We start from the raw sequence: 72,089 nt of genomic DNA, 5'->3' as shown, positions 1-72,089 counted from the left end.
CCTACCATTTTTCGTTCCATAGCCCTCTGGGTTGTCCTCAACTTAAGTAGAACTCTCTTGGTTAGCCTCCACGTTTCAGCCCCATAGGTAAGTACAGGCAAGACGCAACTGTTGTATACTTTCCTCTTGAGCGATACCGGTAAGCTGCTAGTCATAATCTGCGAGTGCTTGCCAAATGCGCACCATCCCAATCTTATTCTTCTTGTTATTTCCTTTTCATGGTCCGGATCTGCGGTTACTACCTGTCCTAAGTAGACATATTCGCCTACTACTTCCAGTATTTCGCTACCTAATGTAAACTGCTGTTCCTTCCCGAGGCTGTTGAACATTACCTTAGTCTTCTGCATATTGATTTTCAAGCCTACCTTTCTACTTTTTCTGTCTAGGTCATCAATCATTATTTGCAGTTCATCCCCCGAGTTGCTTAGCAAGGCAATGTCATCAGCAAATCGCAGATTACTGAGGTATTCTCCATCTACCCTTATCCCTAACTGCTCCCATTCCAAGTCTCTGAATACTTCCTCTAAACAAGCTGTGAATAGTACTGGGGAGATTGTGTCTCCTTGCCTAACACCTTTCTTTATGGGAATTTTGTTACTTTCTTTATGCAGAATTATGGTTGCTGTGCAGCCACTATATATCAGATAACTACAAATTTGTTGAAGGACGGGCGGCACATCGTTCTAGAAAAACTGGCCACCCTGTATACGCAGTGCCTGGTGTCATCGACGGTACCGGAACCATGGAAGAATGCAAACATTATCCTCATTCATAAGAAAGGGGTCTCTATGACCTTCAAAATTAGACCAATCAGCTTACTGTCTGTTACGTATAAGGTATTTACTAAGGTAATCGCTAATAGAATCAGTACACCCTTAGACTGCAATCAAGCAAAGGATCAAGCAGGTTTTCGGAAACGGTACTCTACTATCCACTATATCCATACCATCAATCAGGGGAAATAAATATGCTCGGAATATAACCAGCCCTTATACATAGTATTCATTGATTACTAAAAGCATTTTACTCAGTTGAAACCTCGGCGGTGATGCAGGCATTGCGAAATCAAGGGGCAGACAAGCCGTACGTGAAAGTGCTGAAAGATATATATAGTGGCTGCGCAGCCCATAGTTCTGCATAAAGAAAGTAACAAAATTCCCATAAAGAAGGGCGTTAGGCAAGGAGACACAATCTCCCCAGTACCATTCACAGCTTGCTTAGAGGAAGTATTCAGAGACTTGGAATCGGAGCAGTTAGGGATAAGGGTAGATGGAGAACACCTCAGTAATATGTGATTTGCTGATGACATTGCCTTGCTAAGCAGCTCGGAGGATGAACTGCAAATAATGATCCATGACCAAGACAGGAAAAGTAGAAAGGTAGGCTTGAAAATCAATATGCAGACGACTAAGGTAATGTTCAATAGCCTCGGGAAGGAGCAGCTGTTTACATTAGGTGCGAAGTACTGGAAGTAATAGGCGAATATTTCTACTTAGGAGAGGTAGTAACCGCAGATCCGGTCCATGAAAAGGAAATAATAAGAAAAATAGGATTGGAATGGAGCGCATTTGGCAAGCACTCGCAGATTATGACTAGCAGCTTACCCGTATCGCTCAAGAGGAAAGTATATAACAGTTGCATCTTACCTGTACTCACCTATGGGGCTGAAACGTGGAGGCTAACCACGAGAGTTCTACTTAAGTTGAGGACAACCCAGAGGGCTATGGAACGAAAAATGGTGGGGGTAGCATTAAGAGCTAGGGAGCGTGCAGATTGGGTCAGCGAAATAACTCGTTATCGATATTGTGGTGGAAACTAAGAAGAAGAAATGGGCATGGGCAGGACATGTAGTGCTAAGAGAGGATAACCGATGGTCGCTTAGGGTAACAAACTGGATTCCAAGGGAAGGAAAGCGTAGCAGTGGGCGGCAGAAAGTTAGGTGGGCGGATGAGGTTAAGAAGTTCGCAGGGGTCAAGTGGATGCAGCTAGCACGGAACCAGGTTAATTCGAGAAATATGGGAGAGGCCTTCACCCTGCAGTGGTTATAGTCAGGTTGATGATGATGATGATGATGATGATGATGGATATTTGGGTTGATGGGAATCTTACTGCCTTGGCATGGTGTATATAAAAGCTGACCGCTATTTGTAAGCAGATCGTTCTACCGAATACAATAACCTTTATAGTAATAGTGTATTTTTACAGAGTGCTGTCATTAACTGTTGTGGAGGCTCTCGCGCGTTCGTTTCCATGCGGGCTCTCCTTCACCTGTATTCCCTGATTCTGTGGGAACATAGTTGTGCACAATTTAACTTGTAAACAACTATACATATGAAAAAAAAATGTGTTAACAGTACACGCTTTGTTATGTGTATTTTTCATCTTTAAGCTGGGCCGTACTGCTGATGTGACATACTACTTTGTGTTATTTTTTAGAGATGTATATTCCATTTTGTTCTAAGGCCTTCTGTCCCATTTACTGCAGAAAGTTGCTGTTTGATCATACCCGAGAGCTGACATTAAACAACTGCTTCATCTCCGACTCTCCATTCAGCCTTTGTGTTTTCCGTGTTGTGCAAGCACAGCGGCGCATTTGTGACTCATCAGGCCAGTGCATGCCTAAAGAATGAATGTGGATGTATCTAGCGGTGTAAAGCAGCATGCTTTTTTATCACTCGCACAGAAATGCAAGGCCAACGACGACGGAGTCTGAGCGATGCTTGGACATGTCGGCTAACAATAGACCCTGTACAACACCATGAGTTGCCTTAAATTGGCTGTCATATGTTCGGCCGAACTAAATTTCCACAACAGTTACGGGGTCAATTTTTTGCCGACTTGGCCGAGCATCGTTCAGTCTTCGTCGTCGTTGGCCTTGTCTTTCGTGTCTACGAGAAAAAAGAATCGAAATCCGCGCCAAGCATGCGTCACGGTGACGTCATGGTTTTTTATTATTAGCACTAGTATTTAGAACTATTCCCAGAGGGTGGCGGTAAAAAGAAACTCGTGCCTCACTTAGTTCGTCTCCATGGCAGTCCATGGGGTCTATGGAAGTTCGGCTACCATGGGATCTACCGTGCAACAGCGTTGATTGTCCAGAACCGAGATTATAATCCCTCTCGCACTGAGAGGGTACATAAGAGAGAGAGAAGCATGAGCGATAGGAACGCAAGCACGCGGCTGCCTTCGGTACAAATCAACAAATTCAACAATAGATATGATATGGACGGGTTCAGAAATAAAAATTGTGTAATCAAGAGACAAAAACAAGAATTATGGGAGACTACTGTTCAACACACACCGCGACACTCAGCTAGATGTAAATCGACTGGCCTAACACGCCGCCCAGGACCAAGGGCTCCTTTCGGACCTTTCTGCGGATAGGTTGACGCCTATCCTGTATCTATTGAAGGTTTTACCACCACCACCACCTATGTGTCCTTATATGTAATCTGCTTGATGTCTGATATTTCATTTTTATGAGTTATAATTAATATTGTGATTATTTGCTGTCATGCTTTCCCTATGGTTCATGTATTATATTTGCACCAGTGCTCTGTATTTAATTCGTAGTCAAACCGTAATGAAGCAGTTATAGGTCGGGCCTTCATTTTCACTTTCTAAACTTGTTAAAAAAACTACTTTGATAGAATAAAAAAATGGCGGAACAGTAAAGCTCCGTATCGAGGGCAGGACGTGAAAGCCCTAATGTACCGCGTCTTCCATCCCCCCGCGGATGCTCGGTCGCATACATGCACTTTAGTAGTCGCTTATCAGGAATTCGTTAATTGGCGATTGTGGTATACGACACATACAGAATACTATACAATCGTAAACTACCTCGGTATGAGAATGACCACCTGAAAAGGAAATAGAACTCCGCTTCAACTAAGTCACACGAATGTACCTCCTTTCTCGGGGTTACTGTGCTTACTGGAGATCCAGGGGTCACTGTGAAATGTCTTCTCAGGTCATTGGTTCTTCCCGAAGCACCTTTTCGAGTAGGAAGCTCCTGCCATACTTGTGTAACAATTGACACTTTGGTTGTATTCAGTATACACCCACCATCAGCAGCATTCGTTCATTTATTAGTTTATGCGGATCTTAACAAGAAGGTCTGGAAATAAAGCAGAGACAATAGACGAGGCAAGATTTCTCTCGTGACCCCGGTAATTACACCTTTTATTTTTGCAGTCGACAAGGCATTGCAATACTGACAATGAAAGCGTTTGACTAGAAGGATAAGCGCAAATGACTTCCAAAAGTACAGGAACATTTCGAGGATACTTCGATGCAGTGTAACTAATACGTTGCGTAATTCAGAAGTGAAACAAGTGACACATCGAGTAACCAGCTAATCGGCCAGCCATCTGTCTAAGTGGGTCACACCAGGACAGCCAGAAAATTCAATGTAACTTTATTGCTCCAGGTGCGAGCCCATATTTGGTGTTTTGAGCAATGCTGCCCAGTGCACATTACCCACAGCTCCGAAGCTGAGAAGGCTAAAATCATCTCGTCAAATTTTACGACTTTCTTTTATCCTTTCTATTTTGCGAAGCTCTTATTTCCGGCAGTTGGGCAAAACTGCATTTCTTCATCGTAGTTTTGCCGCAGTGCCTAATTTGTCGCACTGGACCGCAAGTCAACAGCGAGCATAAGAGCTTGCCCTTAAGGCAAGCATAAATTAGCTCTTTTATAGTATCTGTTCTCCGATAACCAATGGGGCATAAAACAGGTTGAACTTGTGATACGTTGTGGTCTGTTAAAATTAAGGTATTAAAATCGTAATATATTAGCCTACTTACAATAATCGGCATAGACAAGTGAAAATTTGATTTCTAATTTGGCACTTATGTATGCTGAGACTGGCTTGGTTTGGTTTTGGGGTTTAACGTCCCAAAGCGACTCAGCCTATAAGAGACGCCGTAGTGGAGGACTTCGGTAATTTCGGCCACCTGGGGTTCTTTAACGTGCACTGACATCGCACAGCGCACGGGCGCCAAGGTTGTCGCATCCAGCGAAAAGCGGCCGCCGAGGCCGCGATTCGATCCCGCGTCCTTGGGCACAGTAGTCGAGCGCCCTAACCACTGCGCCACCCCGGCGGGGCGCTGATACTGGCATACAATTTTTGTTATACATAGAGCGCTTCGCCAAATAAATTGTGCTAAAGAATTCGCTTCTATAGGGTACGTAGTGCGGCTACATGACGTCCCAGTCAAACCAGGGCTCCAAAGATGACTTTTCAGTGGATATTTCACCTTGCAGAGGTTTTGGATGACTTTAGTTGGAAACGAGTCGGTTAGTGCTCACTGGGCCCAATTTGCTAGGCAGCCTATTTGTGACATATCCTTTGTATTAGAAAAGCCGGTAAATATTTTTTATAAGTGAAATGGCAAGCAATGTTCACATTACAACCACAAAACATGATTATCCAACACACTTTAATAAATGTAGAACTGTTGTGATAGGCGGTCATTTTCTGCCCAATAAATGAAAAAGTGCGTCGTTTTAATAAAAGGCCACACACAAAATTAGTATGGTGCCAATTGCGCAGCTGCTTATGTAAGTTTCGAGAAGCAGGAGCTCATAAATCCTAAAACATGCGCTAAGTTCAAATGCCTTCGGCTTTTGCGCAGCCTTATAGAACGCCTAGTAATTTATATCTTGCAGGAGGCCGTTTCTTTTGCTGGAGGAAGATGGACAATAACTATTTTTCTCTACTCGCCCCGTATACAGCCAGGAATATTCATAGAAATATGAGCAACGCCTTCTCAATATTTTTCCCGTTGCTCATTGTTAAAGAAACGCAGACGAGCTTCTGGAGATTTCTACGCAAACTGCGACATAAGTTCGCATTAGGCCGAAGGCCATTTGCAAGTTGCGCTTCCCAGCGAATAGTCGCAGACCAACTTTACTCACCGTTGCTTCAAGAACTCTATAAGAAGAGAATGTCCGGGTTTTCTGGCGACAGTGTATTGCCACAACGGGTGCTTGCGGAGCGAGCAAAAGTACTGCAGTTCAATGGAGTCCATATTCTATATCCGGTAAGTGCCCTGCATCTTGCTTTTGCTGCTGCTTCGTCTTTAACGTCGATGGTGAATATTGTCACGTAGTGGTGACCAGGGTCAATGACACAAATGAAGAGTCGGTGATTGCACTGATGAAACTCTTTATTGGGCTGACTTGCGCCCGCAAGAGAACTAAGCAACTCGGCGGCGGCGATAGCAACAAACGAGTTCGTCGATCGTCGAACAAAGAATGCCCGTCGCACTCGTCAACGCTCAATTTAAAGGCTGCTCAGAACAATCTAGATAACGTCGCAACTGCTACGAGCACAAGCTGGAACATTGTGGAAAGACAGACGAGTGGCCGGAATCTTCGAGACAGATCTCGGTGCATCTTGCGCTACAACGAAAGTGATGAAGGTGCGTCTCGCGACATCGGGCATTAACAAACAAAGAATACAGAAATGATACACGATCCAGAATCAGAGTGATAAGGCCGCATGCCGGCGGCTGTTCAAAAACAACAAATACAGTTTTGAAGGTTTCGCGGCAATATACTGCAAGACTGGTCACGAGGATTCCGAACATTTGCACAAGTAAGTTTGTTGACCTTGGTGGTAGATCATACCAAGTAAGCGTAGCGCACAACAATGCAGCAACGATAAAAGACAGGACGAAATGATTTCAACTAGATATTATGGGCTCATTTACTAGTCATATTTCTCTATCGTGTCTAATCAACCTACTGAACCTTCGAAAGGCGACACCTATTCATAATCCATGGGGAAGATCGGCAGATGCGAAAACAAATTGGCCGGACATTAGCGTAACTTGGCAAAACCAAAAAAGGTCAGCGCTTGAAGCGATGGCATGACCTATCATGCAAAACCTAAGCACCATTCTTCAACAAGTCGACTATAGAAGCAAGGACGAAAGATTATTGCATGCGTGGTGTTGCAGGCTCGTAGTTTTTACAAGGGAGCGAAGGACCTTAGTTCACCAACGGTAGTATCTTTGCTAAGGAGATGGCGTTTTTTCATGGAAATTACTCATGTCAGTTTAAGACTCTTCTCGCTTTTGTTCTGTTGAGCTCATTTCAGGATATCTATGCCTCTGTGTCAATAAAATTCAGGCACAAGATGGCTGCTCTTCCTCTCCTTTTATCGTCTCTGTCTTTTTCTGCAATTCAGGTTTCCTCGATACGTTTCTAATTCTCTCTTTAAAGCTAGAATACATTAGGAAACAAAATTTTCGGCAAAGCCAGAGTCAATGCCAACATTTGATTATTTCCGTGTGTCACAAAACCCCGCCTTTACGGTCAACACATATGTGGGATCCCCTTTACGATTACCCATCGTCCATCTATGAGGTTTGAAATCACAGTTAAAAGTTAGGCCGCAGTCAACTCGTGACGCACGTGGGTCTGTGTGTGATTGAGAAATACGTTCAAGAAAGACAGTTTGTTTCACAAACAATTGAATATTTATATATAGTAGTCAGCATTCCAATATTCGCTGATGGCGGCGCGAAGAGACAGACTCAACCCGCTGTCACGAAATCGGCGCGCATTTTTATTAAGTCGGCGCGGCGCGAGGCCCGCGCGGTGTTGCATGAAAGGTTCGAGAAAAACCTCCTTCCCCGTGCCAGAGACCGCGTAGCTTTGTACGCGTCGTCATTGCCCTCTTTCTCATCCCCCAGCGATGACGGTGACTCATCAGTCTGGAAGATGCCAGAGGTCTTCTGAAATTTCTACGGGTTCTAGCCAATGACGACGCGCGGCTCGACGGGAGGAAAAGGGAGCGCTATAACCAGCGAAGCTAAGTGTGTCTGCGCGCTAGCGTTAGCGCGCCCTAACAGACAGATGCAGCGCACCCTATTAATGGAGGCCGCGCCGCTTGTGTAGTCAGTCAGTCAGCCAGTGAGTCAATGGTTGCGGCGTGTTCGCCAATGCGGCAACTGGACTCCCGGGGATCGCCCGCTGCTGGCAAGCCCACGGACCTGCGATGGAGCGGCGCTCGTCTTGCATGGCGGCCACATCGTGACTCTCGAGGCGTTGGACTGTGACAGTGTCCGGTGAACAATTTGGTATTCGTTTATGTGACTATATCGTGTATTGTTCTGCATTGTAAGCCTCTGTGTTATCGAATACCTCTGTAGTTACATGCTTAGCGTTGTTTTTGTGAACCTCTCGTCTGCGCATTTTAAGTGTTCTTGTGTCTTCCACTGGTATCATCTTTTGCTGTGTATAAAGTTTGTTTTGTTTGTTAATGCTGACTCCGACCCTTACTCTGGCTTGAACCGGCGACAGCTGGGCACCAAACGGCCACCCCCTTCTTTCACTACAAGGCAATTAAATTCCGGCTGAGCTTGCCACGCAGGTCGAGGACATCTCCTTTGCGACCGGAACAGCTACCCCCACTCACCATAAAGGTGTCTGGGAGTGTGCGCACCGTTAAGGGCGCCTCGTTATTAATCCTTCTAATTATTAACGAATGACAGCCGCCCTCTAAGGATTTTGGCCAGGGGATGAACGGTGCCCGGTTACGAGTGTTACGGGCGAGCTGGTTCGCCCGAGTGTCCAGAAATCAATCGGAGGAAGACGGGATATGGCTGCAGCGCAAGTGCAGCCTCGAGCGCTGTGGAGAGATGATTGGTTCGACTTTTAGATTGAACGGCACGGATAGCAGCCTGGAATCAGTGTATATATTATACTCAGGGGCAGGTGGGAGATAATGGAAACCTCGAATGGCATGAGTGATGTAAAGGACCTCAAGCGAGATATAACCTGGGGGTGGAGAAAGGGGCCGCTAGTGTGTGTGACAGGGCTAGATAGACGAAGATGAAAGGGAACCTGGCTTTCGGACCCGCGAGGAGCCACATAAGAAGTATCCTTGTAAGCGACTGCATGGGTATTGAAGGGCGGACTATGATGAGGCAGCAGAATATCGGAGGCCAGCATGCAGGAACAGCAACATATTGGCTGGAAGAGGAAGTAAACGGAGGTTAGTGGCCTCTGGAGGGGAAGGAGTTGGCAGAGGGACTGACTGGATGGGGGAAATGTTAGCCTGGTTGAAAAGCCAGCGTCCATAAACAGTGCTGGAGAGGCGAGCTATCTGTCGGTCACAGTGAAGAGAAAGAAAACTGCGAAGAGGATGAAAAATCCCGGTGGCATAAAGCTTATTGTTGGAAGAGGTTATGGGAAGACAAAGAGCAGCTTTATAAAGGCCGTGAAGAGCTGTTGCAAGTGTGTCTAGTTGGCCCTGGGTGAATGAAGGATATGGTATAAAGTAAAGGAATTTGTTAGGAGCCAGCGTGTCAGCCAGTCGACAGGCGTCAGCTTCCCTCAGGCCAGAGGACCGTTTCACAACTCTGCGAAGTAAATGGGTAACAGACTGACAGCTAGGTTGCAACAGCCGCATGGAGAGCCCGGACATTTTTGGCGGCATGCAGAGGGATGCCAAGAATGAATGAATGAATAAATGTTTATTCCGCTTTTGTCGTACAAAAAGCGCGGGTGACGAAAAAAAAGCAGTTCGCAATGACCGCTTGACGGGCTTCGCCACCCGTAAGGTCGACGACGAACAGCAGCGGCAGTTTGTGCGATATAAAATGAACAACTAACGCGTTACAAAATGAGACAGTGCTTTGAAAGAGAAAAAAAAAATTATACAATGACAAGGAAAAAGTAAAAATGAGTTGTCGACAGACGCATTCCTTATCAATACAACCTAATCAGTGAACATCTCTCGGAGGAAAGAAAAAGTCATTTTGTTCATGTTGCTGTAAAGAAAAGTGTTCAAACACATTGGCAGTATATATTTCAATATAGCAAAACCATAGGTTTTACATCTGGGTACCTCAAACATTTCGGGGTTTCTTGTAGCATAGGGCATGTTGTGTGGCACCAGCTGTACAATGCAGGACAAAAATGGGTCATTTCGTGCGGTATGTTTTTTATAAAAACAAGCAAGTCTGTACTCGAACAGCTTAAGTACTGGAATTATTTTGTATTTCATCCGTATGGGACGGGTTGCGGCGTCATAGGAGGAATTTGTTATAACGCGTAGCATTTTCTTCTGCAGAACAAAAAGCTTTTGCAAATTGGACAAAGTGGTATTTCCGCACATCAAATAGCAGTATCCTAAGTAGGAGAAAAAGAATGCATAGTAGAGGTCAAGCTTCAAGAACTGAGCCTCATCCTAATCTTTCCGTTCGGGAGGCTCATATTCTTCGGCAAGTACAGTTGAATAAACTCATAACCCCTGCACGGCTTTGTCTCTACAAATTCCCCCGTGATTCACCCTGCAACAACTGCCCTTCCCATTATGGCAGATTTTCACACTGCCTGTTGCTCTGCGATTGGGATTCTTTCCCACCTGCTCCCATACTATCTGGACCTGGGTGGACTGGCTTGGTGCTGAGGGTGAACAACAGCGCCTGCTCGTCCAGCAGGCCATTGATGTAATAGGCGCCTAAGTGTTGCGCCTCGATAATGTCTTCTGCTACTACTACTAATAGCAGTCCAATTTACACTGCATAAAAATGAAATTAAAAAAAAAAAACTAAAACGCCAAGACCAGATAATGATGAAACATGACTCGGTAAATGAGAAGACGAAAACGCAACAATGAACAAAACGCTACGATAAAATAAGGCATTAAAATAACAAAGAAAGTATTCCAGTTATAATAAGTAGGGGCAAAAGTTGCACAGAAAACATCATGAAATCGCGCAAAAAGTCAAGGGACAGAGAAGAAAAGCGACGGGACAAAGTGCGCGATTTCATGATGCATTCCAATGCTAGCCACCAACTAGCCCGTCTCACACTATTATACTTACACAGAAAACACTGCGCAAAAATTCTAATCAGCTCAAGGTTTAAACAAAGGCGAAAAAATTATTCAACTAACCGGCAGTTTGTGGCAAAAATAATTCTCACGGCATTCTTGTTAGATCAGGCGTTGAAGTTGCAGATTTGATTGGTAGCGGCGGCCGTACGAGAGGCGAAACGATGGGTTCATCGCGGGCTCGGTGAAAAATAAGAGGCTTTCCATGAGCGGCCGCGAGAGAGGTCCGGAAGACTGAACTTTCGCAGAGCACATTGCCACGGGTGTGCTGCGGTCTGCTTTTTTATACTCTGGGCTGTTTGCGCTGTGGCCGCGTCAAGGACGCGCGCTTGCACGGTCGCTGCTCCGAAGCGTCATGTCGAAGCATGCTGGGAGGAGCGGGGAGATCACGTAAGTTCCGCTCTATGCGAGGTGCCAGATCCCATATGTTCTATTCTATATGTGAGGCGTTTGTGACACTATAGGAAATTAATTTGCTGTCAAGTGGAAATTAACCGGAGACCACTGAACTTGATTTCAGCCGACGTAAAAGTGCCCCAGTTCAAGTATTTAGCTCATGTGTCATTCAATAACTAATAGTTGTTTTTGTTCAACTCTATTTCAAGTTATTTTTAGGGAAACAGTTTTTTGTCCCGTCGATACCATTTGCCGTTGGTTTGCATTCTGTGGAAAAATACAGCCCCACAAAAGGCTTCTAATGAAATTTTGACGCATAACCACGCAATTTTTTTATGCTTTCATATCCAGAAAGCTAAATATTTGTTTTATTTTTATTTACTTATAAACCATATAAGACGGTGCAAGAAGGGGAAAGATTGAAATTGTTTACCAAATTTTCTGTTTCATAGTACTCAACACAGTTATTTTCACACGTTTTACATCGGGTAAAAAAGCCGCGAAATATTTTATAGACCAAATAATGAAGCGTGTGTCAGCCAAAAAAGAAGCTTAAACAAGCAAAATTTGAGGTTTATCTCGTCATTACTCGCATTGTGATGTGGTCCTAGTAAACATACCGAAGATTATGTTACAAAGTACCCTTCAATGAATTCTTAGTCAGAGTACTTTTTATTCTAAGCATGAAAACGACTGCAAGTTGGGTCCTTGCTTGTAATTATGGCTCTACTCCTTGCTTGCTGTGCGCTGCAACGGACTCAGGAGCTAACGTCGAGGTGGAAAATACGCACTGTTTTACTGTTTTATTTTGGCGGTTTTTCCTTATATTTTACTGTTCAAAGGTGCGATTCTACTTTACCTAGACAAAAAGTGGCACATCATCTCGATGCTGTTCGTTTACCTGGTTAGAACGCAAATTGCGCTTCCAAGTTGAAACTCCATACTTTTAAGTAGAGGAACACTATAGTCGCTCATCAATCTCGGACCTAAAGCGCCCCTGCATTTCATAGCAAACCTCGAATCTTCGGGCTGAGAACTATCTCAGCAGCGGTTTTGATCTCCATCTCAAGTTACCTTGCGAGGTATCCTGTTCCTCTGCCCACGCTTTCACTTAGTTTTGATTTTTTTTGTGTGTGTAAGTCCTGTTTAGCAGGATCCTGAGCTGGCAAAGCAGGCAGCGCAAAGGGTTATCGCACGATTGTATTTATTGCTGGAGTGCTGGTTTTCAGTATATTTACAGCCGGCGAGAAGTGTGCTGTAGTGAAGAGCAAGCACAGAGCAATGGCGTTGTTGCATGCAAGGACTCAAGAAGCAAATTTATTTGCTAGTGCACTGATTGCACTACGAGAAATGTGTGTGCATAAATGGTACTCAGCAACGTATCTTTCAAAAAAAATTATGCAATTATTCACGTTATTGTTATATCACGATTATACAACACAAGGGTGTACAAGGTTAGTGCTGTGCATCTTCAAATCACTACAGTAGGCCGAGGATGGATGGATGGATGGATGGATGGATGGATGGATGGATGGATGGATGGATGGATGGGTGGGTGTATGTATGTATGTATGTATGTATGTATGTATGTATGTATGTATGTATGTATGTATGTATGTATGTATGTATGTATGTATGTATGTATGTATGTATGTATGTATGTATGTATGTATGTATGTATGTATGTATGTATGTATGTATGTATGTATGTATGTATGTATGTATGTATGTATGTATGTGTGTGTGTGTGTAAGTATGTATGTATGTATGATTGGATGGATGGATGGATGGATGGATGGATGGATGGATGGATGGATGGATGGATGGATGGATGGATGGATGGATGGAATACAGGAGCATCCCCTTTGAAATGGGATTGGCTGTAAATTCCCTGAAGGCAAAATTGTGGGCTTCTTCCGACGCTGACACAATTCACATGCGGCAATGTGTTGCTAGACGAAGCGGTAGAGACCCGGCCAGTAGCAATGTCGGCGCAGGCGGTCGTATGCGCGAGAGACACCCAGGTGGTCAGCCGTAGGAGCATCATAGAACTGGTCAAGCATGGTGGAACACGGATGTTGAATGACGAGCAAAAGGTCTGCGCCGTCTGGTATATTGCGTCGGTGTAAGGCGAGTGATGGATAAGGACGGTCGAAGGTCAGACGGAGGATATGGGAATAGAGCAAATGATCTAACTGTTGTTCGTCGGCAATGTTAGAAATCGCCGAGACAGACAAGATACATGCGTCATCGTCAGATTCGGTAGAACTAGGGGAGTCGACGGGATGACAGGACAAGCAATCTGCATCTTGGTGAAGCCAGTCGAACTTGTATACGACGAAAAATGTATATTCTTGTAAACGAAGCACCCAGTGCCCCAAACAGCCTCTAGGATCTTTAAGGGAGGAAAACCAACACAAGGCATGATGTCTGTTATAAGAGTAAAAGGGCGGCCAAAAAATTAAGGGCGGAATTTCGGAATAGCCCAAACAAGTGCCAGGTACTCTCGCTCTGTAATAGAGTAATTTTCTTCGGAAGTAGATAGCAGGCGGCTGACATACGGAATCACCCTTGTGCGGCCGTGTTGCCGCTGGGTAAGTATAGCTTCAATGCCATGGCCACTTACATTGGTGCGGAGTTCAGTACTGGCCGATGGGCTGAAATGGGCCAAGACGAGTGGAGTAGTGAGAGAAGCAATAAGTTCCGAGAAAGCTGCAACTTGTTCAGAACCCCAAGAGAATGAATTGTCTTTCTTGAGGAGATTGGTGAGAGGACACGCAAGGGCTGCGAAATTCGGGACGAATCGCTGGAGATAAAACCATAGGCCAATAAAGCTGCGAACATCGCTGGATGAATGTGGAGTGGAAAAAGCTCTGTTGGCACGAATCTTGTCGGGGTCAGGCTGAACGCCACAGCATTAACCAATTGACCAAGGACTTTGATTTGTCGATGACAAAAGCTGCACTTTTTGAAGTTTAGTTGAAGTCCGGCGCGGCGAAAAAACGCAAGGATTGTAGAAAGGCAAAGGAGATGGCTTTGAAATGTAGAAGAGAAAACTGTTATGTCGTCAAGACAACACAAACAAGTGATCCACTTGAATCCTCGAAGCAAAGAGTCCATCATGCTTTCGAAGGTCGCTGGGGTGTTGCAAAGGCCAAAAGGCATGACCTTTAATAGATAGAGGCCGTCATGGGTGATGAACGCTGTTTTTTTAATGGTCTCTCTCGTAAACAAAGATCTGCCAGAAGCCGGAATGAAGCTCAATAGACGAAAAGTAGCTAGCTCCGTGCAAAGTTATCAAGCACGTCGTCAATACGCGGAAGAGGAGAGACATCGTTTTGGTTACCTTATTTAAATAGATTCAAGGCAGAATCTCCATCTGTTACCTTTCTTTTTGACCAACACAACAGAGGATGCCCAGGGGCTACTGGAAGGCTCAATTATTTCGTTCGTCAACATTTTGTTGACCTCTGCTTTGGCCGCCTGTGAATAGGGCTGGCGTCACCGGTGTCAATGCTGTGACTGACAACTGTGGTTCGACCCAATGGACGGGTACCGAAGTCAAAAAGGGCGCTGTAGGTGAGCAAAAGCTGTTTTAACTCTGCGGCGAATTCAGGCTGGAGATCACTTGCAATCATGCTGTTAACAAGATCAGAGCGCGATGTAGAGGACGAGGCAGGGGTTGCATGAACGGCATTTGGATTAGCTATAGTCAGAGCTGAAATGGCACAATCGGTCATCGGGGACAGCGCAGCTAGTGAAATTCCCTCGGGTAGAACTTGAGTTGACAAGCTTAAGTTAAAGACCGGGGTAGTGTTACGGTTCTGAGAGATATGCCCAATAACCCGAGGAAGGGTGACAGGCCACTGCAGGATGAAATCAGTAATGGGACGCGCGAGATTGTAGCTGTCTGGGATGGGTGGGAATGGCGACATAGGGACGTAAACAGCAGCTTCAGGAGGGAGGCGGCAGAACTGTGCTGATCGAAGGCGAGATGAGCAGGAGGGGCCTTCAGAGCAGACCGGAAGGTCCAAGCCAGGTAGACCGGTAGAGCAGTCAATGAGGGCAGAGTGGGCTGTTAAAACGTCATTGCCAAGGATAGCGTCGAGGGGGGGGGGATTCTTGTACCATGGTGAACAACACTAGAGCATGACAACCACCAATGGTAACTCGCGCTGTGCACATGCCAACCATGGTAGCAGTGCTGCCACTGGTGACGCGAACTGTTGGGCGAGACGATTGGAGCAAGGGCTTCTTTGCGGCGACGGCAAAATGAGGAGCTGAGAACGTACAGTTGGACGCCGGTATCAATGAGAGCAGAAACGGGAACACCATATACAAAGACGTCGACGCGATTATTTTGTGCGGCAGAGGTCAGCAGAGGTTTTTCAGTCCGAGTCACAAATGCAGGATCATCTCCGGGAGCTGCATTGGCTAGTTTTCCGGTACGTGGATAGAATAGGACGTGACGAACTGCGGCGAGGAAGAGAACACGAGCGTCAGGTCGGTGGGGATGACGAACGTTTGGCAGCACGACCAAAGACAACGGGGTCAACACGAATGTGGTCGGATCGATGCAACGAATAGCGAAGGGCATTGTCACCGCTGCGGTCGACGTAGGTGAACTGACGAGATGGCGTGTACCAACGGCTACGGCAGTGATGGGACATGTGACGAACGCGGGAACAAGTAAAGCATATAGAGCGATTGTCATGGGTAGGCCATTCATTTGGATTGCGGTACCGATATCGTGGCGAGACACCGGGGGTGGGTGAGGCAGCTGCAATCACAGGAGGGGCCGGCCTGGAATCCATGGTGTCAGTGGCGCAGGTAAAAGGGAGACCCACATTCGCAACTTCTTTGCGAACAACAGCCTAAATGAGGTTTATTGTAGCCAAGGTGTTGTCGGGGGTATGCGAGAGTGAAGCAGGGGGATACATTGTCTCAAGCTCTTGGCGGACGATACGGCTTAAAGTACTGTAATTAGCAGGTTGTCAAGGAGTCGGAACATCGACACAGGAGAAGCTGGCAGCTGTGTTGGGTAGCCGGTCGAAACGATGAGATATGCACCTCTGTTTCGCTTGCTCGAAACTTCGGCACACTTGTAGCACAGGGTCCACTGTGAAACAATCGCTGCACAAAAGGAGGGTGAAGGCATAGTCGGCAATGCCTTTTACTTTGCGGCAAACTTTATCTTCCTCAGGCATGGCATCGCCAACTTTTCGGCACAGGGATAGGACATATAAATGATTTAAGACTCTGTAGACGTTTGGGCGCCAGAAGCCAGCGCTTTTTTTGGCGGCGAGGCGACGGCCAATAGGCTTTCCGAACATGTCGCGGAGCTTCTGCTTAAAAAAATCCCAAGGTGTGAGGTCATCTTCATGGATTTCAAACCACACCCGTGCTGTCGCAGTCAAGAAAAAGATTATATTCGCGAGCATAAGTGTGGAATCCCACCTGTTGTGCTTGCTGACGTGTTTGTATAGGGCCAGCCAGTCATCTACATCATCGTCGTCAGTCCCACAGAAGGTTCCGGTGCCGTAGATGTAGCGGTGTCAGTAGTCATAGTGGTGGTACCGATGTGTCGGCCGCTGCGGAGATCCAGCTTTGACGGGGAGCGAAGGATTGACCTCCACCAAGAGAAGTTACGGGGAATATTCACAGTCCGACAGCTGTCCGCACCGCTGAGAATGATCACAGCACAGATCGAAGCCCTCGTCTGCGTCTTCTTCTGGGAATCTGTCGCACTTTTTTATCCTGAGCACTATATATCTATATATAAATGATGGCTAATGGACACGCTGATTTCGCAATGCCTGCATGACCGCGGAGGTTTCTACTGTGTCAATTGCGATTTCTTAATGATGAATTGTATATTACGAGTATTTTTTATGGGTAAGTATTTGGTTGACTACACAACCTAGAGCACGAAGACGTTTTTAAAATTTCCCGCCTATGCATTTCTGTTTGTGTTGTAAGCTTTTTCTAGTCGGCATGTAACAGACCAGAGAGAGAGAGAGAATGAGTAGACATCAGCACGCATGCCGCGCATTTTCACCTTTTCAGATAGTAATTTGTTGCTGTTTCGTACTGGACTCGCCCGCCTTAAACCTTCTTATTTTTCCAGCTGCACTCCCGAGCCCTGCATCCCCCTAATGAAGTTACGCCGGTGAACCGTAGTTGAAGCGATATTTGGTACACGAGAGTACGAATCTCCAACAAATATTCCTCCGTGAAAAAAAACGGCTTTTACTCGTTGATGAGCGTAAGACAGCACACTACGAATTCGTAACTGAGATGAGTATCGGCCCAAGGCTAAATGTCGACTAAACTTTGCCGTGACTAAACAGTGTCACTTCAGTGGCCGCAGTTGGGATGCCACACAGGTGTGGTTATAGATATTAGAAGCTGCACGACACCATTATATGTGTGCGTTCGGAAGGCTGACAATTCTATGAAGCGTATTTGAGTAAAATTATTTATCAGTTCTCTTTTGATGCGCTGGCCATGCTTCTAAGCTCTTTTATGATTGTCCCGTGCAGTTACTTAGTACAGCACTAAAGCTGTAATCAGGTTATCACATAAAAACATCAAAACTGCATTTCACGGGTACAACTATGGACACCATTTCTGTAACAAAATTTATTCTTTTACCCCCTCCTGCCCCTTTCCAGCACGGACGTATAGAATCACCACGCAGTGTGCAGAATGTAAATGGCTTTCATGGATGGACAAGTCGTCTCTACGGCAGAATTCTTGATAGCAACGTAAAGTGAGTAGCGACTCCTCATCCATATTCCCTTGCTATTTTCTTTTAGACCGAATGTTTAACCCACGATCTGTACAAGCATTAGTTACACCCCTTATTAGGTTAAAAAGCTCGTTTTTTCGTGTTATTGCCAGTACCGATTGCAACAAACAGATTCTCATTTAGCTTTGTTGCATACTTCAATATAGCTGGGTTGCTTAATTATCCTCACATTTCCATGTGACAAATATTCATACTACTAAAAGCCATTATGTTGTCGAAGATGATGTTCTCTTGGCAGCTACTAGTTAATGAGCATAGTTTGTTCCAAGCGCCGAAAGAAAAATTGAAGAGAAGAGCGTGTAGAGTCATGCCAAACAGCCTGCGTCGCACTACAAGAACTTTATTTAATGGCTGCTCTCAGCTATCAAGCCAGACCTAAACACTCACACGTCGCATGCTTATCAAGGGACTCTGCTTAAGCACATCCTGAATAGAAAAATGAGGACGCCTGAGAAGTTCACAGCAGCAAAAAAAAAATAGATTTCTGCAACCCATTTTGTATATGACGCCACGGCGCGGTTTTAAGAGGTAATATTATGCACGTTTTTACGGATGAAGAAGCGGTCAGTAAATTGGGTAAGAGTGGCCGCGCTAGGCCTGCCGATATTTGTTAAACTCATCTCGTCGCCATCCTTTACGGCAGTTGTTCACTGTTCCACGCCCCGCCCCCCTCTCTGTAAAATTTTGGTGGAGCTTGCTGCGTACGTTCATCTGTGATCGTTCTAGCCTTGCAGCTTCAGCACCCTGCGTCTGCTTTGACCGTCGGTTGCGGAAACCACTCACCGCGGTGGCATCTAGATCGCCATCGCTAGTCTCCGATGTTCTCTCTCGTACTGAAACTGTGGCCAGCGGCTTGCTTTTCTACTCTGCTTCATCGGAAGCACTGCCAACTTTAGTGTCGCATCAAGTGAATGAATCGTTTCCGCCCTAAATGTTTATTTAATGCACTGCTCCGCTATATGGAGCTCATGAAGTTCTCATCGCTGACAGGAGGATATCGCTTGCTAGGGCACTGAAGCAAGCCAAATTTCACTGCAGTTAGACAAGTGAGCTGCGGATGCAACTGTGCATTATCTGCAGGCAGGGAGCGTAGCTGAGAGCATGAAACGAATATTGTGGTACGTTTTTCCTGTATGTCGACGCAGAAAACAAGTCTGGGGTGTGGTCTTGCCATGTGTGCATTTTGGACACGACGTCCTATACGTTTCCGCTCCAGAGGGCATCATCAATAAACTACCGTCTTTATGCATGGCTGAAAGGGAGCTCTACTCCGCCCAGTTGGCTGAGTAAAATTGGTACGAAAAAGGCAGAATTTTTCTTTAACATTTCTTATATAAATAAACAACCGTAAAGTAAGAAACACAAACTAGTCTGACAAATGGCACAAACGCAGGGGCCACCAGCGCACGATATGAGTGAACCGTTTCGCCATTTAGACCTGCCAATCACATAAAGCCGCGCAAATAGAGACTACACGGGTGTACCTCCCACTAGAACACGGCTTCGAAACAGCGATCCCATATGGGTTGAAGCAAAAGGTATTTGAAGAAACGAAAATTTTCTGGATGGCCGGCCTTGCATAGAGTGCAGTAGCAACTCCTAATAAACTTTCTAGACACGAAGTTCGCTTGCTCCAGTAGGAGAAACAAACTTGAGTGTGGGTCATGGCCACAGGTTGTTAGTCTGGTAAACATGCTGCTGCTGCGACACTTGGTCAAAAGCTTGGTACTTCGCTCCCTCTCCCAACAACTTACCGCCATTTCCATTACGTCGTGCGTAGGTAAACACATGCCACGCATTAACAACAAACATATGTTCCAATCGCTGCGCACCCAGGACGGCCTACAATACAGAATATTGGTTCAGACAGTGACTGTGTGCTGAAGTTGTTCTCTAGCTGAAGTAACTCTCGAAAAACCTAGCAGAGTACTGGAATCTGCACACCACTTCAGACCTGAAGGGAACTTTCGACAATACAAACAAGGGAATTTGACGGCCTGACATCAAAACACTTTGAGTAGAAAGTGTATAACTACATCCGGCGATAGGGTGTGCGATATCAGCGTGCGTTAAACTTTCTACGAGGTGGGAAGTAATTCCTCCACAGGTACCTCTCTGTTTTTGTTTGCCATCTCCCACATTTCACCTTTTCGTTAGGGTGTGGGTATGGCATTTTTTTGTATCAATCAGTATAAAATTCTATTTTACTTGTTGCCATTGGGGTCATTATGAACATCTTTCTTCTTTTGCTAGGGTGTCACAAAACGCCACTGAATCTCGAGTCTGTTGGCTTAGTTTGTTAGTATATAACTTAGATAGTATATGTTTTCCTTTATTTGCGCTTCGGCTATTCGCCTGGCCTCTCTAGCCTTTCCAAAAACCTCAAGACATACTATACGACCCTAGAGTACTCTCCTCAGCACACCCATATCTCTCTCAGTATGACTAAATGAGACTGGCGATTTCTATCAAGCATCAGTTCCTCAGGTGTAAACCCCGTCGGCTTGTGGCACGCTATCCTGAGAGCGAACAACGTAGCCGGTAAGGAACGTTCCATACCTTCATGTTCTCGTAGCACAGTGCTGGAAGCACAATTTCAGAGTAGTATCACATCAGCCTAACTATACTAACTGCAGGGCGAAGGCCTCTCCCATATTTCTCCACTTAACCCGGTCCTGTGCTAGCTGCATCCACTTGACCCCTGCGAACTTCTTAATCTCATCCGCCCACCTAACTTTCTGCCGCCCCCTGCTACGCTTTCCTTCCCTTGGAATCCAATTTGTTACCCTCAGCGACCATCGGCTATCCTCTCTTCGCACTACATGTCCTGCCCATGCCCATTTCTTCTTCTTAATTTCTACTAGAATGTCGGTAACTTGAGTTATTTCTCTAACCCACTCTGCACGCTTTCTAACTCTTAATGTTACCCCTACCATTTTTCGTTCCATAGCCCTCTGGGTTGTCCTCAACTTAAGTAGAACTCTCTTGGTTAGCCTCCACGTTTCAGCCCCATAGATGAGTACAGGCAAGATGCAACTGTTGTATACTTTCCTCTTGAGCGATACCGGTAAGCTGCTAGTCATAATCTGCGAGTGCTTGCCAAATGCGCTCCATCCCAATCTTATTCTTCTTGTTATTTCCTTTTCATGGTCCGGATCTGCGGTTACTACCTGTCCTAAGTAGACATATTCGCCTACTATTTCCAGTATTTCGCTCCTAATGTAAACTGCTGTTCCTTCCCGAGGCTGTTGAACATTACATTAGTCTTCTGCATATTGATTTTCAAGCCTACCTTTCTACTTTTCCTGTCTAGGTCATCAATCATTATTTGCAGTTCATCCCCCGAGTTGCTTAGCAAGGCAATGTCATCAGCAAATCGCAGATTACTGAGGTATTCTCCATCTACCCTTATCCCTAACTGCTCCCATTCCAAGTCTCTGAATACTTCCTCTAAACAAGCTGTGAATAGTACTGGGGAGATTGTGTCTCCTTGCCTAACACCTTTCTTTATGGGAATTTTGTTACTTGCTTTATGCAGAACTATGGTTGCTGTGCAGCCACTGTATATATCTTCCAGCACTTTCACGTACGGCTCGTCTACCCCCTGATTTCGCAATGCCTGCATCACCGCCGAGGTTTCAACTGAGTCAAATGCTTTTTCGTAGTCAATGAATGCTATGTATAAGGGCTGGTTATATTCCGAGCATTTTTCTATCACCTGATTGATGGTATGGATATGATCGATAGTAGAGTACCGTTTCCGAAACCCTGCTTGATCCTTTGCTTGATTGCAGTCTAAGGTTGTCCTGATTCTATTAGTGATTACCTTAGTAAATACCTTATACGTAACAGACAGTAAGCTGATTGGTCTGTAATTTTTAAGGTCCTTAGAGTCCCCTTTCTTGTGAATGAGGATAATGTTTGCATACTTCCATGGTTCCGGTACCGTCGATGACACCAGGCACTGCGTATACAGGGTGACCAGTTTTTCTAGCACGATATTACTCCCATCCTTCAGCAAATCTGTAGTTATCTGATCCTCTCCAGCTGATTTCCCCCTTTTCATAGTTTCTAGTGCTTTCTTGACCTCGTCCTTCGTCACTGGTGGAACGTCTGACTGTTTTCCCTACCGCCAATCTCATTACGGTCCTGACTACTTTGGCTACTGTAGAGATCTGTATAGAACACCTCGGCTACTTTGACTATATTTTCCATATTAGTGATGACGTTGCCCGCCTTGTCCCTTATCGCATACATCTGGTTTTTGCCGATGCCCAATTTCTTCTTTACCGCTTTAAGGCTTCCCCCGTTCTTTACAGCATGCTCAGTTTTCTCCATGTTATACTTCCTTATATAGGCCACCTTGAGCTTATTGATTAGCTTTGATATCTCGGCCAATTCGATCTGGTCTGTTGGATTGGAAGCTTTCATACTCTGGCGTTTCTTAAGTATGACATCGCTCAACACCGTTAGGGTGCGGGTGGGATACAGAGCTGTCAAGCAGGTTAATTGCACATCTTTCCTAAAATGCAGTGGTTAAAGAACTGGTGCACACGCTATTTTGGTCACTCTCTATTTGCAAGAAAAAACCTACTCGTGCAAATACAGAAAGCAGCCCGTCCATCACCACTCCAGAGCTCAGCTCTCTAAGCGTCTTTGCTTGTAGAAATTTTGCCGCAGTGCAAAACACTGTTAGAAGGACGGTATTAGCCTTGTTTCGTAGCTGGAAGCGGCACGACAATATCGATCACCAAGCGCTTTAATGTCTTGTGATGATCGGAACCAGCTGCACGGTGCCATTTGTTTGTAATGCAGTTTCCCTACCCGTTACCGGATGTCATGATATATCGTAAATGTCTCCATATCCCTGAAACACAGAGGCCAATAAAATGCCTACAAAAGGCGAGCCTTTCTTTTTTAAGCCCCATGTGGCCTAACCATCCACTTTTATTTGGCAGGCGAAGCAAATCTTCTCTGCACCTCTTAGAAACAATTAGTTGTTCAAACACCACGCCTTTTTCGTCCTTATAGTGGCGGTATTGTTGCCCAATTTTCTTCGTAGTGTTACATCTTTCCTAAACCTTCTTTCCTCGTAAGCACCGTAAACTTTCGGGAGATAGTCATGCTTTTCTCTTCCTTTTTTAATAATTAAATTTTGTTTGCAGACGCCAAACGCTCAAAACAACTTCAAGATGGTGGGCAAATTGAACCAATTGTAGGATGGGGATATATAAGATGTACTGGGAGATCTGGGGGAGCCCGTCAGGAACAAACACGTACCAGCAGGTCTAAAGCACACACCAATAGCGATGTCGCTGGCGACAGCGCACGGAAGCTTCTTCTTTGTCTCCGAATGTACATCTTCCTCTTTACAAGGGTCACCGGGGAGAAGAGGAGCCATCTTGGCGACTTACGGCGTAGACAAAATCGCAGGGTCCTAGTATTGTTTAAGGCGCTGGACGTGGACAGTTTCATGGTCGCGTCGACCGAGATCAGGTGAGGGTGTCAGCGGTTCCACAATATAATTGGCTGGAGAGATGCGCTCCAGGACATAGTAGGGGCTGTGATACTTGGAAATAATTTTAGAAGATAGTCCGGGAGTTCTTAATTGAATCCAGAGCCACACAAAACTGACAGAATAGAATTGCGGTATCGTCTGATGGTTGTCGCGACGACATTCCTGGTGGGACTGGGTTTCAGTTGTGAGAGACCGGGCAATTTGGCGGCACTCCTCTGCATATCGAGCAGCTTCAGAAGCAGCGGTATACTCAGATGCGTCTGGTTGGTACGGAAGAATGGTATCTAGTGGAGCAGAGGGGTGACGGCCGTAAAGAAGATAGAATGGAGAGAAACCGGTAGTTGACTGTGTAGCAGTGTTGTATGCGTACGCCGAATATGGAAGGAACAGATCCTAATCAGAGCGGTCGCAGGAGACGTACTTAGAAAGCATCCAACCAAGGGTACGGTTGAAGCGCTCGGTGAGTCCGTTAGTCTGCGGATGATAGGCGGTAAAGGTTTCATGAAGTGTATGGCACTCTTTCAGTAGAGCTTTAACAACGTCAGTTAAAAAGGCACGTCCTCTGTCACCGAGTAGTTGACGAAGTGCGCCATGGCTTAGGACGAACCGCTGCAAAAGGAATGAGGCTACGTCTGATGCTGTGGAAGATGGAAGGGCAGCGGTTTCTACATATCTCGTCATGTGGTCAACCGCAACGATGGCCCAACTGTTTCCAGCGGCAGTGTACGGAGCGGGCCGTATAAATCAATACCGACGCGATCACAAGGGCGAGATGGGCAAGATAACGGCTGCAACTCGCCAGAAGAAAAATGACAAGGGGACTTGCGACGTTGACAGACTAGGCATGAGCGAATGTATTTGAGCACAAAGTTGTACTTGCCCCTCCAGTAGTATTGGAAGCGTAGGCGATGGTATGTCTTGCACACTCCCGCATGGCCGCATTGTGGGTCATCATGAAAGCAGTCGCGGACTTGCGAGCGTAGGTGGCGGGGAATGACTAGAAACCATTTGCGGCCGCCAGCACTCGAGTTGCGGCGATAAACAAGGTTGCCGCGAATGGCGAAGTGCGATGCTTGGATTCAAAGCGCACGCGATGGATAAGCTGCCGATGGATCTAACAGGACCTCGATAAGAGAAGCAACCCAAGGGTCCCTCCGCTGCTCACAGGGCATGTCACTGATGTGAAGTGATATTGCCAAAGCATCCTAGGTGGAACGGCTTGCGACGTCAGTTGGAAGGGGGCAGCGAAAAAGGGCGTCGGTATCTTGATGCTTGCGGCCGGAGCGGTAGACTACGTTAACATCAAATTCCTGTAGACGAAGAGCCCACCTAGCAATACGGGCGGATGGGCCTTTCAAAGAGGAAAGCCAGCACAGCGCATGGCGGTAGGTCACAACTTCAAAATGGGCGGTCATAAAGGTAAGGGCAGAATTTGCTCAGAGCGCCAAATTTTGCCAAACATTCTTTTTCAGTGACCGAGTAATTTGACTCCGTCTTTTTGAGCGTTCGACTTGCATAGGCTATGACGTATTCAGAAAATCCAGATTATCCACTGAGTGAGTACAGTGCCGAGACCGACACCACTGGCGTCGGTGTGTACCTCAGTAGGGGCCAACGGGTCGAAGTGACCAGGACAGGCGGTGTTGTGAGGATGCGGCGCAACGTAATTAAAGCATCATCGCATTGCGGTGCCCAAAGCGAAAGGTCGGAGCTGCCCGACAGAAGCTGCGTCAAAGGGGCAGCAATAGAGGCGAAGTTTCGAATAAACCTACGAAAGTAGGCGCACAAGTCTAGAAAGCTGTGAAGGTCTTTGAAGGATCTCGGCTTGGGAAAGGCAGCGTCAGCACGAAGTTTGGCCGGGTCTGGAGACACGCCTTCCTTGGAGACAACGTGGCCTAAAATGGTCAGTCGACGGGTGGCAAGACGACATTTCTTTAAGTTGAGCTGCAATCCGGCATCAGAAAGGCAGGTCAAAATGTGCTTCAGGCGGTAGAGAAGTGTCGAAGTGAGGAGAAAAGACGTTGATATCATCGAGATAGCAGAGGCAGGTCTTCCATTTCAGTCCACGCAAAATGGTGCCCATCATTCTCTCTAATGTCGCAGGAGCATTGCAAAGACCGAAAGGCATAACAGTAAATTCATATAGGCCGTCAGGAGTAACAAAAGCGGTTTTAGAGCGGCCGGCCGCTTCTATCGGCACCTGCCAGTATCCGGAGCGTAAATCTAGGGAGAAAAAGAATTCAGCCCCTCGCAAGCAGTCCAGTGCGTCGTCTATGCGCGGAAGAGGATATACTTCTTTCTTTTGTAACCTTAATAAGTCGGCGGTAATCTGCATTGAAGCGGATGGAACCATCCTTCTTTTTAACGAGTACTACAAGCGAGGCCCAAGGGCTGTTTGAGGGCTGAATTACGCTGTTATGGAGCATCTGATCTACTTGCTCTTCAATAACCAGGCGCTCTGTTGAAGAGACACGGTAGGGCCCCTGTCGAAACTGCGCGTGGTGTCCAGTGTCAATCCGATGAGTGACAGTTGAACTTTTTCCAAGGGAATTTTGATGAGTCGAAGGAGGAGCTGAATTGTTGAAGAAGGGTAAGAAGTTGTGCTCGCTGTTGTTCAGGAAGACTGGCGTCGATTGAGTGGTGGAACAGGTCTGTAGAAGAGGGAGGTGATACAGAAAGGGGAGGGCTGAGTGCAGCCATGGCGAGGCGCGGCGCGGGGTCAGTCTCTTCATGGAGATGAGATGTGATGGGTTGCAGGCTCCCGAGACATTCACCGTTGCGCAAAGCACTAGAATAGTTAAACGGTTCAGAGAAACAGAGCGTAGAGGAGCCAGCGAAAACAGTGAATAAAGCGTGGGGTATGGAAGGCACCTTCGGCGCAGAATTGTATGTGCTGGCGTGAAGAGGACAGTTTCATCTCACATAGAGTTACAAGTGATATATACAAGCAGGGACGAAGAAGGAAGAATGTCGATGTCTTCGGCGACGAGGGCTTTAGCGAATAGACTAGAAGGAGCGTTGTCTGACACGGGCTCAGGCAGCGCAGAAAATCCGACTTCAGCGCGAGCACAATCAATTATAGCGGTATGATGCGACAGGATATCACAGCCTAAAATTACAGCTTGTGAGCAACTTGGCAGCACGAGGAACTCAATTATATAAAGGTGATTCTTGATCATTCCTTGACTTGTGTACGCTGCTAAAGGCTTGATTTGCTTAGCGCTGGCCGTTCGCAACGAAGGTCCTGCAATTGGCGTCTTCATTTTCTTTAAGGAGCTACAAAATTTGGCGTCCGTTACCGAAACCTCAGCACCAGTGTCAATTAAGAGCATGACAAAAACACCTTCGACGAAAACTTCAATGAGATTGGCTGGCGATAGATGAGGACTTGGGAAGTTCGACAGGTGGTGGTTCTCGTCTCACGAACTGCGGCCTCAAGTGTTCTTTACGTGAAGCATTCGGTCGACGTCGCGTCGGATAGATAGAGCGGCGTCGCGGCGACGGTGACCGACGGTGGGAGATGGCTCAGCGGTCTGGTGAGAAATGAAGGCTTGACTTGCTGGAGGCTCAGTAGGCGCAGAACACTGTGGCGTCGAAGACCAGTACCCAGAACTTTGGATAGGTGGTGGTGATACCGGGAGATGGTTTCGGCAATAGCAGGAATGATGCCCAGCCAGCCTGTAAATGTAGCAAATTGGCCGATTGTCTCTTGTGCGCCAGGGATTGCGTGGTCTTGGAGCCGGTCGAAAATAGGGTGCTGACGCTTTCAAAGGCACTGAATGTAGAGTGTAAGCTGGCGGCCGAGGTCGTGCTATCATTTCGGCATAAGTCAAAGGACCGGCGACAGGCCTTGGGGTGACATCGTCATAGGTCATAGGAGCGGTGGCAGATCTTGGAGCGGCGTCGGCGCAAGTCAGAGGAACATCAGCGACAACTGATGGCAGATGTACAGGTGGAAGTGCCTCAGCAACCTGCTCCTGGATAGCTTGCCGCAATGCCGGGGCCAAATGGTGTGGCTGCTCTTGAGGGATAGGAAGCAGGGAAAATTGATGCGCCAGTTCTTCGCGAATAAATGCTTTATTTTGCTGCAGCAACGATGGATTGTGGGCTTCAGGCGTCAGTCAGGCAAGCGATTAAACTTTTGCTTGTGGCTGACGCATCAACACCCTCTGCTTGCGCAGCTCCTCGAAGCTCTGGCAGAGCATGAAGTCTTCAATAACAGTCCGCAAGTCGCGCGCTGATAACATCTGGAAGGCGTCATTGTCAATACCTATCAAGACATGTTTGATTTTTGCAACTTCTGACATATTTGCGTTCACACGCTTGCACAGGTCGACGATATCTTTGATATAGCTTGTAAACCTTTCGCCGACCTGCTGCTTCCGCTCACGCAAGCGCTGCTCGGCGCGCAATGTCCTGACATCCGGGCGACCAAATACTTCGTCCAGCGTTGTTTTAAATGAAGCCCTCATACGGATGTCGCGTTTATGGTTACGGTACCACAAGTCTGCCATGCCTCTGCCGCACTTTTGCCTTCTTGAACACAGCGACGCGAAGTGCATTCGGCTGCTAGTGTGGGGGTATTTGGCCCTGTTTTTAGTTCTTACTGCTCCAATATCCAGAACCGCATCGGATCTGGTATGCTGCGTAAAAATGTACCCAAATACATGCAATTCTAGTTCACTAAAATGATCATCAAAAATGTCCACACCTTTCCACTGCTCTAAGTTTACCTTTCGAGTGTAACCAAATTCTACTACGTCTCTGATTTCAATTTTGCCCCTTTATGAATTTTTTGACGCTATGCCCCGGGTGACAACAACCCATATGCCTTTAGAAGGATTGCATTTATTTTAGCATATTCGCCAGAGTTCTTGCCTATTCTGAAAATGAGATTAGCGACCTGACTCACGCGAACGAGACAACAGATGCTGCGGCCAAGAATTTTTTTTTAGTTCCTTTTCTCGCATGTCCGCTCAATGTTCACGCGGAAAAGAGCAATGATGTCACTAAACTGATAAGGTTGCATCAGATCGTTCCTCAAAATATTTCTCCGTCTCCAATGCCGCTTGCCTGCGGAGCAGAAACATATACTTCAGCCTCCTTCATCGCAAGTCTAACCGCTTCTTCTCAATGTTATGCTCACGCCCCTTGATTTCGTGTGTGTGATTCTTCATCGGCATGACATTTGTGTTCTTGCTCTTTCCCCATTTCTTAAGAACCTCTTCACATTTAATGAGCTCCTCGTCTTCTGCCTTCAGAGCAAACCTGGAATTAATAAGTTGAGGCTTGCGGACGGCCCCTGCCCTTCCTTCCTCCGCGGCGCCGAGCGCATCGTCACAAGCCAGAGAAGTCGTCCCGATCACAACAGAGTAAGGTGCCCGTCGTTCATGTCGGACAGAGATTAAAAAAAAAGCATTGAATCTATTACTGGCTGGCGGCTGCCATGGCACCCGCTGCCCCTTATCGCTCTACCCTGCGGCTCTTCGTTTTCGCTGCTTTCGTCGGACAAGCTGCGGAGAAGGCAGGATGAATTTCGCCGTGTTCAGTGAAGTATCCGAGACGCAACTTTCAATGTCTATTGAGTATTTAACCTTTTCCGATCCCAACACATGGGAATTCTGTTTCACAGCGCGGTATGGAGGCCAGTGTATTGAGCTGCAACATATTTCCGAAATACTAGATTAGGACGGACTGGTAACTTCTTAATTAGTCACTTTTCAGTAACTTCGTTTTTTAAATGTTCTGTACCTTACCATTCTCCTTGAATTCTATGCCTTAAAGGCAAAGTGTTTGCAAATAGTTGCTCACCTGGGGCGAACCGGGAATGTATCATCTAAAATTAAGAGAATAGAAAGCGCGTATACTCTAAGCTATAAAGGGAACGCATAAGCACAGCCACATGCAATAACCTCAAGAGCATAGAGAAAGTCAGGCTCAAGTTGCCGCAAAGTATTTACATCCCTTGTAGTCTAAGTAGGCCCACGTATGCAGACCTTTCGGTCAAGCAAGAAAAGCCCCAGCGTTAGCTTATGTGTACATTTTTCAAGCCAGAGTTCCGCCTACGTCAGTAGCTTCTGCATGTTAGTCGCATTTGCATGTTCCATGCGCGACATAAGTGTGTGCTTCCTGGGCAGATTATGCCCCCACTTACTCGAGACTAATCACCATCCCGTGGTCATCTTAACAGTAATAAATTGCTTGCTGCCAGAGACAGAGGGAAAAAGAAGGTTAAAGGGAATGCAAGAACGGTGACAACAAAGTGCAAGAACATTCAAGCGCACTGTAAATCCGTGTCAGGCTCCACCTTGGTTTCTAATATAAAGAAACGTTCGGAGGCGGAACATACGACCGGCTCTGATGACTTTTAGGCCTAGGCTTAGCAACCTTGCAAACAGCTGAGGGATCTGATATGGACTTTATGCTAGCGCCGCCGCCGCATGTCTTCGTGTTCAGTGGCAGAGATCAGTCAGGTGTCTTCCAATGTACACCATTGTACACGTTCCACTTCTGATTGGGATCTAAGTGTGTGCTCGGCGTAAAGATTCCCCATGTACCGGGGGTAAGGGGAGGAGGTTGCGAGAACCCCAACAGGTGGACGAAGCTGAAGCTGTCAGAAAGCCGCCGAAGGGGGCCTTTTCCTGCCCTCGCCGCCTCGTCCCCACATCACGAGCGGTGACCGGCGTTATCGGCCCCGTGTCCGTTCCGGCTCTGCATAGCGGTCAGTACGCCGACGCTGGTCGTACAGTGCACTATGGTCAATGCGGTGACGGCTGAAGAGCCAATCCCCAGAATTATTGTATAAACGTTTGACATACAGTGAGTTGTAAACGGGGTCAGTGAATAACCAAGCACTTGTGAATGAAATGTGCTGCAGTTGAATGTATGCATGAGCAGCCTGACTAGTCACAGTGGTGGCCGAATTGTAGGTTAAGGTAAGTAATGTTAATTGATCTTGTTTTGCAGTCGGCAGCTAGGTTACGCAGCTCGAGCAAAATTTTGTCACCTGATAGACCCATCCCATTTGTTTGTCAAGAAGCACTGAATTTTGTTGTGTCGCTAAAGGGAGGAATCCAGCGGAGGGCCGTATCGCCAATGGCGAACTTTATGGTCGTCTGCCGTTGCTTTTTTGCTTGTTTGCATGACACTATTCCATTCTGGAGATGGCCAGGTGTTCACCGGTCTCGCCAGGTTGGTCGTTTGACGGTCTCGGAGCTCCTGGGCATAAAGTGTCGAGCCCCGAGAGGATGGTGTAGTGTTTTGCGAGTTCTCCATCGTATATTACGTTTTGTGATCAAACAGGAAGGCGGATGAAGTAAAGTCTGTCGAGACGTGCTGTAGTTTGTGTGGCAAAGTGGCTCTCAGGGACTTGAGCATTTCAACCTTTGTGCGACACTGTGAAAGTGATTAGCATAGTTCCTTGTTTCGCGCTAACACTTTGATGATGTTCGTGTGGGGACAGTAGGTTGGGGTCTTTTTGTGATGAATGAACAAAGCTGCGCAATGTGTGAAGATTCTGGCTAAAAAAGTGACATTATCGGTAGTCAGGAGGGATGGAAAATCGAATCGCGTGCAAGTTTCAAGTATATTGTCGAAGATCACATAGCAGTTTATTTTTAGGACGGACAAGAACTCGACCCTTATAAAAAGTAATTAGGGGCGAACAGTACATAGCACCCCTCTCTTCTTAGCGGGCCTTAGGGTCTCGGTAAATGACACAGCGCGATCTGCCAGAGGCAACACCTCTCGCCGGATTATATTAATGCTTGTGGTTCTCATCTGCGGATGTTTACTTTTGGGTAGACTGGCCATGATATAACGAAGGCGATATGTTATTGCCATAATGGCGATACTCTTTAAAAAGAGGAAGAATTATCCGTTTTTGATTCATAGAGTAATTGCTTTAATATGATGTGATTACCTCGTGGGCTCGTTGTTCCCCTGCAATGAAGGTCAGTGAGGCACGCCATGGTGCGGTCACTTCTTCGGATAGTCTGCTCATGTACGTTGCTTCGCTGGCCGCTACACGTCTGGGCCGAGGTGCGCAGCAATGCTGGCCTGGGGGTGCATCGGGCGACTCCAGTATGCTAAAGCAGGGACACGTACTTAGCCTCGTGCAAAAATTTAGAATACCTGTTTTAGAATCCGTTAAACGATACTGTGCTTTTGTGCGGGTTATGACTATTGTAAGTTCTGCTTTCTCTACAGCTTCAGGGCTGCCACTCTTTACGTTAGGATGCTGAGAGTAAAGCGCACTCTTAAAGTAACGCAACTCATGTGACAAATTGAGCATACAATCTCGAGTATAACCCAAAGTGTTGAGCGCGGGAACTGTGGTCTTGTTTCAGGCTCATATTGGGACTCAATCTGAATCCGGGAGCAGCGACCACTGAAATACATAATTCTGTTCCGAGAAGTTACAATTTAGCCAGCGCCAACGCCAGTGCATCTTATCGATCACGAAACGACAGGGTCCAAAACGGGGAGTATTTTTGTCTGGCAGTGAGATCACTACAAGCAGACTACTATTACTATCAGGTAAGATTACGCAACTTTTTCTATATGGTACCCTTAATTCCCGTCAGTGAGATAATCGTTGGCAGATTTTCACATTAGCCAAAGGTTCATAGCGCTTTGTCAAGCTTCCTATCAATAAACAGCGCTCAGAATGCTATGGCAATCGGGCTTGCTTGCGTAGTCTGTATGAGACATGCGTTCGCCTAATACAAACTGAATATTTACCTCTGATCGAATACTTACGCACCATACTAAACGAACGAATTAATGTAAAAATAATGTGCATCTGGCCTCAGCATCGAGCAGTATTTCGGGGCGAGCATTGTGAGTCGAAAGGTTCTGTAAACATGACAGGCACGTTATGTAATGCTTTCAATCCCTTGTTCTTGTCCCGCTTGTGCGCTCCTTTCGCTAAGGAAACAGCGTTCCGAACATGAAAGTAGTTACACGATCTTTATTGGCCAAAAGACTACACTAACTAAAGTTGCTTTTAAAGCGAGTTTTCATGGCTCATGATAGTCTTCAGATAAGTGCGTCAGTTGCTGCCCCCATTTCATCAAACCCATTTGCTTTTCGCAGCTAGAGCACACATCTGCTAAGGCAATCGGGGAGGCCTTCGCCTTTCTGCACTCATTTTTATTGCTTTTTTTATATTCCTACCCTAGCTGGTCTTACTATTGTGCCCTTCTTTTATATCCTCTTATTGCCTACTTACTCGATTGTTTCGGCCCGCCGCAGCTCAGGTGCCTCCAGGTGCGGTGGCAGCAGTCGTGGATGGCATATTTCCCTTCATTATTGCAATTAGTTTTATTAAATCACGTGATGATGAGCCGACCATGGTACTAAGGAGGCTTTGGAAATGTGCCGCTCTTCTAGTGCGGAAGAAAGTCTAAAAGTTACTGAACAGCCCCATAGAAACATCTGTTTTGGTAGTGTTTAAGACGCTCGGAGTCAAAGCAAAAACGTCGACAGAAGCCGAAGAGGCAGCCATAGCGCTCGCCATCTCCTCTTCCACAGCCACAAATATTTTCAGCGATTCTAAAACGGCAATTCAAAATTTTCATATAGGGAAAATACACAGTCGCCTATCAAATCTTAACCTCTGGTTCCACAGCTCCTCGACCCAGTCACATCGTCTGGGTACCAGGCCTTGCAGGCAACCCCGGTAACGAGGCAGCTCACTCAACTGCTCGAGCGTACGTCAACCGAGCGGGGAATACCGAAGACTGGGGATGCACGCGGGAAAGACTTCTCATCTAACATGACATAACACTTCACTACCGAGAACAACTACTCCTATATCCGCCACCTCACAATCATCTCTCAAAACTCCAACAAATAATCTGGCGACAGCTACAGGCCAAAACCTTTCCCTCCCCAGCTTGGTTGGCCTTGAAACACTCGGGCCGGTACGACCCCACATGCTCTCTATGTGGCGCACCTAGAGCCACCTTTAATCACGTAATGGGTTTATGCGAAGATTTGAAGTCACAGCTCCAATGGGGCCTCACAGACCAAGAGGGTTGGGAGATAGTGGTCTCCAGAAGTCAAAAGATGCGGGTTGACTGGGCTGAAGCGGTCGTTGCCAGGCACGGCCTGACAGACACCAGCCGGGATCAGGAACCACCTCAACCCTTGTATTGTACCCTGGTTCCCACAATAAATGTTTTACCGCCACTGAACAATCTTAGTCGAATTCGAATCTGACCATGGCGCATACAGGCGAAAACCAAAAGCCTTCTTGTGTAGTGCGCCCCGTCGCGGTGGTGAAGTGGTAAGGCGCCCGACTACTGTGCCAGACGGCGGCGAAGTGTTACCTTCTCTTGCCTCGCGGAAGGAGTAAATAGATGACGATGAAGTAGGAATGGTTCCGTGTTGCTGCTCGCTGCTATGCCAGTCATTGACGCTGATGTTAATATAGTGTAAATAAAAGTTTCCACGAAATAATATAACGGTCTATTATTATTTAAAAACACAAACGACAGTAACGGTCAATTACATGCTGTGCTATATATATATATATATATATATATATATATATATATATATATATATATATATATATATATATATATATATATATATAATTGAAGAGATTGTATGATGTAGAGCAAGAAAGTTATTAGTTTACAGGTCATACTCATGGTTTTACATATTTCGCATGCTTGGAGGTTGTGCTAGCGCTAAATATCATTTTCGGGGACTTGCATCCAGGACACTTTTCAGGAGGTTCGCTTATAATATACAAACTATTTGCCCTTTCATATACGACAAGATGCTTAAAGCCCTAAAAGTATTTACATGGTGCAGTTAAGTTTTTATACTATGCAGAAATGCTAAAGCATGCCGAGTTTTGTACAAATTCCGTAATGAGATTGCTCTGTGTTTTGTTGCTTTCCCTACGTGTAGAACTTAATTTTACTTTTCGCTTTAAATTGTATTGCCTACGATATAGTAGTATTAGGGCTAATTGGACGAGACTCATTTCTAGCCCCCTGACGATAGCAGCACTAGACGTCTCCCAGATGGAAAACTTCGTGATATGCAGCCAGCGAACAGTCGTTTTGGTAGGCTGGTATTACACTGGCACGCAGGCTGATAGAGCCCTCCCGCCTTATTACCAGGCATCATCTGTAGGTTCGGGGTGCCCACGAACTGCGGGTGACGCGCGCCTCTCGTGTAAAATGCCTGTTTGTGAAAAAGTGCTTGTCAAGTCTCTCTTTAACTCGCTCTACCGCCTGTATAAGTGGAAGCGTGCCGTGCATCCCGACTCCGTTCTTCCTGTTCCAGAGGGGCTACAGCAACTTGAAGCGCACTGTTTCTTTGCCAGTGCGATATCCGAGGGTAGATACGTTGCAGGTTACGAAGTGGTAGTCAGAACATTTACGCCAAAAGATAAGCTAGTCGTTTTCTTTGTGGCTGTCTTTTATTTGTAATAAAGGGTCGTTTTATCTTTCTATTTTCTTGTTTTGTACATAAATATGGTCAAACACATGTTTTCGGCATGCGGTGGTTCATCTTCAGGTTTTTTTACCGTTCATTTATGGAAATGTCTGCTTGACCACCACCAATCCAGACTAATATTTCGTATGTAAGAAAAACGTGGGCGTAAAAACCAGTTGGGTGTATAGTCTTGAGGTTAGTAACTGCGTGAAATGCTGCAAACTGAACAAGATTTTATTACTTTCTATCATCATCATCAGCCTGATTATACCCACTGCAGGGCGAAGGCCTCTCTCATATTTCTCCACTTAACCCGGTTCTGCGCTAGCTGCATCCACTTGACCCCTGCGAACTTCTTAATCTCATCCGCCCACCTGACTTTCTGCCGCCCCCTGCTACGCTTTCCTTCCCTTGGAATCCAGTTTGTTACCCTCAGCGACCATCGGTTATCCTCTCTTCGCACTACATGTTCAGCCCATGTCCATTCCTTCTTCTTAATTTCTACTAGAATGTCGGTAACTTGAGTTATTTCTCTGACCCACTCTGCACGCTTTCTATCTCTTAATGTTACCCCTACCATTTTTCGTTCCATAGCCCTCTGGGTTGTCCTCAACTTAAGTAGAAATCTCTTGGTTAGCCTCCACGTTTCAGCCCCATAGGTGAGTACAGGCAAGATGCAACTGTTGTATACTTTCCTCTTGAGCGATACCGGTAAGCTGCTAGTCATAATCTGCGAGTGCTTGCCAAATGCGCTCCATCCCAATCGTATTCTTCTTATTATTTCTATTTCGTGGTCCGGATCTGCGGTCACTACCTGTCCTAAGTAGACATATTCGCCCACTACTTCCAGTATTTCGCTACCTAATGTAATAAGTTGTTCCTTCCCGAGGCTGTTGAACATTACCTTAGTCTTCTGCATATTGATTTTCAAGCCTACCTTTCTACTTTTCCTGTCTAGGTCATCAATCATTATTTGCAGTTCATCCCCCGAGTTGCTTAGCAAGGCAATGTCATCAGCAAATCGCAGATTACTGAGGTATTCTCCATCTACCCTTATCCCTAACTGCTCCCATTCCAAGTCTCTGAATACTTCCTCTAAACAAGCTGTGAATAGTACTGGAGAGATTGTGTCCCCTTGCCTAACACCTTTCTTTATGGGAATTTTGTTACTTTCTTTATGCAGAATTAAGGTTGCTGTGCAGCCACTATATATATCTTTCAGCACTTTCACGTACGGCTCGTCTACCCCCTGATTTCGCAATGCCTGCATCACCGCCGAGGTTTCAACTGAGTCGAATGCTCTTTCGTAATCAATGAATGCTATGTATAAGGGCTGGTTATATTCCGAGCGTTTTTCTATCACCTGATTGATGATATGGATATGATCGATAGTAGAGTACCGTTTCCGAACCCCCCTTGATCCTTTGCTTGATTGCAGTCTGAGGTGGTCCTGATTCTATTAGCGATTACCTTAGTAAACACCTTATACTAAGGTGTTTACTAAGGTACTATTACATTCTATGGGTCCTCCCAAACGGCTACGCTATGCGTTCATGCACACCAGTAGCTTTGAAAAAAAAAAATATCCTGGTCTTCTGGTTACGGACGTCGAGACAGCTGGCTTCTCAGTAAATATTTGTGCATGACCTATTGCAATTAGTGCGACCATATTGTGTTAATAGTGGTGGCTGAATGGTTAGGATATTGACTGGTGAGCTTGAAGACGTGGATTCGGCAGTTACGGCTGAAGTTTGCTGAAGATGAATCAAAAGGCGTGCACTCGTGTAGTATGAGACGCCACTGCACCTTAAAGAAGCCCAGTTGGACGATACTTTCGGACCACTGCATTATGGTGTACTTCACAGTAAGCGTCAAATGAGGACACTAAATACCGTATGAAAATGGACATGTTACGCTTTAGGTAGCATTCCGGTGCAGCCGTTTCTTCTTTTTTTTTGCCATGTGCCATACCTTACAATCAGCATTTTAAAAGTTGTATCGTACTTGACATGCAGGCAGTACAGTCTGATAGGAACATACTATATTTTCTAAGTACAGAAATAAACTGCTCTAAGGGCTGACTTGAGGAAGAATGCGGGGCTAAAATAACAATTTTCTTCAACACATTTTTCTATATTGTTGTTTTGAATTACGCATGTATAAAGAAAGCTTTCACCATTTCAGGTTGTCCTTTGCGAAGTAGAAAAATTAAAAATGAATTTTTTTTTTTCGAGATGGGATGCGCTCAGCAACTGAAAGCGCCTTTGAAAGCTGCTTTCACTACGGAGCCACATAGCGGGCAAGAAACTGACCATTGAATAAATCCCTAAGTTAGAATGCGTATTTCTCCTGCTCTCTAGCCGAAACGTGCCTGCTTTTAAGAGTACAGCAGGCAGCTAAAAGAAAACAAAAAAAAATTAATTTTGGGCTATGGCCATGGTGGATTGGCTGGTAAACTGAAATAGAAGTTTCGATTTACTAGTACGCAGCACGTAAGGTTTGAACGCTGCTTTTACACTACTGTAAGCCTGGCTAACGAAAGTACTCGACAAACTGGAGACAGAATATGGAGCCTAGACGAGGAAGCGCGCCCAGCAAGCGACGAAGGAAAGTATGTCACGAGAAGAAATAAGGGCGCTGTAAAGCCGAACATATCCAAATCAGCTAGAATCAATTATTGCAGAGCAGTTTCGTGCCGAAAAAGACGGCTCAACATATGCCCCAGGATAAATTGATTTAATAATTTAGCCCACAATTTTGAATAGAATGATCTGAAATCTTTAAACTCATCTTTCTCAGTCATCACTTTTTGAAAGAGCGCAACCGTTAGGAAAGCTGCCATTTCTAAATACTTTGGCAGATGGCTGCTCTGAAGGTGGTTCTGGATCAAACTTTTGTAGGGAACAAGATAAGGTACCTTTTACGCTTGCAATTATTCTTTAAGATGAAAAGTATCAAATATATGACATATGACGACAGCAAAGGAGAAGCGTGTTCTTCATTTGCACAGAGGTTTGCAGAAATGTCATAAAGAATCTGCTATTGCCCTTATCCTGCACAATGAAAAACCTAAAAGTTGTCTAAGCACGAAAGGTTAGTACGTCTTCACGATTTTTCAAATTATATTTTAAAAGCTGAAAACTTAATTGCTTAGGACGACAGCTACAATTTTTTTCTATTAGTGCTAAGGGGCTGAAACCATGAATATATATTCTAATAAGAGGAAAATAAACCATATCCTTACATTGCATCGAAATTGGTGCAACATTTAAACAGGTGGCTCTTTTGCCCCGCATCTCCTTTAAATTGATGTATAATGCATAACATGCAGGCACTGCAGTTTTATGGGAGCTATGAATTTCAAGTGTAAACGCAAGCAGCCATGGTGCTTATATAAGCGTTTATAAATAAAACACAAGTTGCCTTTTGTCACCGTGACAAGTAACATGAGCACAGAATGGTAATTTGTTGATGTGATTTGCGCACAACTTCGCAGGCCCGATTTGTCAGGTTAGTTAAGGCTGTTAGCAGATGAAGAGCGCAGTTGAAAACATATATGGGCCGCACAACCGACAGTAATGCTTGTAAGTTGGTAAAAACATATTTGCGGCAGTAGGTGACCGGAACAGAAGCATTGTGGGTACGTCCTGAATACCAGCAAACCTCACGCGAATACTAAATTTATTCGTAAATAATATGTAATTTTACCTCAACGACAACGCAGATAAACTTCAACTTTTCTTGCTGTCATGTGACAAAGTAATGTTTGAAATATTACGTTAATGTATATACTATCTTGCAGAACTATTACTTCGATGAGCACCTGGATGCAGTTCAGGTCGACAAACGTAAGTTCGCGCCTCTTGTGTAAGCATTTCGGTACAACACTGCACACATTTTAGTACACGTTGCCTTTTATACGTTGCTTCTGAAGGAATAAAAGAAAATTTTCAGTCAACTTTAACGGAGTGCTCTCAAAGCTACTTTTGCGCTTTGAAGCAGTCAATACCTATTGTAATGCACGCATGGATACAACTTATTTCATATTTAGCCTAACGTAATGTAGCGTAATCCTACATAATCCAGTGCCACCCCCTAATTTATTGCTGTCTAAATAATAATTCAGAATCTTTCAACTAAATCAAACGCCATAAAGCAGAATGGAGCAGCCGTTCATAATCGAAATTTTATCTAGCCAATTACAGGTTTTACCTTCATAACGCAATTAAAAGTGGGTAAATTTGGTCTAACTCTACCTATTCCAAGGTAATAAACCCTAACTTCATGGCATTCTGGCAGAGGTGCGCTCTGATGTGGCTATTGTGAGTGTGTATTTTTTGTTGTACTTCCTTTAGAGTTTTAGAGTTTGGCGGTAAGGGTATGGTTCTCCGTGGCGCGACTTTGCGTCCACTACGCGATGCCATTTACTCCCGCCGTGTGTGGCCTTTATTGCAAGCGAGGCTAATACATAAAAGGCAGTCATCGCTCGCCATGCTCTTCTTCGTATTTCATCATTCATATTGTTTGGCATTCCTTACAAGCGAAGGTTCAGAGCAGCTGTTTGTGGATACGCTGTTACTAGTTAATTCTCGCGGCATGCGTGGTTCCGTGAGTATCATCAGCTCGACTTCTGAGATCGCTGTCACCAATTTGCAAACTTTCAGTCTCTTTAATAAGCGGGACATGTAGTTAGGCGTGCTGAAATACTCGACTGATGATAGCGGATTTTTATCACATTGGTGATTTTATTGTTGAAGGTGCTAGATAATATGCAAAGAAAGGTGTGTTTTACCTCAGATGGTGGTTAGAAACTTACTTTAAGGGCTCTGCAGTCCCCGTGAAAAAAAAAAAAGTGAAAGTATAATAGTTAGTTTAGTGTGTGCATTAGGAAGTATGTTTCGACTCGGTGTTACACTTTGTAAATTCTATATTTTCGGGTTGAGGGTTCAAGGCATCGATGTCATGTTGTAATAACGCTATGTTCTTTTTATAGACTTTTTAGATGCACTGTAAGATTAGAAATTCGTATCTTAGGATCTAAAATTCTCACCATCAAAGGTGGATGTGGGTGAAGGCGAGCTAAGCGGTGGTTACCTATATAGAACATTGGCTGCAATCAGACTATTGTTAGCAGGGCTGAGTGACCGCGAATCGCGAATTCTAGAAGCTTGCTATGGAGCCTCATAAATAAGGCATATTACTTGTTTTAATGAAACTAGGCTGTAACCGCAAAAGCTCAATACGTTGCACTATCTCAACCACGTGAGTTCCGAGGTAGCGGCAAAAGGCTTCGTTAACATAACTGAGATGTTCTCCGTAAACATGACAATTCCCAAACTTATCTTTATTGTTCCCAATCCAAACATTCGGATATTTGCTGCAGGGAGGTGATGGACGGCAATGGGTTTATGGTGTCCCTCTGTTGAACAGGATTCGGTTTGAGAATTTGATTATTTCTTTTATGGGCAGCTAAGGAGATGATGTGCGGCCATCATAAATATATTTCTTTACCTTTAAATTTAGCTTGTCCACTGGTTGATTCTATAATGTCTGGTGATTGGAGATATTTCGACTGAGGCAAACGTTCCCTGTAATCTACGAAGCATATATAAGGACTGGTTGTATTCGGCGTATTTCTCTATCACCTAGTTGATACTGTCGGTATTACCTATTGCAAAGTAGCCTCTGTGGAAGTATGCGTGGTCCTTTGGTGAACTGAAGTCCAAAGGGTGTCTTGTTTCAATTACAGGTTGCATCGTATCTAACGGACATTAAGCTGATCCCTCTATATTTTTTTAATTACAGTCATTTTAAGAAGTTTGCACTTCACAACTGCAAATTATATTGTCGTCCATATTTGCTCCCTGCTGCGTAGATAGAGAAGTGATCGTTTACATTTATTATTTTATCGGCGTTCGTAATGTCAGGGCCCTCGTTGTATCATTAGGGATACTACTGACTTTTGCGTATTCTTAGTTTATTCTTCGCCCTTTTCAGACAAACACTGTTATAAAAAGCATGCTCACTTTTTCGTACGCTCTTTATACTTTGTTTATTTAGTGTATTAAATAATTTGTTGTTTTTTTCGCAGTCAGTTTTATGCTTTCTGGAAAGTTGGAGGTGTTGCTGCTTTCAAGTATCTAAGTCGCAGACTTTATATAATTAATCACCTTAACGTTATCTCCTCTAACTATCTCACCGCCGACTTGTAATGCACTCTCCGTAATGGCATGTTTGAAACTATTGTTTTGTGCGTCTATACTAAGCTCGTCTTACTCCTTTAAAGCAGATTATAAGCTTTGCAGCGAAATCCAGCATTCCTCTGCTTTCCTTGTTAGCTTTAACTAAATGGTGGGCCTCATGCGTGCTAGGTTCATCATACTTTAGAAAAAGCAAAATGAGGGTTTCGTGCAGTTGCACATGAAACCAGGAGCGATAAAAGACACTCAGCACACTTAGGGCCCCCACTTAAGTGCTATTGTGGAAATGAAATAAAAACTGAAAACAATCATTAAGTCCTAGAAAGGAAGTTTTAGTTCACTAGGCTGTCTGAAAACGGCTCCGTGAAAATAGTACTCTTAAGCGAAAGCGCCGTTCGTGATATAAAATGTTTTGTGGATATCGTGTAGGTTGCACCATGTGCATAAAAGTGCCGCAAAACGTATAAATGAGGAATCATGCCCATCTTGTGCTCTCAGTGTCCTGATAAAGAAGGTGCATTAAGCTCAGAACAATGGCCAGAACGCTGACGCATATGCTGCCTCCTGTCCCGACGTGATTCACAAGGTTTCAATAATCTCCGTTTTCATTGTGCTGTTCGATTTCACGAACGGTAAAGCGAGAGAAAGAAGATGAACACACGATATGAATTAGCACTGAATACGGGAAGAGGGGGCGGAGCCAGCCTCAGTTTGCAAGCGAAGACCAGTCCACTTGTGGAAACGTTGCCTCGACGTGCGAACTGAAGTCCCCTCTGCCATTTATTTGATTTGATCAAGACGCTTCTTTTCTCTAAACGTGATCTCTCAATGCATGGCCCGATGATTCCTTTTTCATCCATTCCTGTCACACCGCGATCAATCACCTTACACATTGCATTTTTCTTGAAAATCGGTATATCCATCGCAATGCTCCTTTAGCCACTCCTTAAGGTAGCGCCCGATCAGTACCATATGCGATTTCCCAGAGGAAGGCGGTATATTCTAGAAAACTGCCTTGGTTCTTTTAATATTTTGTTTCTGTGTTTTATGCAGCAGCTGTCGTTGGTCTTACTGCTAGGTGGACCTCTCAGCACGGGCTGAAAAATTTCTCGGTGCTGACGTCACGACATTCGCTTCATACATGTTACAGATCTTGTGAACCCAAGAGAAATTTCATGCATGTAACGAACAAATACTAGCGGTCTCTTTTTTTCTCCAGACGACGGCCTTCTTTGAGGCCGTAAGTTCTTTAAACAGCCAAACATTTTCCGCCACAACCGGGGTTCGAGCAAATATGAAAACAATTCAATTTTTTCTTCTCATTCGTCTTTTTGGAAGTCCACTTCTCATTCTTCCGTTCGCTGAACAACGCAGTCATGGTTCAAACGATATTTCGTTCTGCGAACTCGACAGTTAGCACCCCGTGCGATTTCTAGATTATGACAACGTCCTCCGCTGACTGAACTCTAGCGTCTTTCGTTATTCCCCTATCATCGATGTCGCCAGTCAAAACAGTATATATTTTTTTCGTTAGTAACTGCCTCTTCTATGAGCACAGCTTCGATAACAATATTTCGTCTACTTTTGCATGTCCAATAATTTTAAAAGTGTTCGAAAGAAGCCATCTACATATTTCAAAAAGTGTATTATTAAACTCTAATGGCGAGCTACCTTAAAAACCTGTTATGCACTTCATTATATGTCACCAGGGTCTCTAGGTGCGCTTTGTTTGCTGCTTCTTCCACGACAGGTCCATTCGGCATGTATATATACGTTGGATATCCAAACGCCTACAGCTTCATCTCCGACCACATTAGCAACGAGTATGGAAATGAATTCTTGACGGTAAGTAACATGTTTAAAGTCTAAATAGGTTTACTCTGAATATTTATTAACTAAAGAATATTTCTGCATTCAAAGAAACATGACTATTTTCCTCTTTTCGAATCATACACAAGTAAGGTTTGACAATTGTTGCCCTTCAGATAGCTTTTCTTGGGGCAATCCAAGAGGCAAGCCTATGGTCGGCCCGCGATCGGCCATTGCCAATAACCCAAATAAAAGTAATCGGGCTTTGCTAAACCGCACAGCTCGGTCCGAGATAGCTGAGGACGTATCTGAGTAGCTGAGGACGTATTCAGAGAGAAGCTAGACATAGCTGTTTCCTCGACAGAAAGAATGCATCGTATTGATTGACAGCAGCCTGGCACACGAAGACCCGTGATTCTAAAGCTCATTGACCCCCGCGAAAACTTATACATAATCCAAATTTTCTTGGGCTTAAAAGACAGCGGTATTTTGATATCGGAGGACTTCTCGAGGCAACACGACCGTAAAGAAACTGTGGGACAGCACGTCAAAAATAAGGAAAGTTAGAGACAAAGGTAAACTGATGTACGGTAAAATAAAAGTATATAATTAGCTGTTTTATTAGGACGATACTGCAAATATACGAATCCATGCGGCAGAATGCCCTGACGATGGCAAAAAAAAACTTCAATCCAATAAACTGATACAATTTACCATTTGTATTTTGATTGTTCGCACTTGTACGCGCGAGTGCACCAAACAAACTGGAGTACCCAGAAAGTATGCTATTAGCGCAATAACCTGCTTTAGTAAATATAACTGAAACTTGGGGACGCCTTAAAATTGGCAATTTCGAAATAACACCCCCAATCTACAGCATCTGCCGAATAGACCGAAATGCTAGGGGGGTTGGAGTTGCCATAATATTCAAAGATTCACTGGAAATCGTAAGGCTTCGTGACATAGCTGAATATAAGTGCGTCACTATTAAGATGCCTTCAAGTGCACTTCACCCTATTATATGAACATTTTATAGGCCTCCGAATATCGGTAATACGTTTTTCTTTTTTTAAAATTGAATGAATATCAATGTGAGAGCAATAAATTTTCAACCAACGTAATTAGAGGAAGCGATTTTATTATTCCGTCCATTAAATGGAAGAACCAATTTCCTGAACTACTCTCTAGACGTGCCCAGCCTTTAGTTCACATCGTCCATTTCCATTATTTAACTCAGTTCGTCAGGCAGCCGACGCTCATTTTGAATGGCTCGATGCCCATCCTAGATCTATTTCTCCTCTATAGGGAACTAATTCGTCGTGATCCAAAACAACATATCTTGGAACGACCATAAGATCTTGGATCGCAAGATAACAAGCTTAAACCTAAACCTCATTAATTCTCCGTAAAACGGAAAAGAGAGGCGTGTAGTTCTAATTTTTCACGTGCCGATTACTTTGGTATTTTCGATGCTTTAGATAATTTTTTTAAATTTCTTTGTCTTTCTAATTCATGTTCGGTTGACCATTAATAACCTATAGGAATCTTGTGTTAAAATGTGAAAATGAGTTCATGCCATGTAACCGAAACATTGTGAATAATGCAAATCTCTGGATGTCCAAAGAAATTGTACGCCTGAACCTGAAAAAAAAATGGAGGAACCAAATCCACCAGTGTCCCTTTGCGGCTAACGTGTTAAAGCATTCACACATGGGCCCTAACCTCAATGCATGGCCAAGGCAAAATACGAATACCACGCTGCAACGATGAACCATTTCCTTTTTTTTATTGTCCGACAAGTTAAGGCGGTATTTTTCACCTAGAAAGAACTCCTTCAGTTGTATGAATATAAACAATATAGACGAAGAAGAAGTAGCTGACAAGTTACAAATTCGAAATTTCATTAAGAAGTTATTTTATTCCAGTTTTACATCTGATGATGGCAAAACCCACAATATGTACGCCACGGCAACAATTATGCTATCAATAACGTATGTATATCAGAGGAAGGCGTCTTATCACTTTTACTCAACATTGACACAAAACGGCGTAAGGAATTGACGAGATAGCAAACACCTTCCTATACAGATATGCAGAATGGTCTTCTGAATATTTATCCACCGCTTTTGAAACATCTTTATCCCAAACAGCCCTACCCAATGATTGGAAGCATGCGAAATTTAAATCTATGCCGAAAGCGGAGAAGTAATCACTTCTTGTATCGTTCATGCCGATTTCGGTCTTGTGCACAAGCTCCCATCTAATCTGCCCTCGGCAACATTATTTCAGCAGGAAAGGGGGCCAGATACACATCTCCTTGAACTTCAAGAAACGCTTGATTGCGTGTCCCACTGAAAGTTATTATTTAAATTACGACGTTCTTAGGAAGGACACATTGCTCGCATAGGTTGCTGCATAGCTTTCTTCCAGAAGTCAGCGTGTGTCAGTTGACGCAGTGTGTTCTGGTACTATGTTTGTAATGCCATGTGTTCCATAGGTGTCATTTCTTGGGCATCTTTTCTTTCTAGTTCTTAATATTGATATTGCCAAGGAAGTGTTCGTGTAAGTAAAGCATTTTACTGATGACTGCATCATCTGCCAAGAAATGAAAAGTTCAATTGACTAATCTCTTCTAAATTAATCAATAGCCGAAACAGAAAACTGCTGCACAATATGGCAAATGAAAATAAACTTATATAAAAGTACTTAGGTGCAACTATCACATCTGACCTCAGGTGGAATAAGCATGTTCCATATGTTCCAAAAAAGGCCATGCAAAAGCTAGGTTACAAGAGAAGGAGCCTGCAGAAGTCCACTCCCGATATAAAACGCAGAGCCAGGAAAACATTTATAAGTCCGGTTATTGAATATGCCTCGACTGTGTGGAATTCTTATCCTCAACTTACTATTATGAACTCGAATATATACGAAAAAGCAGTCCGAGTCATTTACTGCTCATACAGCTGGCGCACTTAATCAACATGCTTTCGTTGATAAAGCTAATTTAGAAACGTTACAACTGCAGCGTTATTGTGAGAGAATATAATTCATGCATTTATTCTACAATAGTCAACACGGTATAAACAGGAACATCTATGTAGTCTGTCACACGGCGACACACTCGAGCATACCATTAAAAAATTAAAAGAATACAGCTGCAGAACAAAAGCCTTAGAAAATTCGTTTTTCCAAGAACTGTCCGCCAATGGAACGCTCTGCCTTCTTACGCTGAAGAATCTCTGACAGTATATTCTGATTAAAACTAAAGCGCCTTCAATTAGTTAAAGCTAAGCTGTTTTGTTTGTTGGGACGCTTCAGGACAGCTTCAATTATTTATTATTCTATTGGTGTTGTATTTGGCATCTCGATTCTTGGGGCCCTATTTCCTTTCGCCGTTTGTATAAATTGACGTACGCGTGACGTGGGCAGTAGGACAATGCTAGGTTACGTAAGCACACAATCGGGTTACGCATTCTGAAGAAGAAGATAAACAAAGTGACAGAAAAAAACGCTGTCGTCTGCTACTATATATTGGCGCCAAGCATGAAAAGCGACGATTTTCCATGAACTAAGCCGCTGTGCCGCATTCCGCGATTCGGAAGCTCCGGGTTGCAATGGGAGCGAGTGAAATACTTTGTGGCGATGCTGTCCTAATGTTCCATGACTAAGGCATTCGGCAGCTGATACACAAGGAGTGGCTGAGCTAGTTTGTAGCACCAGGAGCAATACAGCCAACGAGCAAGAACGGCAACGGAATATTCGCAGTGGATTGATGCAGAATATCATCGGAAAGTGGCATTGCCCTTCTTAAGCGCCAATGACCTCTCACGTTCACTTATCAGTCAGTCAGTCAGTTCAGGCGTTCAGTCGTGTCCGACTCTTCGTGACCCTATGGACCATGTCACGTCACGCTTTCCGGTCTCTCACTATCTTCTTAACATCACATAGCTTCATCTGCAATGCCTCGAGAATGCCATCTAACCATCGCGTTCGCTGCCTACCCCTTCTCCGGCGACCCTCAACCTTTCCCAACATCAAATCTTTCTCCAGCGACTCCTCTCTTCTCATCAGATGACCAAAGTAGCTGAGCTTTAACTTTAGAATTTGACCCTCCAATGAGCAGTCAGGGTTTATGGTCGACAATATCGACTGATTTGATCTTCTGGCAGTCCAAGGAACTCTTAAGAGTCTTCGCCAGCACCACAATTCAAACGCGTCAATTGTTCGGCGGTCCGCCTTTTTCACAGTCCAACTCTCGCATCCATACATCACAACTGGAAAGACCATAGCACGGGTTATACGGATCTTGGTTGGCAGACTAATGTCTCTGCTCTTTACTAGGCGGTCAAGGCTAACCATTGCTCTCTTTCCCAGAAGCAGGCGTCTCCTAATTTCATGGCTGCAGTCTCCTTCCGAGGTAATCTTGGCGCCCAAGAACAGAAAATCTGTCACAGCTTCCACTTCTTGTCCATTGATGCTCCAGGACTTGATAGGGCAAGACGCTATGATCTTCGTCTTTTTAATGTTCAGTTTAAGCCCAAACTTCTCACTCTCTTCTTGTACGCCCACCAGAAGTCTCTTGAGATCCACTTCACTTTCTGCCATTAAAGTGGTATCATCCGCATATCTAAGGTTGTTGATACGTTTTCCAGCAATCTTCACTCCAGCTGAAGACTCGTCCAGACCGGCCTTCCTCATGATGCACTCTGCATATAGGTTAAATATACAGGGCGAAAGTATGCAGCCTTGCCTCACCCCTTTCTCAATCGGAAACCAATCAGTAAGACCATGCCCAGTTCTGACTGTGGCCTCTTGCCCTTCATAAAGGTTCCTGAGGAGACAGATGAGGTGAATTATCACTTATCAGCGGCGTTTAAATGCAGGAACTAAAACCATTACGGAACTTGTCGTAAACAGAAGGAATCGACAGATTTCCACCGTAGCTCCAGAACTGACGAAGATGCGCCCACGCAGCCGGCATCGTCCGGCAGAACAACGGCCGCAGTCTCAAAGTATCAATTACTTTTAGGTGCTGGCTGTGCTGCCCACCTTTATCGAACAGCCGCGTTATGACGAACTACTGTCAGCTTAGCAAGTCTGCTTAAGTTTCTAATATCTTGTGTCGGCTTGAGTTGTGCAGAGCGCGGAAAGCATCGCAGGGAGAGAGAGGGAGAGCAAGCGAAAGTACGTGTGTGCGCGATCGACTTCGTGTCTTGCACGCACGGACGCACACGCGCGCGCGCACGCGCACACACACACACACACACACACACACACACACACACACACACACACACACACACACACACACACACACACACACACACACACACACACACACACACACACACACACACACACACACACACACACACACACACACACACACACACACACACACACACACACACACACACACACACACACACACACACACACACACACACACACACACACACACACACACACGCACACACACACACACACACACACACACACAAACGCACATACGCACATACGCACACACGCACGCACACACGCACACACACACGCACACACACACACACACGCACACACACGCACACACGCACACACAAACGCACACACGCACACAAACACACACACACACACACACCGATAAGGGAACACGCTGGACCTCGCACTTTGTCGGTTAAATTTGCATGCGCCCAAAAAGCTCCTGCCAAAAGCGACAGATGTCACAGAAAGAGAAACAGAAGCATGGAATAGCAGGGCGGTTAACTAGCAATACTCAGTAGCCTACGGTACACTTGTAGAGGAGGATAAACGGAGAATAAGGGCGGAAAGCGAAAGATGACTGCGTAAATCGTGATATGAAGCTAGGTAGGTGCCCCGCGCGGGGATTCCTTACTTTCGAAACGGTAAAATGCAAATCAATAAAGGTGGATCATTTTCTAGTTGTATTAAAAAACCAATAAACACAAAACGTCCAATAACATAATATGATTAGAGCGTCCCTTCATAGCAAACAAGGTACATGGCACATACAATCCTTTAATAAGACAGAAGCTATCAGTAGCTTTGCTTGCTTCCTTACCCCCCCCCCCCCTCCTTTTGGGATGGGTCTTCCATTCATTAACCTTGCAGTGATTGTATTGGGCTAGACAGAAAAGAAGTGCTTAGTTGACGACGTCTAAGGCAGTCTGGTGACCTCTCGCTGCCTGTCGTGCGAAGTTCCTGCCCAGCAACTGCACCATATGCACCCCCGCCCCCCGCCAGGTTCTACTCACGAAGCATTCAGAACGAGAATTAGAACGCATAGGGGTCCTCTGTAAAATGCCTTGTCTTGCGCTGATCAACCGCTTTAGTAGGCAGGCCACCATATGCTGTACTTGGCAACAACTATGATCCTCTTGCTGCTGTTAATTTGCGCCTTTATTATCAATCCTCTAAATGGTTGCAAAAAGCGCTCTTATGACGTCGTTTCAGTACTTTCTGCAGTACATCAAGATATGTCAAATTACGTAACCACCCATCAAACTGTATACCAAATTGTGGTGAGCTAACAGCCGCCTATACTCCGCGTCGAAATCGCCATGTTTTTTTGTTTTTTTTTTCTGATAGCCTCGAGTGGGAAAGAGACGTAGCTCCCAACCTTGGTCATTTACAGCAATGGTAGCACATCCTTTACATAACGAAACGTCATTTTGACATATAATATTTGGGCATGACGTATTTCCCGCCACACAACGTCACCCAATCAGATTTCAGGAGGCGGCTCTTGACAGTGGGCGGTTCATTTCACCCCATTCCTAATACTAGCGTAAGTGCTCTCCTCTCTACTATCCATACCATCGTTTTCTCTACATAATTACTTATACATACCATCCAGGCATCATGAATAGCGCCGCTAAAAATATGTCTTCACACTATCGTTATTTTTACGTCACCGCAAAAAGCCATTTCGGGAGACCGCAATTTCGTGCCACAAATTTGAAACACGTGACGTTTTTGACAGCCTCGTAGCAGTTTGGGTGCGCTGGTTATTCATGATAAAAAAATACAACGCGAAGAAGGACTAGGTCAAAATGAAGACACCTCAATGAAGACAGCGCTCATGTGTCCCATGTGTTTCCATTTTGTCCTTAACCTTCTTCTGGCTGTATTTTTTCAGCCATCATTTTTTAACAACTAATCAGAGAAACAACATGGCACCGAACGGCGGCCAGGGCCTCGGATGTGGAAGTACACGCTCGCGATAATGGCTTTGGTGCTTTCGATCTTTATCTACCCTAGGGGGCAAACCATCAATGTGTTCTCATGTTTTTCATCTTCCAAGTATCTTGTAAACCTTTGTTTCTTTACTGTTTTAATTTCTTTAGTATGTACATATTACCAATGCTACCTTGTGTGAAGGGTGGCAGTATTTGAGAACTAAATAAAATATTAAAGTAAATAAATGTATTTTGAAGTGAATACAAGCGCACCGAAGAAACTCGCCCAACTTTGCGCACGCATTTCGTGCGAGGAAAAAAAGTGGCTGCAGGAAGAAGCGCTCAAAAAAGTATGTCGACTGCTGTACCGGTGTCGTTTACAAGATACCGTTGACCTGCGGGAGGGCTTACATAGGTCAGACCGGGCGGTGCGTCAATGACCGGGCGGGGGAACATTTACGGGTGGTAAGGGGTGGAGGGACACATTTGGCAGAGCATTATGAGAACTGCAGAGCGTGTGAGCCGCGGCTGGGGGAGATAAATATACTTAACAGAGGCGGTGATAACGCGGCACGTGAACTAGTAGAAGCCTTTCACATCACGAAGAGGGGGCATGAACGTGTGAGTGACACATCTGTTAATCTTTTGCACGCAGAGCACAGGTATCTTGAGCACGCATTGTGAACTGACGATGTGTTTCTTTACTGCGCATGTTTCCTTTTATGTATATATTTTCCGCTCATACCTGAGAATAAATCAGATGAAGTTAGCGCCTGTCCTGCGTGTTTCCTTTCTTGTGTGCGTGTTTTTATGCGCTTGCATTCATTTCAAAATAAGCTATGCAACATCTAGCCCAAACAGAAGTTTTGTTAAATAAATGTATTTCGGATTTCAGCTTCTAGGCATCTCTTGAAGATGTTGGTTTTCCTTGCCCTTTGCACCTACCGTCCCATTCCTTCGCGGTGACGAGCAAGCGCTTGACCGCTGTCGCTGCCTTCGCGGACAGGACCTCGCTCAGAGGCACCCTCTCCCTCCTCAGGCATCTTAGGAAATGCACCAAAGAGAAATTCAGCATTCATTCTCCAAAGGAATAATAATCTTCCAGCCTGTTAAACGTGGCAAAATGCTGTCACTTCGGCAGTTATCACTAGGATCTTCGGTATGAGCACTGGTTTGCTTGGATGTTCTAGTAATCGGAGATATGTGAAGTGTATTGAAATAGGACGGTGTACCATATTTACACATTATACTGCGTGTCATAGCTAATTTGATTCAAGAGATCAAATAACATTTCAGAGCCAGGCGAAGGAAGCCAGTTGCGTGTTGTCGCCAGTTGCCTTAAGGGCCATTTTTGCTCGCAAGATTTTGTTCGCAAATTTTAATAGATATTATTAATCTAAATTATTAAATAGTAACTTTAAAAAATTATTGGCAATTGCTACATTTATGAACACCTGCACAAACAAGACTTCATTATTTGCAATAAAACGCTCAAATATATGATTTTTCCCCAGGTAAAACACTACGAAAATACAAAAATCAGATGGCGAGAGAACAGAATTTCGGCCTTGGTTCAACAGCTTAGTGAGGCAGCAAACCTATAAGCTGGCGACGCTTTCTTCGCCTGCATCGGCCAAACCATTCAACGCAACTATATGTGCTTTTTTTTGTTACATCTGACAAATAATGCTCCACTCATTTATATCGATACCGTTTTGTAGTCTTCATCGCCATTGCAAAGTACGACGAGCTCGCTATCAGTCGCGCCTTCATTCGTGCCAAGGGGCGACGCAGCGCGAGACAACCATAGCCAGCCTATAACCCTTACTCCGCCAGAGGGCCACCGATTATGGCTTCAAGTTGTTTCGCTAGCTCAAATCATGGCTGATAGCAGCACAACTGGGGCGCGCGAGTAGGTTGGTAACAGTTTTTACACCCACATTTCGCACACTTTCTCTCGATAAGGGGAAAAAAGAACACGTCAGGTTTACTTATGCGCAAATAATGCTACAGGGGTTGCTGAAAATGCTCTCAGACTTTGTACATTCAATAAATGTCTAAAGTGAATATTTATTACTTGAAACAAATAACCTTACTTCACCATATACAAAAAATTGAGTCTGCTGGGCAAAGTGACTTTCAGCAATATGTGACTGGTTTTCATGCCCCCTTTTTTTTAGTTTATTTTTAGCCCTTTGCTTAAGCTAGCGGGCAAAGCATGTATAATGCAACTAGAAGAAGAGCTGCATGCGATCATATAGATGGGGAGGTTTGTAATCTGTACAGATTTAACTTAAACATACTGCGATAATCACTTCGCTGTGGCCTTTCTGGAAAAAGAACATTACGCACATAACAGAGGTATATTGTAACTATAGAATACAAACGTTAACGTATTTATTCAGTTCAGAAAGTACAACTATAAAAGAGTGAACGCTGGCAACACCCTTAAAACTTTCTTAGCTGGCAGTGCCGTTAGAAATATGAAATGTCGAAAATACGCCCTTTATGTCGTCATACTTAAGCTTTGGCCCAGCGCACATTTATAAAATAGTAATTTTGGTGCTTTTTATGCCTCATAAGCAAGTAAATTTTTTTAATTGATGAAGAAGAAAAGTACATTTAGGCGATGATATGGTGCTCACAGGCGCAGATTTGCTGAATATATTTTTGCAGAAAAACCAAATCAGCCTCGTATATTTCAGTATTTCTGATGTGTTGACATTTCGAACATACCTGATTAAAAAGATTAAATGTCGCCTTAACGTCAGTTATGACAGCTTTCAATTTCGGCCAAAATTCATGGTCCCAAATTACAAGAAATCCGCATATATTTATAATTAACAGGCATTTTATTTGCGATCTTGGTTACGTGCCTAAGACGCCTTCCTGTATAATACACCTATGCTGAGAGTATGAAAATATCTTTAGTAGTTTAAGTGTGACAGGTTTTTATTGTTGCTTGCTGGGCTTTAAGCGCAAGCGGCTGCAGTCAATGCGATGGAAAAAACACGTTGTCAACAGCCGCACACAATTATCTCGCGGCAACAGCAAAGCTAAACTCTTTTGGCAGTCGCGCAGGAAGAGCTCACCTACTCATCCGCCATGGCACGGGCTTCCGCTCGTTAGACCAAGGTTTAAGAAGGTTGGATCTCCGTCATTTATTTTTTTTTTTCAAAACGATACGACAGTTCAAGAAAGCAACTTTTATTCGGCCTAACGGTGCTTAGTGTAGATAGGAGCCGTGTCAGGGCTGATTGTTTCGAATTTCGAGCAAAATATGCACTGTAAGTTCGCTTAGACGCATAGTAGCTCAAGCAGACCACGCTAACGTGTCTCTGAACATAAACGTCGTAGGATGTCCCTAGTGATGAGCGCAAACCAGTTCGAAAAAATTTCCACAGGAGTACAATTTTTCCAATATATTTAATTGTGGCAGCTTCCATGCTTTAGTTTAACAGATCGTGCAAATATTGATTCCCCTTTTTCGTTCCTTTTTAGTCGATTCATGATTATGTGAACGTGGCCCACGTCGTTCCCGGAGCATTCATCAGCTGCATTGGCGGATACACCGACCCGGATGCGTGAGCACATTACTAACATACGCACTCCAATTGTGCTTTTTCTCTGAAAAATGGCAAGAGTAATAATTAGATTTGGATAGAACTCTTCGTTTTATATTGCAATCTCTCCTGCAAAACATTTGTGTTCCCCCAAAAAGGCAATATTTTTAAGCATGGCGCTTTACAGGTTTTAGTACACTTTACCTGGTATGTCTCAACGCAGATAAAAAAACCCGGGTTCCAAACATTTATTCTTTTTCACAACATTGGGAATCGAAATGAACATGCTTTACAACACAAAAAGCGTGAAATTGCTCTGTGTTCGCCATTTGTCTCGTTCCATGATACAATTGCTTGCGTTGATGCAGGAGGCAAAACTATGTGCTACAAGATATCGTTCTTCACCCTTGTAAATTTCCAGTAAATATTATCAGCTCTATGCTGGGGCCTATTCAGCGCAAACTATATATTTGTGAAAAAAGGAACATTATGTTTGTTGGTAAGAGTAAACAATACCGGTAATTCGCACCCCGACAGTATGGTGGTGGTTTCGATTACTCATATTTACTATTACCTCATTTCAGTTCGGAACTCCCATTTTAAAGAAAGTGCGTAGCTTAGCAGCAGTGCGCCTGCTAAATATAATTTAAAAAAGAAACCCTTAAGCAGGCATTTAAAAGGGTGTGAATAAGTACACCTGTGCTTTGAGCAGAGACCCACTCTTCTGCGATTGCCCTTTTATAATTTAGGCTTGTGCCATGCAACCATTACGGCAATGAAGAAGCATCTAGAAATATTTTCAGGTCACGTTAGGATGACACTGTCGTAGCCATAGCAGAAGAGAGAGGTGTAGCACTGAAATCAGTATTTTATTTAGCTTACTTTCAGCCGTGAAAACTCTAAGAAGGTAGGCAGCAGCTATGGCACCAAAAGCACTCACTGGACGTCGAAATACGAATTCTAGCAGCATTCGGCAGCGCAGGATATAACGATGGCGAGTAAACATCTACATAACGTATGTCTGTGCAATAGGTCATTATAAGTAAATAAATACATGAAATTGCCAAAAGAAACAGCAAAATCTTGGCTGAAGTCAAAATCAAGTGGTTCTTGGCTGCAAACATTGAAGACATTTCTAGCGTTACAAATAGGGGGATCAGGCCCCGTATTCCAACCCTGACCTTGAAAAGAGAAAGAACACGAGATCCTTCCGTGCGCGACAATCACATTGATCAGACCACGCACAGGCGTTTTTTGAAAACAACAAATAAAGGTTTCGATGGTTCGCGGCAATAATCTATGGTTACGGTTTATTTATTGTGCACCTCAAATGCCCCAGTACGGGGTATTACATGAGGGGAATACATGGCAACACATAAAATCAAAAAGTAATTACAAAGAATAAATAAAAAGATCTTCGACGGCTTTTCTAACATTCGCGGTGCTGGTGTGGAGTGCGGCATCGGCAGGCAGGCAGTTCCGGTCGACTGCAGTATGGACAAAGAAGCAATGCAGATCTGCAGAGGTACGTGCGCGAGGCGGATAAGCGGATTTTGCGTGACTGGTTCGAATGGAGGTGCGATGAGCCGGTTCTAGATCAGCAAGTGACAAGGTTTAGAATTTGTGAAAGAGGCTAAGTCTGTTGATTTTGCGTCCTGTCTCGAGGTTAGGCAGGTTAGCTTCACATTTCATAGTAGTCACACTGGAACGATAAGAGTAATCGGAAAAGATATATCTAACTGCGCGATTTTGGACAGATTAGAGGATTTTAGTCAAGTAAGAAATATGAGGGTCCCATACCGCGCATGCATACTGAAGCTTTGAACGAACTAGTGTTACGTAGGCCAGAGACGTGACAGAAGAAGGAGCTAATGGTAAAGTACGTCGTAAGTAAGACCGGACACGATTAGCTTCATTAGCAATTGTTATAAAATGGGCGGACCAAGAGAGATCATGAGATATGTGAACACCTAAGTACTTACATGCTGATGTGGAAGAAAGAACGGATCCACAGAGTACATAGTCAGGCGTTATGTATGAGTGTCGCCGATGGAAAGAAATTAACGAAATTTTACTCACATTTAATGACATTAGCCACGTTTTGCACCAAGATTCAATTCGTGAAAGGTCAGTTTGGAGGGCACATACATCGTTGTTATTGTTAATAGGGAGATAGATAACACAATCGTCCGCGAATAGGCGAATGGTAGATGAAATATTTGTTGTGATGGGGGGGGGGGGGGGGGGGGGGTCATTAATGTATATTAAGAAGAGTAGTGGACCGAGGACTGTGCCCTGAGGCAAACCTGGGAATACGGGAGACCTTGAAGAAGCGGTGTTATTAGCATACACAAAAATATCTGTCGATTAGTTAAAAAGTCACAAGTCCAGTCATACACGTGCGGATGGAGATTAAGGGATGAAAGTTTAAAAACAACCGCTTGTGAGGCACTTTGTCAAAAGCTTTTTCGAAGTTTAAAAATAGGGCATCAACGGGGACCTTATTACCTAAGCTAAACTAAGGTAATTGATGAATAATGCTAACTGTGTCTCACAGGAGCGGCCTTTGCGAAACCCATGTTGGTTGGGAGGAAAAAACTTACAAGAGATTAAGAAGTTTCCTACACGCGAGTGGATTATATGTTCCATTAATTTACAGCAAACACAAGTGAGAGATATAGGGCGATAGTCAATGGGTGACTGTGAAGGGCCTTTCTTGGGAACTGGAATGACCTTGCTTACCTTCCAATCTTGCGGAAAACTGCCTGATGAAAGGGACTGCGGAAATATATGTGATAATATTACACTGGAAACGCACTTTGTGTTCATTAGTATTTTTGCATTAATTTCGTCCACACCAGCATTCGTTTTAATGTATCAAAAGAACCGCCATTCGTTTTAAAGCGCCAAACATCGTGAGGTTGCTTAAGGCTCACTGCATTTTTGCCCTGCCATAGCAGCCACGACTGTCCAAATGGCTTTAGGCTGTATAGTTTTAATAGAGGAGCAAAACGCACTGGTGCATGAAGGACATTAAAGGCACGGGTTTGACGGCAGCGCTGGAACTTACTCATCCCCATTGGACTTTGCAAGCTGATATGAAGCTCAAGGCTAATTTAAGAGCCATCACACACAGTAATAACAGCAGGAATTATTACGAAGACGACAGATGGTGGTGCTGCTAAACATTCACTTCTTATTTTGAAAACACAGCAAGAGGACCAATTATAGAACAAAAAAAAAGAAACAGACCTATATATTTTTTCTCAGAAAGAGACAAATCGAATCAAATCAGTAATCAAAAAGGGAACGACAGTGAACAACTCTGGGGATACTGGTTTCTTTCTGCATCTTTTGAAATGGGCGTGGTATTCATTTCCACTCTTCTTCAAAAGAAAATGCATAATCGCGGAGCTGGATTTGTTTTTTACAAATGTACAGTATTAACCTATATAATCTTGTACATGGGGAGATGCAGCGAAAAACTATGTTCAGTAAAAAAAAGATCTCTATAGGCTTGCGTTAAGTGAGCACGCAAGTGCATTATTAGGCGACGCCTGCTGGGCTATTTGCGCCGAAAAGCCATCGCTTTGCTTGCCGTATCACAGTTTATAGGACAAGTGAGCTTTCATGGCTGAGTTTAAAAGCAATCGGCGCCAATAATTTGGTGGCTTCGGCAGGCATTCGATGGCCATCATAACTTAGTATTCGAAAATAAATTATATGTCTGTGCTGACGAAGATCGCGCTCACATAAGGATGAGTCAAAACGCGTGCAGAGAAATTATGGACACCATGTATGGTATGTATAAGATATATGTAGTGTTATCTGATCGATCATGGTGATTGATAGTGGGATTGAATAATTGATTAGAGTGGGGCGACAGTTGAATAGTGAATGAAACCAGCATGGTGTCGATGAAGAATCATTTGTGTATGTCGCTTAATTAGGCGACGTATGACGTAACATGTGGATGACACCTGAGCGCCAGTATTAGCTCACATTGTAACAGACTCGCTTAATAGAGAAGAAGAAGGTGAGGACGTTGTTCAGTCTGATCTCGACTCAGATCAGGTGATTTACCGAGCTTTACCAATTTGCTTATTTTTATTTATCTATCCGAAGATGGTCATGCCTAAAGCAGTACTGTCATTATGGGAAGAGTACGGCTGCTGCGGCGCCGACATTTCTAAACAGACCACGTCAACCTACGAAGCTAGCATGGCAGAGCCAGCCATGACTCCCCAGACCATGGAGAGACCAGAACATGGAGACGACCACCCGTCCAGCGAGACTTCATCCCATCAGTGGGGATGAGTCAACGATCGTGGACGGTGACGAGTCGTTTACCGATATGGCTGCCGTGGACAACGAGGGCTTCAAGTTGGTGAGTCACCGAAAGCAAAGAATGGTCAGGATCCCAGTAATAATTTCGCCCATTGAGAACTAGATTGTTTTACGAGAGAGGAAACCCATCTTGCTTTTCGCGGACACTCAATCGGCTTTCGGATCAGCTCCGACTCGTTGCCGGTTCACCATGCAAGAGGCTCTTCAGCTGGATGTATCAACGGAAGAGCAGGTTTACAATCTCCTGCAGGGCTCTCAGATTGGTGAAATCAAAGTTAACGTGCGAATGCCCCATTGCTACATGAAGAAAACCTGCGTTAAATGCGTACCAAAGAGGTATTCAGCAAGCAACCTGCTCTATTATTTGAAACTACAATGTGTTCTCCATGTGAAACGACTCATGCGCCGTGTGGAATCTGAAGAAAAAGAATGGGCTGCTAAACCAACCTTGTCGTGGCGACATTCGCTCCCAACTCAGAGCGCCACGAAAAACAATGACCTTGGATTCACAAAACACGTAGTTGCCGATTTCACTGAAGCTCTCCAACACAACCAGCGTTGTGTTGTGTGCTTCTCTCTTTGCGTCTTTCCGCTGGTTTCAATCCTCCCCAATGGGGTTTTAGATGTCAGCGGTTTGAGCATGTGATCAAAGTTTGCGTAAATGATCGACGGTGTAAGCTGTGCAGTGGTGACCACGATTTTAAAGCCTGCAAGCAGACTTCGTTTTTGCCAACTGCGGTGGTGATCATCCAGCGAGTTTAAGTGGCTGCGCCTTCTATGTGAGCGCTCTACATTGTCGAATATATTTCCTTGCTGATCTCACAACACCACAAACTGAAAAGGTTGTGCCAGGCATTGAAGAGTTCCCAGCTTTTCAAGTGGATGTTGTCGTGTCAAACAGCCGTGTCCCTAAGAGACCTGAGTCCAGCAAGAGATCAAGGTCCACTGCATGCGAGTCGGTTATTCGACCTCGAGTAAAAAGTGGCCAAGATTTTGAGCGACCGAATCATAACCAGACTCGATGGCGGGGAGGACTTACTAATACCTTACAAGTGACCAGACAACCAGCTACTGTGATCGAGAGTGTGTCCCCGTCAGCATATTTTGTCGACGTTATGAGTAAGTGCGCTGAGCAAAATAAGGAGCTCAAAAAACAAGGTGTGTCTGACCTCCGTGTTTTTTGTTTGGGGCTCTGCGTTCGCATGTTCCAGCGATGCCGCCTGGTAAACTGAAGAACTTCCTATAACTGGTGGTTTCATTAGAGTCCATGATTACCGCCTTCGCAGCCAACTTCTTTTCGACCTAATATGGCTGGTGTTCAACCGAACGGATCTAATTTCCACCGAAAAGTGCCGTTGATATTGCAATGGAACTACGCTGGGATTGTAAGCCAGCTAGCTGGTGTGAAATTATTCTTGAATAAGACTTGTGTTCCAGTGTTGGCCCAGCGGGATATATTTGACCGAATTTGTTGTCCATGAAAACTGCAGCATAACGTTATTTCCTTCAGGCAGTGCCGTGCTTTACATACGAACGGAAATTACTCATGTTTCTTTAAACGTTACCGATCTTTGCACAGATTGCATTGAGATAGTGGATGTGAGAATACAGCTAGGCTTTCGAACTCTTTCTATTGCATGCGTGCACGAGCCCCGTGAAAGTAGGTAGCAATTCATTTGTTTCTGAAGCAGCTCTGCGACCGCTGCCCAGCTCCACGAATCATCTGCGGTGCTTTCAATACCCATCATTTTGTGTGAGGCGGCAGTAACAAGGATTCCCGCGGACACAAACTCGTAAGCGTTATTGAGAGTTCGAACCTGTGTATTGCCAATGATGGAAGCCCCACTTTCTTCCGGCCTGCAGCCTCAGCGACAGGTATAGACCTGACTTTGCACTAACCTAATATCCGCGTGAAGTGGTCTATAGTACCTGACCGCATTGCAAGAGATTGTTACCTGATTTTTGTATTTGCTGCGACTTTCGTATGGGCGGTCCTAAAATCAGCCGTGTTGTCAACTGGGACAAGTAGACAGAGCACTCAGAACGTGTTTCAGCCAATGTTGCTGACAAACTGATTACTGGCAAGATGGGAGCAACTACGGCAGTCAAATTAAAACTCAGAAACCTTTAAGCAGCGAGAAGAAGGCCGGAGCGACAATTCATGGTGAAGAAGGGTGACAAACACTTGAGGGAGGCCTACAATAGGCTGAATTCTACCATTCAGTGGCACACGAACAAGCTGTACAGGTCGCAATGTGCCTCATTTTGTACTATTTTGACTGTATTTTTACCGATGACGAGAATATGGTGAGCCATTGGCAGTCTTGCTGGAGAACCTTGCCGTTTAGAGCCATTTGAAGCTCTTGCAATCCGCAAGAAAAAACCAATTGCGTGCTTGGCAGAAACGTTTGCAGATGCGATTGTATCTGCAAATACTGGAAATGACCTATACGCACCATCTGCTTCCTCTACGTCTATAATGGATGCCCCGCTCATGCTTAGGAAGGTTCAGACAGCACTCAGTGGCCTGCGGCGCCGGTGTGCACCAGGACCCGACGGTATCACTACCAAATGCTGCAGAACCTGCCCCTGGAGCTCTGGAATGAGCTTCTAAACTTCATCAATCGAGTTTGGGAGACTAGTGGTATTCCTCCGTCATGGAAGGTGGCATATCTAGTTCCAGGGCTGTAACCTAGTAAAGACATGAAAGGCATTGCCTCGTATCACCCAGTGTCACTAACCTCCTGTGTGGCTAAGCTGATGGAGAAGCTGACAAATGGATGCTTATCGTGGCGAGTTGAGGACACCAAGGCACTTCCAACATGTATTACAGGATTACGGCGGGGAATAAGTGCCCAAGATAGCTTCATAGATTTGGTGTGTCACATTTAACACCAGAGAGATTTCGGGCTTTCCACCTTAGCCATTTTTGTTACGTTTCAGAAGCTTATGACAAAATGTTTGAGAGCTCCATTTTGAACAACTTGCAAACGTGGGCATAAAGCGCCACAGGGCGAGTCTCATTTACTCAGTTTGCAGTGGTCGCATGGTTAGTGTATGGTTAGGAAGTACCAGAAGCACCGAAAGACTGTATCACGAGGTGTGAGTCAAGGAAGTGTTCTTTCCGCACACTTTTTTAAATTAGCAGTGGCTGGCCTTTCCAATTTATTGCAGAAAAATTGCAGCAAGTGTGCATGTCAATATATGCTGACATTTGTATTTGGGCTACTGGCTACCAACACAAACTAATAGCCCTGATATATCGACAGGCTCTACTTTCGATAGAAGCTTACCTTTAAGGTGTGGGGTTGTCTTTATCAGTGGAAAAATCCGGCTTTGTTTTGTTTCTAGCTGTAGGAAGGCGTCATGAGCGGTTAAAGATAGATCTTGGTCACTCTTCCATTCGTCAATTCAATCGCATGCGTTTTCTTGGTGTCATTATTGATTCCTGTCTACAGTGACGAAAAGCTGTCGACTCGATTGTCTCATCTCTATCTGCGCGTCTGAGTGTGGTCCGTAGAATTGCAAGTCAGCAATGGGGAAAGCATCCTTCTTCAATCGTCAAACTTCATGAAGCGCTCGTGATCAGTCGCATAATCTATCAATTACCTTTATTTACCCGTCGGCATCACAGCTTGAACATCTCGAAGTTTTCCATAGAGAGGGCCTAAGAAGAGCCATTGGAGTTCCTCAGGTGGCAGCGGACAATTCAGTACTTCGTGAGTCACTATTCAAACCGCTTAGCCTTGTCACTTCACAGAGACTACTAATGCAACTTGGCCGCCTCGAGGAGATGGTGCTTGGGCAATCCCTTTTTCAGCGATCTGAGTCGAGAGCCTTCTTGGCACTTAATACTCTTACTTATCTAAGCATTAATGTTCGAGGGCAAAGGAAAAGGGTTGAGACCACCCTGGTCATTTCCGACCCTCGACTGTACGGTCATGATTCCCCCTGTGAGCGCAAAGCGCAGTTTTCCTTTAGCGGCAACGCGTTCGCTCGTACTTGAACATTTGGAAAGGGCATATACCCGCCATCTTTACATTTTCACTGTTCGTTCTGTAGATAAGATGAAAAAATGAAGCTCAGCGGCTTTTTACATTCCTTCTATGGACTATACGTGGTCTGCACGCTTTACTGAAGTCGCATCCTCCACATCAGCCGAACGTGTTGCTATTGAGATGGCTTTACGGAAGCTAGGGTCTTTTCCGGCTGAACCTGTTGGCATCCTAACAGATTCAAAATCTTCCCTTTAAAGGTTAGAGCGCGGGTTCTCTACTGATGCTTCGTCTATAAGTTCTCTAAGCTTCTCTGTACAGTAGAGGCTCTACTTCACATTTCCAATGGGTGCCCTCACACATAGCTCACACAGGCAACAAGGTGGCAGACAGGCTCGCCCATAAAGCACTGTTATGTACTTTCTCAAAAAGGTTCCTCAAGATAAAAGGAGACTTCAGAGAAACGGTGCTCAACCATTTTTAGTACCCTGTGGAGTGCGCCCCACAATCTATGCATGACGAGGGGACTGAGAAGACATCAGTCCACTCTACAACATCTACTTCGCACGGGCTGTACTCGTTCTCCTGCCAGGATGCATAAGACGCCCATGGAATAGTCTCAGCTATATTCTATATGTGGTGTGTGTGGCGATATAGAACATTTTATTATGTACTGCCCAGAGCATAAAGCGGAAAGGTGTGTGAGGCTCTATTCCATCAAGAAGACAGGAGCCCTTCACAGTAGACTTCAGGACATTGTCTACCTGATTGGAAATCAGACATGCAGAAGGGATGCTTCACGCCTGCTTCTGCAATTTTTTCAGGACGCTGATCTTGACTCTAGATGGCAGCAGCTGGAATGGACTTTGTTATACTGTGAGTGAATGTGTGTATAGATGATGGCAGCTTGAATGGACAGTGTTTTACTGGAAGTTAATGTGTGCATAGATGGAGACTTCTGGAGTGGACTATGTTATACTGTTAGTGAATGGGTGAATAGATGGAGGTGACTGCTGGAGTGGAATATGTACTATAAGTGACTGTGCGCATTGTGGGGCAGGTTTAAAAACTATTAGGTCATTTTGTTGCATATAATTAACACTTTCGTGGAGAAATTGCCGGCGGAATAATGAAGGCTAATCCCACCTGGAGCATACAACTCAACTCGACCGGTTTAATAATGTAAGCACTCGTTTGAAGACATCTCGATTCGTAATTGTAGTACTCTGCGACCAGTGACATTAAGAAAGACGATGTCTAGAAGGCGGAGAAAAATGCTCGGTATTTAATGGTTAAGACGGTTTAAGCGAAGGCGGGATTACGAAGTTCACACTTTTTAGGTGAGGCACTGAGTGGGCACGTTGTCGTGTCTCCTGTTAAGGCGAATCATAAGTGTCATTCTAATTCTATATTTACTGAACAAGTTGAAGCAGCAAATGAGTACATCAAATTCTCTGATTCTCCCCTAAGTTGATTTTGGTAATACTTTCTTTTAAACTCGTAGCGATGCCACAGAAATGTGCTAATTGATAAGAACGTTTAAAAGGAACAGAATTCATGAGATGTTTGTAAAATCTCCTGATACGTTTATTCTCACCGGGGAATATTGGAACTTTCCCGGATTGAGATTCCTAATAATATTCATATTTAGTTTACATAATTTCTTGTTTAAGAAAACATGTTCATGGGCGTGTTGGTTACATTCAATTCTTAATATCTAAAGGCGCGAATAACACGGCACAAACAAAGTGGAGACGAGTCGAAAAGACGACGGGACGAAGCGCTTCGTCTCGTCGTCTTCACTGTGTTGGTTCCGTATTATTGTCCCTTTCAAAATTATTAATTTTTTATACTAAACATGTGAGCAATTGCATGATTCTTAGGTGTAAATACGTGTCAGATGACTACAGCGTAGTAGCAACGAAGACCGAACAAGACAGACGGACGCAAACATGGGCGATGACTAACATGATTGTTCTCATTGTCTTCGACTGGCATATAGACACAACAGTTGTATGACAACACAAGCAGAAATAAGAAAGATAAAAAAAGTAAACTAATGAAACTGTTGCTTGATTATCTCGTCGCTCATGCTTATTACCTCCAATCATTATCGTGCTCCCTTGAGGTCCAAAACAGCAGCTGTTTCTTCCTTAGGTTTACAGACGACGCGCTTGTACATTTATCCAAGAACCTTGATATGGCCTCAGCGTCTGCTATCCTCCTTGTGGTGGTGTCCCGACACTTGAGCAGAACAGCAGCATTTTGAAAGTCCGGTACACACTCCTTACACTGGCTACAGTGTTCACTTAGCTCCCCCGAGTTTACATCTTTCAAGATTATTTTGTGTTCCTGCAGCCTCGTGTTCCGACACCTGGTTGTCTGGTCGTTATGAATATTGCTACATGACGAGAAAATAGTTTGGTTTGGTTTGATTTGGGGGCTTTATTGTACCAAAGTGACTCAGGCTATGAGAGACGCATAGTAAAGCACTACGTAAATTCCGATCACCTCAGGTTCTTTAACGTACACTGATATCTCACAGCACACTGGCGCCCTGCCTTTCGCCTCATCGAAAAGCGGCTGCCGAAGACGGGATTCGACAGCGCATCCTTGGGCCCAGTAGTCGAGCGCCATAGTCGGAATCATGATGAGGAAATGGAGTACACAACATCTTTCTTACAACTTACCAGACGCGGGCGTTATTTTGTCGCGCAGTCGGGCTCTCTACTGGTTTGTGAATTAAACTTCTTGCATAACTGATGCAATTTCTTATGCGCCGAAAATACCATGTCAATCCCCGCTCTGTTACCAATACGTTTCTGATCGTGCAAAATTGTCTGTACGTAAGGTATGGCAGAAGCCTTCAATCGACAGCTTTTAGCACTGGATCGAGTCTTCCATTTGCTGAGCATGCTTTCCGCTACAGCAATTATCAGATATGCTATTATCAGATATGCTGGGTATCCGGCTTCGCGAAGACGAAGCACTTTCCTTTAGAAAGCATCCTCCTAAATACGTGTTAATACGTATACTGTGCTATTCTAAAATTTTAATTGGAATTTTTATTGTTCGAGCAGTTACAAAATCAATTTTAAAAGTAGCGCTCTTCAACCTGATCAAAATTAGGCTAATAAAACCGCGAAAAGTGACAATAAAGACCAACACGACTTTTTGGGTGAAGCCGTTAAGAACGACAACACACCTTCTGAAACTTAAAACGCGTCCAGATATATAGGCGCTAACCTTTTGCCTATGACCAAGTAATTGTATCACCAACTAGTAAAACATAGCCTTTTACCTAATAAATAGCCTGGTTGCGCCCAGGGTAACAGTTACTTGCTATCTAGAAAACCAAATATTTGACAATGATTCACAAAAATCAGTGATTTGAACCATTGAATGTTTTCCTAATGGATGCACAATGCCGAAAAAATAATTATTTGAGATGAAACAATAATACAATAAATAGGCAAAATAAACAAGCTACTGAGAATCCATGTCTATATCTAATAGAGAAGATAGGTGAAATAATTGAGGGGAAAAAGTGACACTAGTTCTCAGCAAGTGTGTTAGGATCTGTGAGATAAACAAATTACTGGTAGCAGAGTGGTTTTGTTTCTTGCTTCCAGCTTCCTTACTGAAGTACAAACATTAGGGCGATTTCCAACCGATATCAGCAGTAATGGAGTTTAGGATTTATAATAGAAACTGTGAAATGCCTATCCTATCTAAGGAACACTAGGCTTTCTAGTTTTCGTGAACACGTTTTGAATAAAAATTGCCGGAGGTAACAAGCAAAATGCAATACTCATTCCACGACTAGAGGGCCTAGGAGTAGCATCCTCGCAAAGGCTAAAGCATTATGAGAAAAGCAAGTATCAATCTCTTCTACATCTTAAGTTAGATATTTTTTATCGGGTGTATGACAAGTCATGATAATTGCGAAATATCACGACGAGCTCTGATATTTATTGCGCCTTCCTGATTCGTTCGCTAATACTGGTGTTGTATTTGCAGGATTCAGGTCATAAGACATGGCAGCAATAACGTTGTGGGTAACCTGGAAAAACCTCCAGGTTCGCAAATAGATGTCACCATCATCATAAGAAGAGCTATTCAAACATTTTTATTCATCACAGACTACAACAAAGTATTGGTCGTGAATGCAGCCGACGCGCTCCAACAGGGACAAATGGATCGCGTTCCTACATTAAGCGCGAATTACGCCATCAGACATTTATACATCGTAAGTACTTGCGTCTTTCCACCAACAAAATATCCCAGTGCACAATGAGTCCAAAGTTACCCATTCAGCAAGTATGAAATGCACAAACGTCCAACACAATGCTTTAGAATGCACTTGTGGAAATATTTTGCGCCGAACTCTTTTCTCTTTCACAGTGGATATGGGTCCAAAGGCTTGTAGTGTTTGTTTCGGTACTTTTTGACATAATAAATGACCTATCATGCCAGCTTTATAAGAACCTATACATTATTTCTGTATTGATTGTTCAGCTACGAATCGCTCGGAACCTTCGTAATGACGCGCAACTCCATCTAATTTGTTCGAGACTGTCATGGTTGCTTTAATGCCTGATTTTTAGAACACTCTGTCAACTTTATACTCAGAGCCGCGGCAAGCAGCGGGGACTCCGTTTGTCGATGAGTATTGAGCACGCTGCTTTTTGTAATCAACGCCAAAATACTCCACCCAGAAATGTTCATGAAGGTTTGCATATAAAATGTTCGTATCTGGCGAATAAAAGCCTTCGTATTAAGCGTTCTCGCTGAGCGCACTTCTAGCCAGCTAGACCGTGATGGCATGGCGGTCGCATTCGACCAGTGGGTAAACTTTCCACTGCCGTTTAGTTAAAGTTTCTATAAGTACAAGATTACACTGGCAACGAATCAATCAGTTTCTAAAACATTACAGAAAACAAATAACCGATAAGAGTACGATTACATTATTTCGATCATAACTTATTGCAGTAGTCAATTAAAGTCACAGACAATTCACTCATAAACTCAGAACACTAACTGAAAAATAAAATTACTTTACTTCTGTCCTACATTTTTGTAATAATACAATCTCGCACAGACTGCAATAAATTTGTTCTGTTTCAATTTTTCTCATGAGTTATCTTTTAACGCGAGAGTTATCTTTTAGACGCGAATTTGGCGTCACTGCTTTAGCGATCGTTTCTTTGCGAAGACTTGAGGGGCGCATTCTACATATAAGCGCTAGAGAATAGCATGGCGTTATATGGTGCGATCAGCCTGAACAACAGCTCTGTTTACCAAATGCTTCGATGCCAGTTTCTACATCCTCTATGACCTGCTGCGGCTGCTGAACGGCTTGGGCCCTCGCCTGCTGAACACAAAATACCAGATACAATCTCCACCGCAACAGCCGCTATCCGCTGTAGGCGGAAAGTAAAGTGCCCGTGTACCGGGCGATGTAAGTGAACATTAAAGAGCCCCAGCTGAATGAATATTCCTGCACAATATTAATACACCATCTCGTAGTCTAAGTTTCCATCGGAACGTTCAACCTTGCAAACGAAATGAAACATCTTGTACAAACCGCCGCACTTCTTTACTTGTTCTGTGCAAATACATTGCAAGCAAGGTCGTAAAAGAGCTGAAAAAGTTATATAGCAATTTTTTTTGTAATATCAGTGACGACCTCGTGTTCAATCGTAGCAAGGCTAGTTGGAATCAGCCAGAGGTTATTGAGGCTACTGAAGTGGTTCATCGCTAGACACCCATTTATCCTTAAATCAAGAAATTTCATCACATGCCAGCAGAAGCTACACCAAGAAAGAAGAGTGCGGAGAGCCCAAAATGCCAGAGAGCCATCATTGTGCATTGGAGGAGAAGTAGCATAGACTTCCTTTTTGTCGACAGCAAGTAGCAAGCTGCAGGAGGGTTATAGCCCCATCACGTGGCTGTGCGCTTGTGGCTCTTGGCGACTTCTGGATCTCTTCACGGCCCCGGTAAGCGTGTAGGAGTGGGAGCTGAGCAATGTGGCATCCCGCTGGCCCAGACATTAGAGCTGGAAACTCTCAGGAGTAGGTGTCAGTGAGGGATGACATCTTCATAATCAGCATGACTATACCCACTGCGGGACGAAGGCCTCTCCCATATTGCTCCAATAAATCCGGTCCTGTGCTAGCTGCATCCACGTGGCCCCCGCGAACTTCCTAACCTCATCCGTCCACCTAACTTTCTGCCGTGCCCTGCTGCGCTTTTCGTACCTTGGAATCGAATTTGTTACCCTAAGCGACCATCGGTGATCCTCTCTTCGGACTACATGTCAAGCAGGTTTCTTCTTGATTTTCACTAGAATTTCAGTAACTTGAGTTTTTTTCTCTGACCCACTCTGCACGCTTCCTATCTCTTAATGTTACCCCTACCATTTTTCGTTCCATAGCCCTCTGCGGCGTCCTGAACTTAAGTAGAACCTTCTTGGTTAGCCTATACGTTTCAGCCTCATAGATGAGTAGATGCAACTGTTGTATACTTTCCTCTTGAGCGGTACCGGTAAGCTACTAGTCATAATCTGTGAGTGCTTGCCGAATGCGCTCCATCCCTATCTTATTCTCCTTGTTATTTCCTTTTAATGGTACGGATCTTCGGTTACCATCGTATACATATTCGCTTACTACTCCCAGTGCTTCGCTATCTAATAATATTATAATAATAATAATACATGAACTGTTCTTCCTTTCCTGGGCTGTTGAACATTATGTTAGTCTTCCGCATATTAATTTTCAAGCCTACCTTTCTACTTTTCCTGGCTAGGTCATCAATCATTCTTTGCAGGTTCCCCCATGAGTTAGCAAGGCAATTTCATCAGAAAATTGCAGATTACAGTGGTATTCTCCGTCTACCCGTATCGCTGACTCCTCCCATTCCAAGTCTCTGAATACGTCTTCTAAGTAAGATGTGAATAGTTCTGGGGAGATTGTGTCTGCTTGCCCAACACCTTTTTTTTATAAGCATTTTTATAAGGTACCTAAGACATCCGTAAAAGAAGGAATAGGCGAGGTTACTGATAACGAACAATTGAACCAGATGCCTCACGTAAGCCTTTTTGATGTGTCCGTATGTTGGCAAAATGCCGAATGAGAAGAGTGGTTTGTGAGGCCGAGGCTGGAAGTTTAGACATTCGTCGGAGGTTTTCTGATTGTTCGGGATGAGAATCCCCAAAACCCTAACGGCGGATACTTCGCATATTACCTGGCCGCTAGCAGTAGAGCACATGGGAGGATGGTCGCGCGAGCTGGTTGCCTACGTATGAGGAGCGCCTTGGTCATCTGCGGAAGCGTGCGCAATCTGCTCCAGCAAAAATATCTGAAGTTCGCATTCAAAATCGACATCTTTGCCTGGGGAAACACGGAGGCTGATGTGTCTATGTATATGGTGGGGAGGGTAGCTTTGAATTTATCCAATTGGTTGAGCTAGACGAAATTGTAAAGATTGGGAGAAATGTATTCTTTGAAGGCTGCCACTCTTAGGTGGGGTTATATGATCGAAAAGATAGATTCATCTGCACGGCAACAGATAAAAGCACGTACATACTGGTAGGTACAATAGAGAGAATTAAGTAGGCAGATTTTTGTGCAAATAACTGAGGGGTAGACGTTGCCAAAGACGTTCGGTCGACTCTTAGGACAGTTCTTGTCCCCTTTGTAGATTGACTTAATTTAATTTAAAAAGTTACAATGTATCCATGATAAATTCGAGAATATAACAAATTGTGAAAAACAAATTATGCAAATAAAATAAAAATTGAGCTAGACGATGACACCACCGATCAAATTACATATGTCCGACATATCAAGCACAGCTGTGCCATGATATTTCATGAGTTACCGCTCGATATTCACGTTGCATAGCACCAAATAACTTGAAAAGATTTCCGGATTTGACTGGTCATAATTTTCTTCTTTTATATACTGATGAGAAAGTAGGAAATTAATCAACTTCTTTCCACCAGGCTTCCGAGACGCAGTGCTTTTGATTGAATAGTGGCCTCTAATTTCTTTCATGAATTATCTTTATAAAATTTATTTCAACACTAAATATTATTATACTGAAACTCTTACACAACTGTTCTTCCATGCGTGAAAATACAAGAATACAACTGGAAATTCATAAAATTATTGTTACTTGTGTATTTATGCTTTTCATACAATCATTTTTGGAAATAAATTGGCTTTCTAAACAATTTCTCACCTGAAAAAAAGCCTGAGCTTAAAATGTTTTGGTGTTTATAACAATCAGCCCTGCCTTATGTTTGATCCGTGGTGGTCTCCCAGGCCAAGCTATACCGCAGGTCTTGAAATTGAAAGCTGAATTTTCCTACTTTGAGCAACGTTTTGTAGTTTCCATGGCACGAAAGAGCAGTAATAATGGCGTGATCTTAAGAAGAAAACAGTCCGATAGAAACAAAATATAATCTACAAGTCCGGGCCATCTGAACTAATCGTTTCATGTTTATTTCCAGGAGACATCTTGATGGAGGAATCCCGCCCGATTGGTAGCTAAACCTTCATTTTCTATACAACTTTTGTCAAGCAGTTGCTGAAACGCCTATCTTTACTTTCTGCATGTTTCATAATAAACCATGAGGATGAATAAACATTTGGTCCGCCTTTTCACCTCCTTCTTTTTATCAAAGTAAGCTGACCTTAAGGCAAAAGCTTAATTTCCTCATGAGTGGCATGAGAAGTGCCTCTTGGCTGAAACGGTGAACACTTATTCATCCAAAAATATCACTCTATTTCCTGAAAACAATTACAGTACTGCACTTCGCTTCGCTAAGAGCTGAACGGAGAAAGCCTTTTCTTGAGTTCCTTTCTCTTTTACCACTTTTTCTTTCGTCTTTCTTTGGTTCTCTGTTCTTTTCTTCTTTAATTTCTTCGTTAGTTTCTCTACCCCGAAATTAATGAGCTGAAGGCGTAACCAGCAACTATCGCTAACGCACAATGCTATTACCTGTAACTATCGGTCCCTATTTATCGGTATCAGTATCACCAACCGTGACTATGACTAAAGCTATCACTTTCGGTCACTATTTTTCTCTACCTAATATACTATCTGTACCTCTCATTATCTATCACTATCATTATCGGCTGCTGTATATCACTAACAATTACTATCTATCTCTAACTCTCAGTATCTGTCACCGTAAATGTCTTTGTAACCCCCCTATCTAACAATAAATACAATTAACGGCCGCTATTTCTAACTGTATATATCAGTCACTATTACTCAGCACTATTACTATTTACTTGCTACCTCATGTTATCTAATCTATTTTCCCTCTTCCTTGCTTACTATCTCTCCTCATGCGGCGAACACATTCGGCAAACATATCCAGCGGACGCGAACGTCACCATGTGTTGAGAAAGTGTTTCGCCTGAAGATATGGAACCTTTCATTATCTAGTGTCAAGGGTGGTATGATATTATTTCTCCTCCCAATTAGCACCTATATGCTTGCCATGTTGGATGCTATATTGCCGTAAGAGTTTTAAAGGCCTATAAGTAGTACGTCCCAATAATGTTAAGTGCATATACCCACCAAGAAAAGAAACAGGTACAGCGTTTTCTAATTTCCATTTCCCAAAAGGGACACCTTGCAATCGCAACAGCCGCGTTTCTTTGGAGGCGAAGCGCCAGGGCATCATTCGATATCAGTGATCTTAAACGTCCCCAGGCCCAGCCTCTGTTGTTCAGTGCTCAAGATCCCAGGTTACTATCCAGAGTACCCGGGTTCGAACCCGACCGCTAAAGAACACAAATAAAAATTAATTGTAGCGAGAGCTAAACTACGCCAGCTGCTTCGCCCCTTTGTTGTGGTCGCACCATGGCAGCGGTCGCACCATGGCAGCGGTCGCATTGTCCTTGAGCCATTGCCTAGTGACCGCCACAG

At 44.3% G+C, this 72,089-nt stretch overlaps 1 protein-coding gene across 2 annotated transcripts; it reads left to right on the top strand.

The window, feature by feature from the left end:
- The first annotated feature begins 28,837 nt into the window (after nucleotides 1–28,837).
- On the top strand, nucleotides 28,838–70,795 carry LOC146192289 (uncharacterized). Of its 2 annotated transcripts, XM_084600033.1 has the most exons (7): nucleotides 28,838–28,949; nucleotides 31,926–32,115; nucleotides 38,840–38,885; nucleotides 42,988–43,082; nucleotides 53,741–53,823; nucleotides 66,165–66,393; nucleotides 70,660–70,795. In XM_084600033.1, exons 4-7 carry the CDS (start codon nucleotides 42,999–43,001, stop codon nucleotides 70,669–70,671), a joined length of 408 nt encoding a protein of 135 aa, XP_084456159.1. In that variant the 5' UTR covers nucleotides 28,838–28,949; nucleotides 31,926–32,115; nucleotides 38,840–38,885; nucleotides 42,988–42,998; the 3' UTR covers nucleotides 70,672–70,795. The 2 variants fall into 2 exon arrangements, with proteins under 2 accessions (XP_084456159.1, XP_084456160.1); XM_084600034.1 differs by lacking the exons at nucleotides 28,838–28,949; nucleotides 31,926–32,115; nucleotides 38,840–38,885 and adding an exon at nucleotides 39,555–39,645.
- Nucleotides 70,796–72,089: the final 1,294 nt, after the last annotated feature.

This window comes from Amblyomma maculatum, chromosome 4 (assembly GCF_055883805.1).
Source record: "Amblyomma maculatum isolate TAMU_Amacu chromosome 4, ASM5588380v1, whole genome shotgun sequence".
Taxonomy (NCBI): Eukaryota; Metazoa; Arthropoda; class Arachnida; order Ixodida; family Ixodidae; genus Amblyomma; species Amblyomma maculatum.
The sequence above is the reverse complement of the archived record's forward strand: the minus strand, read 5'-3'. Positions and strand labels throughout refer to the sequence as shown.

What these genes read in the sequence shown, in the direction of transcription:
- LOC146192289 (XM_084600033.1), top strand. Translation starts at nt 42,999, where the DNA reads ATGTATATATACGTTGGATATCCAAACGCCTACAGCTTCATCTCCGAC. An exon ending in ATGGAAATGAATTCTTGACG is followed by an intron (nt 43,083 to 53,740) that starts GTAAGTAACATG and finishes GTTCCTTTTTAG; the next exon opens with TCGATTCATGATTATGTGAA. An exon ending in GGATACACCGACCCGGATGC is followed by an intron (nt 53,824 to 66,164) that starts GTGAGCACATTA and finishes TTGTATTTGCAG; the next exon opens with GATTCAGGTCATAAGACATG.